Here is a 72089-nt window from a genome sequence, read left to right as displayed (position 1 = left end):
TAAATAATGTTATCATTTACTCTCCTGGGTGGAATTGAAGAGTCGCATAGTGTGGGGGGGGAACGATCTCCTCAGTCTGTCAGTGGAGAAGGACGGTGACAACAGTCTGTCACTGAAGCTGCTCCTCTGTCTGGAGATGATCCTGTTCAGTGGATGCAGTGGATTCTTCATGATTGACAGGAGTTTGCTCAGCGCCCGTCGCTCTGCCACAGATGTTAAACTGTCCAACTTTACTCCTACAATAGAGCCTGCCTTCTTAACAAGTTTGTCCAGGCGTGAGGCGTCTTTCATCTTTATGCTGCCACCCCAGCACACCACCGCGTAGAAGAGGGCGCGCGCCTCAACTGTCTGATAGAACATCTGCAGCATCTTATTGCAGATGTTGAAGGACGCCAACCTTCTCAGAAAGTATAGTACATTACACCTTGATGAAGGGACAAATAAGAGGGGGAGGAATCAAGGTACTGAATATGATTAACATGTGTGTGAACTAAGAAATGTCACACTTATAGGAAGACGACCGAGGGCACAGTACCGAGTCCGACAGAAGGATGGCTTAGCAGGCCATTAATGGCTGTCCAGTAGGTTTCCATCAAAAATGAATTAATCACGGGAGTGGATAGGAAGCGGAAATACACGGGCCAACGCTTTTAGCTTGCCAATAATTAGTGCCTATTGGGCACGAGACAGTAATTGTTCTCACTAAATTGTCCCCATATAAGCCCACTCGTCTGCTTTTTAAATCGCCACGCTATGAGATAGAAGTGCCCTCAAACTGAAGCGCCCTGGCCATGGTAAAGTCGTACTTTGGTAGCCCCGAAGCACACTTAATTAAATTAAATTTTACTCGTACGTAAGTGAAAGTAGCCTATCCTATAGTACGAGATAAGCGAGATTAGGGTTACACCATAATTTTTTTTTCACTGTGCGGTACAGAGCTTTCCATACTTCGCCGATTTTACAGTGATGTTCGTTCCTAATGACGTCGGGGCTTGTGAGCGGTCCGGACACGGCAAGATGCTGCCTCTCAATGTTTGACCGATAGAGTGCGCCTGTTAGTGCGCGCCAGTAAATCGCAACAAAGCTCTTAACTCAATGGACTGGCTTTGTTTTGGTTTTTTTTCTTTTGTCGCGTCGATAAATTTCGATTAAAACGGAGATGTGGGTTCCTTTCCGCATTGGTTGGGTGATCTTTACTTTTGATCTGCTTTAAAATTTGTCAGCTTTGTGAATAATATTAGTTTAAGTTTAAAAGTTTTTCGAAGAAGTGGAGGCAGCAGAACTGATTCATGGGTTGTGTTCAATAATGCATTCTTGACATTAGGTGGTGTTCTATTTATGGCGCACTCTAACATAAAATATTTTTGCAATATAATGAGAGTTTAAATAAGTAAACGATTATTTTTTGTGTCTTTTATGATAAGCGTATTATAAAGGTTCTATTTGACAAAACCGTAGGGCCTTTTCCCATTAAAAACCAATACCCCTCCTTAAAGAGTGTATTGTCTATCTGGGTTAATGCGCTTTATGCCTTTCTCATCGTCTCAGCGTGGGTTTCCTTCAATCGTAACGTGTTTTTGTCTTAATTCTACCCACATGAGTGTCGTGGTTTGCTTATTTGATCCACTGCTGAGTTTAATTTTGGCGTCGTATTTATAGGGGAAAGACACCTGACGGACAAGCAACGGGAATGGGAGAGGAGGACAGAAAAGAAATTAGGGTTAGGGTAGTGGTGCGTGAATGAGGAGAGAAAGAGTACACCTGCACCGAGCCAGTCATGAAGTGTTAGATTCTTTTCTTTTGTCCTGCCTGTGGTTTCTATGCTCGTCCAGTTGGAAGATCATTATGGCCATTGGTTAGTTTTTTGTTTAAAAAAAAAACCACAAATGCAAGTTTCAAACAAGGAAGTTGTATCGCGCTAGTTAATCTAGATGGTATGAATATGTCTTACAAATTGCAAAAAGTAGCTTAATTGCCTTTCATCAATTATGTAAAAAAAATGCATCAGTTTTAAACGTGGAAAATTTTAAAGGGCATCATGGATAGAATATTATAGGGCATCATAAGCATCATGGATTGATCTGATGTGCAGGTAGAAGAAAAATGGGGAGTGGTCTTCTCGTATGGATATTTGAGGAGTAACAGGCAAGACAATGATTCTTTTTCTTCTTTTGGCTGCTCCCGTTAGGGGTTGCCACAGCAGGTCATCTTCTTCCATATCTTTCTGTCCTCTGCATCTTGATTTGTTACACCCATCACCAGTATGTCCTCTCTCACCACATCCATAAGCCTTCTCCTAGGCCTTCCTCTTTTCATCTTCCCTGGCAGCTCTATCCTTAGCATCCTTCTCCCAATATACTCAGCATCTCTTCTCTGCACATGTCCAGACCAACGTAATCTCAGCACTGTGGCTTTGTCTCCTAACCGTCCAACTTGAGCTGACTCTCTAATGTCTAATTTCTAATCCTGTCCATCCTCATCACACCCAGTGCAAATCTTACCATCTTTAACTCTGCCACCTACAGCTCTGTCTCCTGCTTCCTGGTCAGTGTCACTGTCTCCAACCCATATAACATAGCTGGTCTCACTACCGTCCTGTAGACCTTCCCCTTCACTCTTTCTGATACCCAGCTGCCACAGATCACTCCTGACACTCTTCTCCACCCACTCCACCCTGCCTGTACTCTCTTCTTCGCCTCCCTTCCACAATCCCCATTACTCTGTACTGTTGATCCCAAGTATTTAAACTCATCTACTTTTGCCAACTCTACTCTCTTCATCCTCACCATTCCACTGACCTCCCTTTCATTCACACACATGTATTCTGTCTTGGTGGTCCTACTGACCTTCATTCCTCTCCTCTCTAGAGCATATCTCCATCTCTCCAAGGTCTCCTCAACCTGCTCCCTACTATCGCTACAGATCACAATGTCATCAGCAAACATCAAAGTCCACGGGAACTCCTGTCCAATCTCATCTGTCAACCTGTTCATCACCTGCATCCGGATATGTCTTCCCCTCTTCTTCTCCTTCTTCAGCCAACAGTAGCCCAATTTCCACCAGCACCCTTTTGGCTAACAGTACTGGTGGCGGCCATTGTTAAACCAGGCCTCGACTGATCCAATATGGAAATTTGTATCATTGTCCGCATATTGATCTGGCAAAATTTTACACTGGATGCCCTTCCTAACGCAACCCTCCCCATTTATCCGGGCCTGGGACCGGCAAGAAGAAACACACTGGTTTGTGCGTCCCCTGTGGCGGGGTTATGCAAGACAATGATTAGAGTTTTTATATTATGTACATTAAAGAACCATCAACAACAAATCAAATTAATAATATATTGAGCAATTATTATAAAAGTAAAGTTGAATAAATCAGACTCTGCACCTGCATGAATAAAAGATAAAGTACCACTTCCGGTAAGCGGAAATACTGTAGCCCAAAAGCTGATAGAAATCTACGTTTTGTACCCAATACTTGTATGCAAAATTTAGTTGACCGAACTGAAAGTGTGCTCAAGTTATCAGGTTTAAATACACACACACACACACAACAGAATTTCAAAAATGGTATTTTCTGACTCAAGGAGGTCTAAAACGTCGAGATTCATCAAAATCTCAACATCAAATTTTTGGAGGATTCCAATACTTTCCCTATGCTTTGTATACGAGAAAGTAAAAAAGTGGAAAATTGTAGAGTGGCTAAGTCAGTTTCCTGATTTTAAACCCTAATAAGAATGCCTTTCTTATTTCCTATTGAAGAGCAAACTAAAGTCAGAAAAGCCCCCAAACAAGCATCAACTGAAAGAGGCTGCCGAAAAAGCTTAGCAGAGCATACAAATGAAGTTATCAGAAGTCTGCTGATGGCAGTGGGCCATAGACCGCTTCACATTGATTTGTCCCAAAACTTCAACTAAGCTGGAACTGGAGCTCTAAACACAACAAATAAAACATTGCCCACAAATGTGCCACCTTAACCCCATCTTTTCAGAACCCCTGCTATGTGTATTTTCCCGTGACCAGAATATCAGGGATCTTGTAGTAAACCATATCTGAATGGCTTTTCTCTGACTTGCTTGTTGTTGTATAGTAAATATTTTTTTTTATAACAATTCCGAGTATTTTTGGATCCCTACTTGTATAACCCTTGGGGGACAAATAAAGTATTATCTAGCTATCATGCAATCACTGAAATCTAGGCCATTTTCAATGCTTTCATTCTCGCTGTTGTCCACATGTTCTTAAGGGCGACATTATTAATATTAACTCTGGTGTTATTACATTGGAACATCAATCTAATTGCAGCACTAAAGGGGTTGTATATTTATCGATATGTTCTTGCCTTCTTTTTTAAATTAGTAAAACCTATTGTACCATCAGTCACCTCATCACAGAACATAAAAGTAATATTAGATCCCGGTTCACTAAACACTTAGTTTCCTGCCACTTCGCAACAGCAGACCACAATCATTGATTTGAAATTTACAGTATTAGAGAATGTCAGATCACAAGACAGAATACATGTGTGTGAAAGAGAGGGAGGTCAGTGGAATGGTGAGGATGAGGGAGTTGAGTTAGCGAAGGTGGATGTGTTTAAATACTTGGGATCAACAGAACAGAGTAATGGGGATTGTGGAAGAGAGGTGAAGAAGAGAGTGCAGGCAGGGTGGAGTGGGTGGAGAAGAGTGTCAGGAGTGATTTGTGACAGACGGTATCAGCAAGAGTGAAAGGGAAGGTCTACAGGATGGTAGTGAGACCAGCTATGTTATATGGGTTGGAGACGGTGGCACTGACCAGAAAGCAGGAGACAGAGCTGGAGGTGGCAGAGCTGAAGACGTAAAGACTTGCATTGGATGTGAAGATGATGGACAGGATTAGAAATTAGGACATTAGAGGCTCAGCTCAAGTTGGACGGTTGGGAGACAAAGTCAGAGAGGCAAGATTGTGTTGGTTTGGACATGTGCAGAGGAGAGATGCTGGGTATATTGGGAGAAGGATGCTAAGGATAGAGCTGCCAGGGAAGAGGAAAAGAGTAAGGGCTAAGAGAAGGTTTATGGATGTGGTGAGAGAGGACATGCTGGTGATGGGTGTAACAGAACAAGATGTAGAGGACAGAAAGATATGGAAGAAGATGATCCACTGTGGCAACCCCTAACGGGAACAGCCAAAAGAAGAAGAAGAAGAAGAGAATGTCAAATCACATCCATGACACAGTGGTTACAACATTCCTCTTTTATATAAAGAAGCCTGCTGGATCTTTAAACTTAATATGGCACAACCTTTAGGCTCAAATGAACAGAAAGACTTGACTTGTTTCCTCAGTTAATTCCTATTACAATACTTCACCTTTGTTGAGGGTGGGCCTGGGTTAATTTTTTTTCAATCAAGTCTTTTAATTCAAATTATTGTTTTAAAGCGATACTCAAACATGAAATCCCCTTTTTTAACCAAATGGCACAATTAAACAGTCAAGCAGACAAACTTTATTTTATCCGCTGGTTATGTGTGTACACTCAAAATATATGCAAAGAATATAACCAGCAGTGCTTCTCTTAGAAATGAGCAAGTTCCAAAGTCAGGATATGAAAGATCGGATGTCAAACAAACTAATGTAAAATGCAAAGTTTGCAAAAGCATGATAGTAGTTAACAGTGGTGGTACATCCAATTTGTTTTAGCACTTAAAACAGAAAGAACAGAATGGAACCAGTGCAAGAAAGCACAGGATGAAGGTAAAGCCTTCACCCAGGCAACAGTTCAAGCGTGTTGTTCGTCCTTCTCCAGCACAGACCGCACAAGGCATGCACCCTATTACATATCACTTTAGACTTTACACATCATGATTACATTGTGTTTGCCTTGGCTTGAGATAGGGGAAGAATATGCTGGAGCTTTCAATCACACCTTCATACCCTGCAACAGAGGCCAGGATATGATGGGAGAGAAGAACAAGTAGGCTGTGTGAAAGGGCCGGTCAGATGACTATCAGACAGCACTTGGAGGAGGTGACTCCACTTTTGATAGGACTTAGGTGACCAAGGCAATGCTTTTGGGGGGGCTACGTTCAATTTTATTTTTCTTATTATTATGTTCTCTACTTGCATTTAACTTAAAGTAAGGTGCCACAGGTGGTGGGGGGCAATAAAAGTGATTAAAAAAAAGTGATTTGGCTGGGAGGTGTTTGACTGGTTGACTCGTATAGAGTGACATTTTGTAGGAAGTTTATCTGTTCATTATGGGCCATCAGTTGGGCAGCAACTTTTAAAACATCGGTTGAAGGACAAACATGGCGTCGGCGGCCATTTTATAAAGAAGGAGCCGAAAGTGGAGGAATGCTGGGAAGGAACCGTGAGGGAGGATGGGATTGATGACGTCAGCAAAAATGGCGGAGGAAGGGCGGAAGTAACGTGCTGCAGGAATGAGGCTTATGGTGGCGGAGCGTCTTTTGTCCTGGAAGAAAGCAAAGGAGAAAGGTTAGTACCCCACCACTCCCTGCTGGCGAATGTCTTCCGATGTGTGTTAAAAGTCCGTCCGCGGTCTCCTATTCGCGCGTGCGTGACACTGGTTAAAGGAACAATGAAATGTTCTGAATCTTCAAAGTAAGACAATTAAAATGATTGCAAAACAAGTCAGTTCCATTGTCAGTGAAGACTACTTACTTATTAAGAAAAGTAGTTAAAATGGAAACCTGCAGTCGCTGCTGTTCTTCAGGATTTGTGGTTAAGGCTCCTGGCCTAACTGTCACTAGAAATCCTCTTCCTAACTAATTTCTTTCTGTTTGTGGTTTTATCCAAAACTCATATTTGGAAGCTGTATGCCACCATCTTTCATAGAGGTGTAGGGATGGCATTAGAAGACCTCAAACCAGGTAACTCTTAATAGGGTGCTGCATTAAGCACACTGGTGCACATAGAAAAACACCAAGTGAAATGGCAGCACAATGAAATAAGAAAACTAACAGAAGTTTAAACTAAAAGAGACATTAGAACATTAGACCATTAGAACACTCTAGATGAGAACAGGCCATTCAGTCCAACAAAGCTCGCCAGTTCTATCCACTTATTTCTTCCAAGAAAACAACAAGTCGAGTTTTGAAAGTCCCTAATGTCTTACTGTCTACCACATTACTTGGTAGCTTATTCCAAGTGTCTATCGTTCTTTATGTAAAGAAAAACTTCCTAATGTTTGTGCAAAATTTACCGTAAACAAGTTTCCAACTGTGTCCCCGTGTTCTTGATGAACTCATTTTAAAATAACAATGAAATATATAATAATAGAGAAAGAAGAAATGCATGGTGGAAATATGAAGTCCACGGTGGCACCCAGGTGCAAAACCATATTAAATGTCAGGAAAGTTTTATGGTTAGGATCTAAAGAAGAGACACAAATATATAAAACCAATTTCTGATGTATGCAAATTAAACTTAAATTATATACATTGACATGGTGGACTAGCATCCCAGTTGAGATGGACCTTGGTCCTTTGCCTGTCAGGGAGGCTAATATTAGAGATGGTGATAAGATTGGCGTTCCCTGTCTCAGCCAAAAGGCTGGCATGGGACGCCAGAGTGTATAGAAATAGGACAATGTAAATGCTTCAAAATATACAGCCAAGCTTAAAAAGGCACTATAAGAATAGCAACCATAAGTACTAAGCATTAAGTTCTATAAGACACACTCAAGTGGTAACGGACACTTAAATGAAACAGCAAGTAGGGAACTGCAGTCTCCCAAGGATCATAATGCATCTTATATTAAAGGGTCTGCATGGACATAAGTGTTTTTATAAAACTGTAAAATGCATACTCAACCAGAAGTGAAAAGCAGCTCACAGATGACAGGCTGAATAACGAAGTACCTCTAGCCTAGGCGTTGATTGTGGTTAAGACAAATGGCCACTTAGTCAGCAATAGAGAAGAACAGAAGGAAGTAGTTTTTGCATGTACACTTGAATGAATGACCTGCTGTACAAGTGCTGCTGCATAATTAATATACGGAAAATAAAACCAAATGGGGCAATTAAAGAGTGTGAACTAAAATTCAGTCTGTAGAGTGTAATATAGGTTACTTTTATGAGCTAATAAGCAAGCTACTGCATTGCACCTTAAATGAACGTATGTGCTTCCCTGTGCATTATAAATAGAAGTGAACTCATCATATACAACTGTGTCTAAACAGAAAGCGGAAGTGTCTCAGGCGTGACCTGTATATGAACTGTCAATGTAAGGCAGCATTTCTCAACCTTTAAGTATTTGCGACCCGAGTTTTCATAACAGTTTTAATCACGCCCCCCTGTTTTTTTGGAAGGAGCCCACTAATACGATTTTGTTCATTTTTAATTAATGATATATCATAGATGCATATTTTATTATACCTACTTAACTTTTATCGACATTTATCTAACTCTATATTTATTTTTCTAGTATCAGAATGTAGCTTAAGTTAATTTGTTTTGGTTTCAATAGATGTACTTTTCATATTTTCGATTCTTGTTTTCTTTTTTTCGCATCTTCGCGCCCCCCTTTTTGTTACTTCGCACCCCCCTAGGGGGGCCGACCCCACAGTTTGAGAACCACTGATGTAAAGTAAGTCTGTGGTCTGGCCGTGGGTAATAAGTACCATGTGCTTTGGAAAAGAAGAACTGACTAGAGCAATGTGCCCATGTGGCTGTGTCATAATACAATGTAAAAATTAGTTTAATTAGTCCTATAGATTTTATTTTGCTGAAGAATGTCAAATTTATCAAAACTTTCTTCATTTAATTAATTAATTATTTTAATTATTAAAGGAAAAGAAGTGTGGCGTACAAAGTTCCTTCTAATCAGTTTCTAGTGCAGCCGTTATTAACGTGACGCATCTCGCATATCTCCTGAGCTCTTTCTCTCAGCATAGTGGATGTTTGAGACGGTTAGAGAGCACCGGAAAAGGTCCAGAGAAGAACAACTAGGCTGAATCCAGGGCTACAGGGTATAAATTATGAGGATAAATTAAAAGAGCTGAGCCCTTTCAGTTTTAGCAAATCAATGTTCTTACCTTAGTGGTCCCCCAGCAAAAGGATCCATGATGATTCTGGGAAAAAATATCATTAAATACCTCCTTAGACAGCATAAATGTTCCAGTAGCTATTAGAAAGTGCTCCGTCAGCCAGAGAGTTCAGAAGAGCCTAATATAAACCAGTTCTTAAACATGTTCCCAGGCCTCCAGAGGTGGAAGGGTACTGAAATTCTAGAAACAGTCGCCACAGCTAAATTAATGCATTTAGTAACTTTCATACCACAGCACGAGCACCTTGTCTGAGCTAAACTGCCATCAGCTGTTACAATATCAGTGGGAAGTGCTGTTCTCATAGAACCACTAAAGTCGCAGACTCATAAAGAGAATGTAATTATTTGGGAGAGTTGTTGCGCCTATGAAAGCAGATAGATGGGCTCCGGTCAAGATTTTGAACCCTGGTGACAGACCAATCACCCTTAGAAGAAATTCAAAAATTGCAGACGTGGTCCCTTGTTTGGATCTTGTAATAATGTGACAGTAGACAGTCAAAGTCAGGCACTGATTGGCTCCACCATAGGTGATTCACAACCCTGTAATCTCAATGACAAGTTGAGCCAGGTCGGTCTGGGAGACCTTGATATAGACCCTTGTGAATTGTCTCTGTACTGGAAAGGGCAGTTAGTAGAGCTGGTATGCAAGTATGAGGATGTTTTCTTTAAAGATAAATTGGATTGTGGGATAGCCATGTAACTTCTTTCTTCACATACATTTGACAGATGACAAGCCCTTTGGGCTTCCTTACCGGCATGTGCTCCCAGGTCACTACCATAAGCTTAGACATGTCCTTTCAGAGATGGAGGAATGAGAGATAATTTGTAAGTCTTTTAGTAAATGGGTCTCTCTATTGGTGTTAGTGTGGGAAAAAAAGTGGAGATATTTGCATCTGTGTTGATTCTAGATGGTTGAACACTCAGATTATTAAAGATGCACACCCTCTGCCACACCAAGCACATTGTTCAGCTGTCCTGGGAGGGAATAACAATTTTTGAAGGTTTTCTTATTCTTGAGAAGCTTCTCTTTTTTTCATATTTTTCAAAATTCCTATCTTGCTTTTTCCTTCTTTTTGGTTCCACTTTGTTCTTGTTATGTAAAATAGAAGTGACAGTAACTAATATCTAACTGTGTGATAATATAATGCATAATTACACTGTGTAATATAATGAATAATATAATTATTGTAATAATATAAGGCGTGGAGTTTGCACGTTCTCCCCGTGTCTGTGTGGGTTTCCTCCGTGTGTTCCGGTTTCCTCCCACAGTCCAAAGACATGCAGGTTTGGTGCATTGGCGATCCTAAATTGTCCCTAGTGTGTGCTTGGTGTGTGTGTGTCCTGCAGATGTTCCTGCCTTTGTTCCTGTTGGCTGGGATTGGCTCCAGCAGACCTCGTGACCGTGTGCTAGGATATAGCGGGTTGGACAATGACTCACTGACTAATATATAGTATAGTATTTAAAAAGCACAATGTATGATTGAGTTGGAATGAAGAACAAGCAGCCAGTGCATGTATTGTGTATTAATATATTACTGCCCATTTCTACTTTTGTATAAAGGATTAATAAACGGGTTATTGTTCACGATCCCGGGTGCCCATGGTTCCTCGTTCCACTGAATTTCGATCACAGCCAAATGAGGTCGGTTACACCTGTGCGCACCCATACACACACAAAAAAGATGTGGGGTGAAAAAGGGATATAAAAAGACTGCACACCGCGACATTTGTGAGATAGGTGCATTGGCGATTCTAAATTGTCCCTAGTGTGTCCTGGGTGTGTGTGTGTGTGTCCTGCGGTGGGCTGGCGCCCTGGCCAGGATTTGTTCCTGCCTTGCGCCCTGTGTTGGCTAGGATTGGCTACAGCAGACCCCATGACCCTGTAGTTTAAGATATAGCGGGGTTGGATGGTGGATGGATGTATAATGTTTGCAGCTATTTGAAATGAATATCTTTTTAAGTTCTGTTAATTGTAATTCTCTTCTTTGCTTTGTATTGAACTGATAAAGATTGGCTTTCAATTGTTTTATTATTTCCCTGGATTAAAAAAAAAAAAAACGTGTCAAGCCCTGATCTGCGGTTAGCCGTGGGCCTGACAAACTGTTGTTTTATTTAAGCAGGTGGTAAAGACTGAGTTGGGGTTGTGGTTTGAGTCGTGCCTGAAGAACCACTCTTTTGCCAGATTCAGTCTTCTAGGAAAATCAGAATCTCTCCGCAACTTTTATTGCACTTTACTTAACTATTGAATTTTAGTATAATTCAAATGACTAGCCAGGAATATTCCACATGCGGATTATGCTGACTATGGTCTTATGCATGTCATTTTATTATTTCAGGTTTTTTTTGCAACTTTACACTGATGGATATTGCTATATAGTGTTTAATAGACTGTTGTTGACTAGCATTGTCAATAAAAGGTAAAGTGGTGGATTTGTATTATTCACCTGCCTCAGTATCTTTTCGGATTTTCACCTCGGTCTAGTCCTTTTAACTTTAGGTAAAGATGTTCAATACACATCAGTACTGTGCAGTTTCCACATATAACCAAGTGCTACGATGAGGGTAAATTCTTATTAAGAACTCTATCTTGTACTTTTTATACGTGCCTTGTTAATAAACCCTAGCGGAGCCATTGCTGCTGCCCACAGTCATTGGCCCATTCAGCACAGTGGATTCACTTCATCAAGGTACTGAATATGATTGACATGTCAGCAAAGCAATAACTGTTAATCTTATGGTTAAGTGCCATCCTCGTAATAAAGTCAAATAAGAAAAGCTCATTACAGAATGACATTGTCCATTTAAAGTCATGTGCTATCATGAGGAAACGCATTCTTATTCAGAATGCCTTCTTTTGCTTCCATAGGAATTACAATTCATTCCACCCTAAAATAAAACTTCAATTAAATTATTCACACACAGAAATCAGCTTTCTGGACACTACCATTTGCATTAATTATCACTTAATCTCCGGCAGCCTTTCCAGCAGCTCCGTATATGACTTTATCTTTTTACCTTTTTACTTCTATTTTTCTCTATTTCACCGATCACTTCTACCACTTTCTTTTATGTGGAATTGCTCCCTGGACACTTTTACTATTTTACTACTTGACATGGATTTTACACTCCGAGAATCGCCTATTCAAGTAGTCAGCTTAAAGCACTGAGAAGAAATGCTCATGCCGGTGTGGTTCCTTATTTACCTGACGAGGTAAGAAGACGATATCGGGGCAGCCGAGCTGGCGCAAAGATAAAAGATAAGATTAAATCGAGACAACTTGAGAGAAAATGGTGTTATAAACCGTCGGTGCCTTATGTGATCCTGGGAAATGTGAACTCACTACCAAATAAGATCGACGAACTGGCTGTGCTGGTGAAAAATGTCAGAACCTACAGAGAATGCAGCTTGCTGTGTTTTAGTGAAACATGACTAACTACCATCCCAGATGCTAACGTGGAGCTACCCGGGTTTAGCACAGTTAGAGCGGACAGAGACACAAGTACCTGCGGAAAGAAGAAAGGAGGAGGACTCGCTCTCTATGTCAATACAAAGTGGTGCAACTCAGGACATGTAAACGTTAAAATCTCCACTTGCTGCAGGGACATCGAACTGTTGGCTGTAAGTCTGGATCCCTATTACTTGTCCAGAGAGTTTGGACACGTGATTGCTGTTATTGTTTACATCCCCCCTCAAGCGAACGCAGAGATAGCGAGTGACATCATCCATTCCGCAGTTGCTAAGTTACAAACGCAGCACCCTGAGGCACTTGTGCTAATCGCTGGAGACTTTAACCATGTAACGCTGGACAAAACATTACCTGCCTTCTCCCAGTATGTGGATTGTAACACCCGGGGAAACAGGACTATCGACCTACTGTATGCAAACGTTAAAGACGCATACAGTGCCACCCCGCTGCCTGCTCTTGGGAAAGCAGATCATAACCTGGTTCTGCTTCAGCCTCAATACAAACCAAGAGTGAGGGCGCTACCTACAACTACACGCTCATTCAGGAAGTGGTCCCCTGAGGCAGAGCAGGCTCTGAGAGACTGGAACTACAGACTGGGATATATTGCTTGGGTCACATAGTGAGAACATTGAAGAGGCTGTTGAATGCACAACTGATTACATCAACTTCTGTATGGACATTGTAGTTCCAGTAAGAACAGTACGCTGCTATGCTAACAACAAGCCATGGATTACAAGTGACATCAAGGGCCTTTTGAACCAGAAGAAAAGGGCTTTTAAAGGTGGTGATCAGCATGAGCTCAAGCGCATGCAGAAGGAACTCTGAGTCCAGCTCAGGGTGGCGAAAGAGCAGTACAGGAGAAAGCTGGAGCAGAAGTTGCAGAACAACAGCATGAAGGAAGTGTGGGATGGGATGAAGATTATCACTGGCTGCAGCTCGAAGCGGGGTGCCACCATCGAGACAGACGTGGAGAGAGCAAACCAAATGAACAACTTCTTTAATAGGTTTGATCACCCTAACCCACTCTCACCTCGGAGTACTGCATCCTCCAACCATCCTTCTGCTGATACCAGCATAGGTGAGACATCCCCACCCACAATTACAGCAGCCCAGGTGAGCAGAGAGCTGAAAAGACTTCGTGCCAGCAAAGCAGTGGGTCCAGATGGAGTATCGCCACGACTGCTGAAGGCCTGTGCGCTGGAACTGGGGAGTCCTCTACAGCACATCTTCAACCTGAGCCTGGAACAGGGGAGAGTCCCAGGCTTTGGAAAACATCTTGTATCACCCCAGTCCCAAAGGTATCACGTGCTAGTGAGCTAAACGACTTCCAGCCTGTTGCTCTGACGTCACATGTGATGAAGACCATGGAGCGGCTGCTGCTTCACCACCTGAGGCCACAGGTCCACCATGCCCTCGACCTTCTGCAGTTCGCATACGAGGAGAAGGTGGGAGCGGAGGATACCATCATCTATATGTGACCATCATCATCAGGTCCTTCCATGAAAACCCTAAATACAAAGAGGACTGTTTGACTTATGTTAGGTAGATTGCCCAGAGGGGACTGGGCGGTCTCTTGGTCTGGAACCCCTACAGATTTTATTTTTTCTCCAGCCTTTGGAGTTTTTGTTTTTCTGTCCACCCTGGCCATCGGACCTTACTCTTATTCTATGTTAATTAATGTTGACTTATGTTTATTTTTTATTGTGTCTTCTATTTTTCTATTCATTTTGTAAAGCACTTTGAGCTACATTTTTTTGTATGAATATGTGCTATATAAATAAATGTTGATTGATTGATTGATTGATGCTACACTGATCCTTCTCCCACTTGGACAGAGACAGTGGTGCTGTAAGAATTATGATTCTGGACTTCTCTAGTGCCTTCAACACCATCCAACATCTGCTTCTTAGGGACAAGCTGACTGAGATGGGAGTAGACTTACACCAGGTGGCATGGATCGTGGACTATCTTACAGACAGACCTCAATATGTGTGTCTCGGGAACTGCAGGTCTGACATTGTGGTCAGCAATACAGGAGCACCGCAGGGAACTGTGCTTTCTCCGGTCCTGTTCAGCCTGTATACATCGGACTCCCAATACAACTCGGAGTCCTGCCATGTGCAAAAGTTCGCTAACGACACTGCTATCATGGGCTGCATCAGGAGTGGGCAGGAGGAGGAGTATAGGAACCTAAACAAGGACTTTGTTAAATGGTACGACTCCAATCACCTACAACTGAACACCAGCAAAACCAAGGAGCTGGTGGTGGATTTTAGGAGGCCCAGGCCCCTGATGGACCCCGTGATCATTAGAGGTGACTGTGTGCAGAGGGTGCAGACCTATAAATACCTGGGAGTGCAGCTGGATGATAAATTGGACTGGACTGCCAAAACTGATGCTCTGTGTAAGAAAGGACAGAGCAGACTATACTTCATTAGAAGGCTGGTGTCCTTCAACATCTGCAATAAGATGCTGCAGATGTTCTATCAGACGGTTGTGGCGAGCACCCTCTTCTACGTGGTGGTGTGCTGGGAAGGCAGCATAAAGAAGAAGGATGCCTCACACCTGGACAAACTGGTGAGAAAGGCAGGGTCTATTGCAGGCACAGAGCTGGACAGTTTGACATCTGTGGCAGAGCGACGGGTGCTGAGCAAACTCCTGTCAATCATGAAGAATCCACTGCATCCACAGAACAGGATCATCTCCAGACAGAGGAGCAGCTTCAGTGACAGACTGCTGTCACCGTCCTGCTCCACTAACAGACTGAGGAGATCGTTCCTCCTCCACACTATGCGACTCTTCAATTCCACATGGGGGGGAGGGGGGGTTAAACATTAATATTATACAATATTATTGTCTGTCTGTTATACCTTTATTGTTATCACTCTTTAATATTGTTCTTTATCAGTATGCTGCTGCTGGAGTATGTAAATTTCCCCTTGGGATTAATAAAGTATCTATCTATCTATCTATCTATATGGGTAATTTCAAGACCCAACAGGAGCAGAGAGAATGGGAATACAAACTTATGCATAAATTCAACACTCTGCAAAATGGTCTCAATAGAGACAAGACTTTTATGACCAGATATGTGGACTCACAGACTGATTGACCAGCAGACTACATCAGAGGCCTATCTTACAGACAATGCACTTCAAAAAAACCTTACAGGACTTTCTCTAGTGATAGTTACCTTATCTCTACATTTTATTAGTTCATTGTTCTCTTCTTTCAGGGTTAATTCATCTCAGGTGTATTCATTTTGCTAACATTAGAACAAAAAGGCTGATAAGATGAAAGAAAAAAATCACTTTGCTGTCCCAATATAAGCGAGAGTATTTTTCAGTTTCTTTGTTACACCTTTCCTGATGAAGGGGTCTTAGCTGCCTCAAAAGCTTGCACTTGTAATCTATTTAGTTAGCCAATAAAATGTGTCATTTCACCCTACTTTCTCCTGTATCAATCTATGGCTAACACGGTACAACACTCTACTGCTATCTTTTCTGCAATATTTAACTTTCAGCGTTCCGTTAATCAATCCTGTCACCGCGCTGTACTGGCTCGTTTAGTGCAACAGGTTCATCCTTTATAAATTGAATTAAATATATACGTACAAGAGGTGAGCCCCTTCTTTTAGTGTTTAGGGGCTATATATAATTGCACCCAATTCCAAAAGCAAGATCGCGGGTAGGACTTTCAGTATTGAACTAAAGAATGGCCGGTGGGACTGTCATCAAAAATGAACTTATCACGTAGGTCGGCGGGTAGATGTAATACGTGGGCTAAAGTTTTAAGCTTGCCGAGAAGCTTCTAATGAACCGCCAAGATACGCTGCCGTCAAAATCCCGTAACATGAAACAGAATCAAGTCCATTCAATTGGCAGAGATTAGTATTAACTATTTAAGCTGAAACGAAACATGCAGCTGCTGCTCTCCTTCGGGATCTGCGTTAGAGAAACTGGATTTTCTGCCGCTTCGACAAGTTTGGATTTAAATAATTCAGAATTTGGCTTCTATCTGTGGTTTCTGATCTGCTTTAAAATGTGGCAGTTTTGTTTTGCACATCAGTAACTTTACATCATTATTTCGCCCCGAGATGATCAGGTATGCCGACCGCCTTCCCAAAACAGATTCCTGCTTTGTGTTCGCCATTACCATCTTCACTTTAGTGGTAATGTATTTATTGTCCATAACATTAAAATTCTATTCATTGCAAAGCGATTAAAGAGACAATATTTTTAAAGCCTTTTAAACAGTTTTTTTAACTGTAAAATATTTGTTTGACATAACTGTGGTTGTCGCAATTTTTTAAATTACGTATCCCCCGCAAAGAATGGAATTGTCCATCTGGAGTCAGCTGCGCATGTGCAGCGTAGCTGTGTGTCGGCGTACAGTACTCGTCCTTTAGGGGAGTTTGTTGTTGCTTCTGCTCGGCACGTGGGTTTTGCGTTCACGTTTTTCTCTCAGAATAAGTACACGGCTGCAGACGTTTTCGTGGCGGATCTGCTGGTGAGTTTTATTTTGGCACAACTTTTGTTGGGGCGGGAAGATAACGGCAAAGAAAAGAAATTGGTCATGTCAGAAAGTGACGCGTTATTGAGGAGACGAAGGAAGAGTGGCACATGTGCGGTCTACGGGCGTCCGTCCTAAACTTTGTTTTATTTGACAGTACCTGTGTTTCTCATGCTACTCCAGCTGTATTATTATAAGGGCCGGTGTTCTATCGATTCGCCCAGCTTTGTCGAATTGTGGTACCCTATCGAAAAATGCTACCGCAGGCAGGGGCTAGTTAGTTACACACCGTTAGACTTCCTAGAATTAACGTAAGCAACCACCACGGGGCATCTGATTTGAATGCAAGAAAATTATGCCCTTTGTTAAACTTTAGACCACACAAAATAACGTAACAAACTTGAGAATGTACGTTCGTTTGGCTGTTGTGAACATAATCCCACAGCACTCCTTTATGACAACTAATCTAACTCGAGAAACTGTCGTGCTGCGCAGCACTTAAAAGGGAACACTACAATTTAAGCTGACCTCTTTAAAAAAAATAATATTTTTATTCTCATTAATTATTCGGATAAACTTGAAAGCTTTCAAATAGGCCACATTAATTTACTTATTTCCTTTATCACAAAATACTGTCAAGTATATTTTAATATAAGGCATACAGCGGGGCAAAAAAGTATTTAGTCAGCCACCAATTGTACAAGTTCTCCCACTTAAAAAGATGAGAGAGGCCTGTAATTTTCATCATAGGTATACCTCAACTATGAGAGACAAAATAAGAAAAAAAAAATCCAGAAAATCACATTGTCTGATTTTTAAAGAATTTATTTGCAAATTATGGTGGAAAATAAGTATTTGGTCACCTACAAACAAGCAAGATTTCTGGCTCTCACAGACGTGTAACTTCTTCTGTAAGAGGCTCCTCTGTCCTCCACTCGTTACCTGTATTAATGGCACCTGTTTGAACTCATCATCAATATAAAAGACACCTGTCCACAACCTCAAACAGTCACACTCCAAACTCCACTATGGCCAAGACCAAAGAGCTCTTAAAGGACACCAGAAACAAAATTGTAGACCTGCACCAGGCTGGAAAGACTGAATCTGCAATAGGTAAGCAGCTTGGTGTGAAGAAATAAACTGTGGGGGCAATTATTAGAAAATGGAAGACATACAAGACCACTGATAATCTCCCTCGATCTGGGGCTCCACACAAGATCTCACCCCGTGGGGTCAAAATGATCACAAGAACGGTGAGCAAAAATCTCAGAGCCACACGGGGGGACCTAGTGAATGACCTGCAGAGAGCTGGGACCAAAGTAACAAAGGCGACCATCAGTAACCCACTACGCCACCAGGGACTCAAATCCTGCAGTGCCAGATGTGTTCCCCTGCTTAAGCCAGAACATGTGCAGGCCCGTCAGAAGTTTGCTGGAGAGCATTTGGATGATCCAGAAGAGGATTGGGAGAATGTCATATGGTCAGATGAAACCAAAATAGAACTTTTTGGTAAAAACTCTACTCGTCGTGTTTGGAGGAGAAAGAATGCTGAGTTGCATCCAAAGAACACCATACCTACTGTAAAGCATGGGGGTGGAAACATCATGCTTTGGGGTTGTTTTTCTGCAAAGCGACAAGGATGACTGATCCGTGTAAAGAAAAGAATGATTGGGGCCATGTATCGTCAGATTTTGAGTGAAAATCTCCTTCCATCAGCAAGGGCACTGAAGATGAAACGTGGCTGGGTCTTTCAGCATGACAATGATCCCAAACACACCGCCCGGGTAACGAAGGAGTGGCTTCGTAAGAAGCATTTCAAGGTCCTGGAGTGGCCTAGCCAGTCTCCAGATCTCAACCCCGTAGAAAATCTTTGGAGGGAGTTGAAAGTCCCTGTTGCCCAGCGACAGCCCCCAAACATCACTGCTCTAGAGGAGATCTGCATGGAGGAATGGGCCAAAATACCAGCAACAGTGTGTGAAAACCTTGTGAAGACTTACAGAAACCGTTTGACCTCTGTCATTGCCAACAAAGGGTATATAACAAAGTATTGAGATGAACTTTTGTTATTGACCAAATACTTTTTTTCCACCATAATTTGCAAATAAATTCTTCAAAAATCAGACAATGTGATTTTCTGGATTTTTTTTATTCTCATTTTGTCTCTCATAGTTGAGGTATACCTATGATGAAAATTACAGGCTTCTCTCATCTTTTTAAGTGGGAGAACTTGCACAATTGGTGGCTGACTAAATACATTTTTGCCCCACTGTATTTACAAGTGATCCATCAACATCGACTGGTAGCTTATCTGGATAGTGAAAAATACACTACATTGCCAAAAGTTTTGGGACACCTAACTTTACACACACATGTACTTTAATGACATCCCAATCTTAATATGTAGGCTTTAATGTGAAGTCGGCCCACCCTTTGCAGCTCTAACAGCTTCAACTCTTCGGGGAAGGCTTTCCACAAGGTGTAGGAGTGTGTTGATGGATTTGTGACCAGGAGAGCATTTGTGAGGCACTGATGTTGGATGAGAAGGCCTGGCTCGCTCACAGTCTCCACTCTGAAGCATCCCAAAGGTGTTTTGTCAGGTTGAGGTCAGTTCTCTGTGCAGGCCAGTCAAGTTCCTCCACACCAAACTCGCTCATCCATTTCTTTACAGACCTGGCTTTGTACAATAGTGCGCAATCATGTTGAAACAGGAAGGGGGCATCCCCAAACTGTTCTCACAAAGTTGGGAGCATGAAATTGTTCAAAATGGCTTTGCATACTGAAGCATTAAGAGTTCCTTTCACTGGAACTAAGGGGCCAAGCCCAACCCCTGAAAAACAACCCCACACCATAATCCCCCCTCTACCAAATGTTACACTTAGCACAATGCAGTCAGACTCATCCATCAGATTGTCAGACAGAGAAGCGTGATTCGTCACTCCAGAGGACGCGTCTCCACTGCTCTAGAGTCCAGTGGCAGGCGGTGGGCTTTACACCACTGCATCCTATGCTTTGCATTGCACTTTGTGCTGCTCGGCCATGGAAATCCTTTGCACGTAGCTCTCTACACAGTGTTTTTGAACTAATTGGGAGACCAGACGAAGTTTGGAGGTCTGTAGCTATTGACTGTGCAGAAAGTTGGCGACTTCTGCACACCACAGCATGCGCTGTCCCCGCTCTTTGTGGCTAAATTGCTGTTGTTCCCAGTTGCTTCCACTTTGTTATAATACCACTAACAGTTGACCGTGGAATATTTAGTACCGACGAAATTTCACGAATGGAGTTATTGCACAGGTGGTATCCTATCACGGTACCAGGCTTGAATTCACTGAGCTCCTGAGAGCGACCCATTCTTTCACAAATGTTTGTAGAAGCCATCTGCATGCCGAGGGGCTTGATGTTATACACCTGTAGCCATGGAAGTGATAGGAACACCTGAATTCAATGATTGGGGGGACGGTGTCCTAATACTTTTGGCAATACCTTAATGAGATACACTACCAGGCTGCCAGAACCATGTCATGGCACCTAATGCCATTTCTGACGCAATGAGGAGTGGCATCTTTGTTTTAAAAGCAAAATGGGCTTTGAAAAAAAAAAAGTCTTTATTGTTTAACCTTTTCCATTCAAAACTTAACAAACATTTAACCTTTAATTGAAGTAAAATTATTGAAAGGAAAAAAAATTCTTGTCATAAACAAATACTTTTCTGAAATATGTGTTCCACAGTTAGACATGGCAAGGGATCTGAGTCCATTCCTCCATATAGAATCTCTCATGATCCTTTAGATTTTGAGGTCCACAGCTATGGACTCCACTCTTCAAGTTTTCAGTGGGGTCTAGGTGAGGGTAGTGGGATGGTCATGGCAAAGCCTTGATTATGTGGTGTCAACGGCACCCGGGCACAGACAGGCAGACATCTTGTTTTGCACAAACCACCACACGTTTATTTACAATATTTACAAATTATGGTCACAAAGACCCCAGTCTATTTGGTCACTCAGACCCAGTTTAGTGCACAATACCCCAATAAACACTCAAAGTCCTGGCCACAATGCCTTTCTTCGGGCCGCCTCCACTCTCCACTGCTTCGTCCTCCTTCCACCTGACTCCAGCTTGAATGAATGGAGGCGGCCCTTTATAGATGACCCGGATGAGCACCTGGTGTTCCCGGCATTCCTTCTCTGACCACGCCCCAGCGTGGCGGAAGTGTCGGCTGTCCTCCCGGCTGCTCTCCGGGCGCCATCATAAATCTTCCCCCCAGCACTTCCTGGTGTGGCGGAAGTGCTGGGTTAACAGGTCCCCAAGGCATTGGGGCGCCTCCTGGCGGTGACCACGGGCCCCTACAGGGAAAGGCTTCCATGCCCTTGACCCGTGGCCCCCAAAGCAACCCGGAAGGCGAACCCCACGTGATCCAGGCCGGGCTCTGACCCTCTTCCGGTCCCTCCTGGCGTCCTGGCCGGGTCATAGCCCCTGGCATCCCTGACAGTGGTCACTGGACCATTTTTGTGTTGATTTTCAGGCGTGCTTTGAATCACTGTCCTGCTGAAAGATCCAACCACAGTCTTCAGTTTCAGCTTAATAGCAGAGGCGGTCAGTTTTTGATTTAATATCTGCTGATACTTGATGTAGTCCATGATACCATGTGTCTTAACAGGTTGTCCAGGGCCTTTGGCAGAAAAGCAGCCCCACAACATCAACTATCCACTTCCATACTTCAAAGTGGGCTGTAATGAGGTACTTTTCTGCATGCCTACATTAAATCCACCTCTGGTGTTTATTGATAAAATATGTTTGTCTCATCTGACCATGAAACTTGGCACCACTGAAAGAAAGTTCCAGTAATGTTTGACATACTGTAAGTGCTTGAGTTTGTTTTCCGATAACAGCAGAAGCTTTTTTCTTGCAACCCTCCAAAACAACTTATGGTTATGTAAGGGGTGTCTGATGGTAGTTTTTGCGACTTTTTCACTTTTGCTTAGGGTAGTGAAAGGCAACCTTTTTCGAGTTACGGCTACTAAGTCCAAAAATTTTCTTTTGCGGCGCACCCGACGGACTGCCCATAAATAGTCGTGATGACACAATTTATGGACAATCGCCAATAAAAACAGTTAATTTTACAAGTTTGAAAGACATTTTATTAATAAAGGAATCAAAGAATAAATCTTAAATTTAATTAATGTGAACGTTGAGATTGTTTTTCAGCACATATGAGATTGATGCAAGGATCAATTTTCAAAAAATAGACGCGCATTTCCTTGTCGATCATTTGAAGTCTCTCGCGTTTCTTAGACTTCATTTCCGTATCCGTACAGTGAGCGAGATCTTCCAACAACGAGACTTTTTAAGTCTCACGAGATGTGTTTTTGACACCGCTGGTGTTGATATTACGATGAATGGTGAACAGCGAAAATTTTAACTTGCGTTCAAAATAAATGCATTCGTTTATTCAACAATCTGATTAACTGTTATCTGTTTTTCCAACATAATTTTTTTTTTTAAACATTATCTTTTTAATCAACCAAAAGTTCAAAAACACTAGCAATTTTAAATATTTTACAAAAGTTTTTGCGGTGCCCCTAGAAAATTCCACAGCGCATTAGGGCCTCAAATATTATTATTGTTGTGGTTGTGATGGTTGTATTTTGTTTTATGAACAATAAAGGCAAACAAATATAAGTTTTAAACCAAGAATTTGCATCATTCTTGTTGTTCCAAAAAGCATGAATAAAATAAAAATAAAATCACTCTCAAGAAGTTGGCTTGAAAACTGATCAGTGCCAGATGAAGGGAGGAAGAGGAAGGGACTGAAATTATGAAACTCAGTAATTGAAACGACTGTAAGATTTAGAATATTTATTTAATACAAATGTACTAAACAGGGTTTTGTGTCTTCCTAAATGATAAATGAAATATTTCCTTTTTTTTAAAAAAAAAAAAACAGGTAGACGAGAGACTGGTTGTGACAAGGGAAGTGTTCGTATGAAGGCGGAAAGTCAGGTTGTCTGAATGTTAGATGAACTACACTGACAATGGAGTATCCACTTACCATGCAGGAGGACCCAAAGGCTGGCAGAGGCCCCGTTGTAGGAACCACATTGAAACACATGTATGTAAAGCTGAAAGAGGAGGCCTGTGATTGGGAACTTGGTGAAATCCGACCTGTCATTATCCAGACATGGACAGTTAAAGAGGAGGTGTATGACCCTGAATATAAGTTTATAAAAGAAGAGGCTTTTGAGCAAAGGTGCCTCCCCATCAAAGATGAAATTCTAATTCCGACATCCACGAATCTCCTATGTGACTATAGTTCTAGTAGAATTAAATGTGAAGTCCCTGACCATGTTTGTCTGCCTATTCAAGGGGAGCATTCTGAAGAAGAATTTACCCCAGTTAAAAAGGAGGCATCTGGTGCTGTACCGGTGTGCATCAAAGAGGAAAGCTGTGAATATGAATTGGGCTGCTTTCAAATACAACACCACAAACGTGGGAATATTCTAAAGGAAGAGACTTCTAAGTTGGTATCTAACCTGGGTGGGAGTCAAGCTGCTGATTTGGGGTCAATACAGTTACAGAAGAAAGAATTAATGGAAGAAGAGGAAGAGTTTTACAAAAGAGACCAGCGAGTGAATCCTGTCCATCAGCCTTTCATAAGTAAGTTCAACTGATGTATCAGAAAGATTGAAACTTTTGATTTTGCAGTTAGATTACCTTTTTTTTTCACTGTCTTTCAACAAATATCATAAATAGTTTAGGGGCTTAGCCTTCCAATTTGGTGGTTAATTATGTGTGGTGGAAGACTCTTTAAAATGCACATGTTAATTAATTGTCTTCCCTTTCATGAATTTCCCATTTTTATCTCTGAAGTGAGCAGCTGTTTTTTTTTTTCTTTTTTTTTTTCCTTTTAGCTACTTAGATCCCTGGAGGTCATCTGTTAGTTCTATTCTCCCATCACTTAGAATTTGTGTATTTGTATTTATAGTGGGTATAGAAAAGAATCACCCCCTTTGAAATATTCCCATTTTTTGCTTTACAGCCTTAAATGAAGACACACACAAAAATATTTCTTCCCAGCTTTACTTACTCAATGCAACCAATAAACATGCAAAAAGCTGACATTATTAGTTTTTTTTTTTTTTTATCATGTGCAATTGATTTGTAGGAGTGACTGATCATTTTTATTTGTTTTCACAAATTCACTCTGTTTATGTGTTTTAGGAGACATGCCATGTGAAAGTGATCATTTGTGACATAGATGGCAGTGATGCTTTAAGTATGGCCACGTTTCCATGTTTTGGTATCCCTCAGTTGGATAAAATTTGCATACTGACTACTGCTAAAGATGTATAATTAAAATAGGCCAAGTGCTAGGTTTCATTTTGATTTTTGTTCTCTTTTTGGCTTTGTATGTCTATTTAAGTTTAGCATCCATAGCTGTATTTACAGGCACACATTCATTCACTGAATTTAGTCCTGAGGGCCCACTTAGGGTACATTTATTCCTGTGGCGAGACTCTCTACTTCAGGGGTCTCCAAACTTTTTTCCCCTGAGAGCTACTTTTACAAAATGAAAATGGCCAAGAGCTCCTCCTGTTTGCTAACGTTTATTCTCATAGCTTATTTCATCCCAAACAAACTAAATAAGCTTGTTTTGCCTGAACATTTACAAAATGTTGGTGTCCACAACTCACATTTTGCATTAAAACAACGCAAAAAAAATATTTAGTTCACCTGCAAGTGCATTTTGTATGTCTGTATGATTTTCTAGTGTATTTCACACTATTGAATTAAAACATGATTGCTGTCAAAGCAAAACAATGCAATTCCAAATACACAGAAATGACAGATTAATTTGTCATTTTGTTCCATGTCACCATTTCATTTCACATGTCCAGTTGCATGTGTGACGTGTTTTTTCAGTTAGTCAGATGACTGGAACTGCATGGAGTCAACAAGAGAGGCAGGTGTCTGGTGGAGTGGAGTCACTTAGGTTCATTCTTCTGGAGTCATTTCAATGTTCATCTGTCAGTCGTGTTCTGAACTTTGATTTCATGACATTCATGTCAGACTCACAGAGGTATGGAGACCCAAACAAAGAGCTGCTTGGTGAAGATTCTCATAGTTATCTGACTCTACTAAGCTCCAGAAATGACTTTAACTGCACATTATTTTGAAGGTTTACTAACATATAATATATAAAATCCAATGTCTCTCTGTCTGTATGTCTGTCCGCTTTTCACGAGAGGACTATGTAATGGATTTGGATTGGGGGTTTTTCTATAATTTGCTTGAATATTCCAGTTGATTTTGCGACTTCTCATTTCGCTATGTATCATAGTTCGCTTGCGGTACCGACTTATTTGCACAAATCTGAGATCCACGCAACGGGCCGAGGGGAGGGGCCTTCCTCACTCACTCACCACGTGTTTCTTAACTCCGCTTAGCTAGCGAACAAGAGAACAATTGAATTCAACTTTGTTTGATATTTAAAATAAAGTGTTACTTAGGTCTAGATGGGTGTGAGTCCAGATATTCTCTTAAGTGTTTGCCACCTTGAAAAAATAGATTGCAATTCAGATTGTGGATCGTGATTTTGTGTTAAAAGGGATCGTGATATGATTTTTTGGAAAGATCGCTCAGCCCTAATTTGACTAATCAGATTTTCAAATTTATGTAGGATTCATTAAACTTCTGGCGAGCCATTTGGAAAGGGGTTGCGAGCTACCGGTAGCTCGCGAGCAACATGTTGGAGACCCCTGCTCTACTTTATACATCCAACAGGAGGCCCTGAATGACATCACAGGGTCCACAGAGAGGGTCTGCCACTGGATGTCTATAGCCACATTCAGTTGACTAAACTTGAAGAACTAGGTATTAAACTGTAGAGCTGTATCAAAATTGTATCCTGCCATTTCTTACCTTCTGTCTGTTTTCTGATCTGCAGCACAGATGACTTGGAAGTATTGTGGGACAGATGTTCCTAAGAATCGTATCAGATTGACAGCCTCACTCAGTCATGATCGTGAACAGGTATTTGCTTCATTTGAACTCTCCCAACATGCCCAGCTGTCCAACTCAAAGAGCATCAACTGCAGTCTGTCTACATCAGAAAATAGCACCAGTCAACCAGCAACCATGAATATTGTCAGTGTAGTCCCCAACAAGAGAAAATATACATGTACGCACTGTGGAAAAAGCGTAGCAGATAGACACTCATTAAGGCAACATCAGGGAATTCACACAGGAGATAAGCCATATTGCTGCACTGTGTGTGGAAAAAAGTTTACATTCAAAACAGCCCTTCGAAGTCATCGGTGGACTCACTCTAAAGAGCGGCCCTACTATTGCGATGAATGTGGAAGGGGTTTCGTCAATCGCAACAGTCTTAATGAACATAGAAGAGTTCACACTGGAGAGATGCCATATGGTTGTGCTAAATGCGGAAGGAGGTTCATGACAAATTCTCAGCTTCAGTCACATCTGAATAGCCACTGTCAAATCAAGTACCATTGTGCCAAATGTGGAAAGCGATTCCCACAAAAGAATGAACTTGAAGAACACCTGTTGAGCCAACATGCCTTTCTTTTTCATTACTGTGCTAAATGTGGAATGAGGTTTTTAGATAAAATTTCTCTTCAGACCCACCGAAATGTTCATCTAAAGAAGTTGGTTTTCTGTAAAGAATGTGGGAAAGGATTTACTTTTAAAGCAAATCTTCTCCGGCACCAAAGATTTCATTCAGGGAAGAAACCACATGTCTGTACTGACTGTGGAAAAGCTTTCTCACAAAAAAACGATTTGCAGCTCCACGAAATACAGCATTCAGAAGATAAACCATATTGTTGTGCTACTTGTGGAAAGAAGTTTGCAGGAGAGCATCAGCTTCAGGATCATGAGAAAGTTCATACTGGAGAAAAGCCATACTGTTGTACTTTATGTGGAAAGGCATATGCTAAGAAAAAGCACCTTCATCAACACCAGGAGGGTCACACTACTGAGAAGCCATTTGAGTGTCTCAAATGTGGACAGAGGTTTTCACTAAAGCGTGGCCTTCAAAGTCATGTGAAAATTCACAGTGGAGTGAAGCCATATCATTGTGCCGAATGTGGTAAAAGCTTCACGCGGCGTGATGTGCTTATCCGCCATCAAATGACTCACACAGAAGAAAAGCCATTCTGTTGTACTGAATGTGGAAAGCGGTTTATACGTAAAAGTCAACTTCTGACACACCAAAGACGTCACTCAGAAGAGAATCAAGTGTAATATTGGGTTGTCTGCAATACTTACTAACCTTTAGTGAGAGAGAAAAATTCAAAGTAACAACCTTTAGATCTATCCATCCATTTTCCAACCCGCTGAATCCGAACACAGGGTCACGGGGTTCTGCTGGAGCCAATCCCAGCCAACACAGGGCACAAGGCAGGAACCAATCCTGGGCAGGGTGCCAACCCACTGCAGGACACACACAAACACACCCACACACCAAGCACACACTAGGGCCAATTTAGAATCGCCAATCCACCTAACCTGCATGTCTTTGGACTGTGTGAGGAAACCGGAGCGCCCGGACGAAACCCACGCAGACACGGGGAGAACATGCAAACTCCATGCAGGTCTCCTAACTGCGAGGCAGCAGCGCTACCACTGCACCACCATGCTGCCCACATTTAGATCTATTATTTTGAAAATTAAATTTTATTTTTCAACTTTGTGACATTTTAGCCCCTATTATTTCTGTTGTTTTAGTAAACAATAGTACAAATCTGTAAGTAGTACATTAAATATTATGAATCACATAAATCACAAACAAATACAACAGTATTGTTTTATACATTATGCATGTTAATTTCACAAATCGCTGTTGGAAATACAAAGTAAAGTATTAAATTTGATAGTCTCATTTGCATGTGTCACTCTACACATTAATGTCCCTAACAACATTTTCTTAAATTAGAGTAAAACATTGTTTCCCAGAATTCCATGCAAGGTGGAGGTTCATAATCCATGAGGATAAATGAAAGACAATTAGGACCCATGTTGAAGGTGTGAGATTGGAGATTTTCTATAAATTTGATTGCAAACATTTTGAATGTGTTTGGATTGCTTTTTGTGTATAATCTTGGACTGTTTTGAGGATCTGATTTCTGTATGAAGTCTGGTTTGCAAAGGTGGAGAAAGACAAAACATCAAAAACGTCCATTCATTCTTCACCAAAATTAGCAACTACAAAGGATTATTCTTCACCACCAAAAAGGATAGCAAAACGTTTTGCATTAATGAACACTCAAGTCCCATCCACATTTAGAGAGTTATGAGCATCAGAGAAGGTACAGAGTTACCTAAGCCTACCGTACCATACTGAGGAGTCTGATCCTCTCCTCTACTGGAAGGACAACTAGAACTGGATCCCCTGTTTGGCTCAAATTGAATGTCAGTGTCTAGCTATTCTTGCCTCATCTGCTCCAGTGTAATGTGTTTTCAGTATTGCTGGTGTAAAAGATGACCCGGACAGAAACAGATATGGACTCCAGATGTCCAAACCACGCACATTTTATTCCTCATTTCCTTCACAGCACATAATATCACACAGTGCAGACAATACTCTCAGTCCTTATCTTTGTTTCTTCTGCTGCCTCTACTCCACTCCTCACAAGCTCCATCCTCTTCCACTCGACTCCGGCCCCCCAAGTGGAGTGAGGCAGCCTCTTTTATAGTTCAGCCGGAAGTGCTCCAGGTGCTTCCTGATGATCTTCCGGCAGCACTTCCTGGTGTAGCGGAAGTGTTGCCCTTGCACCCTGAAGCACGTCCCCCTGCTGGTGACCACGGGCCTCATCAGGGATGAGCTTCCGAGCTTTGTTCCCATGGCCCCCACACAGACCAGGGCGGCTGCCCTCTCGTTGCCCGGAGGAGGTATTGTCCCTCTCCTTGTCCGTCCAGGCGTCCCGGCTGGGTCCGTCACACTGGCAAGATATTTAGACCTTAGTGATACCAAATTTCAGGAAATTGATTATTTGATGCAATAAAAAGGGAATACTGTATATATGAATGAAATACCGGAATGAATGTGACTCATTATTTTGTGGTTTGACACATATATCATGTGGTAGTATTTATCACACTAGTAATCTAAAGCTGGTATTAACAGTATATTCAGATACTTATAGCCAGTGTCACTCATCATTTATCGATTCTTAATGTACAGTTCTGTTTTATTCACTTACATTTCATCAACTATTTTTCATACATTACTTGGTATTTATAAGGCACCATAAATAAAGTACACATGTATGTCCATACTTGTAACCCCAAATAAATACTCAACAGCATCAATAAATGGAATTTGGCCGAATTTCACTGAATTGAATTCGACTTTCTAAAACTCCTATTCCAATTCAGTTTCCTGTAGTAGTTGTTGAATTCAATTTCCTTTTTTGAACTGGAATTGTTGAATTAATTCCTGAATTGACCCCCCAACCCTGCTCTCTGTAATTGAATGTTACATAAACACTGTGCCCCTCTAGGGATTTCAATTGAGAGAGGCAAGCAAGTCATGACGAGTACAGTGTATGAAAATACAGAATGTTGTAATTAGTTTTGGGGATCCAACCACATGCTCCCATTTGATTGCCATAGTTGTATACAGGGAGGGAAAAAATACTGGATTTAAGGGGAGTGTTCTCTGTTGAGATAATGTGCCCTCACTCAGTTTTGTGTATTGTGGAAGAAACCTCCGGGGAAGACAGGATTAGTTCAATTAATCAGCTTTTTTTTTCAGTTACAGATGAGTACATGGATTCATGCATTGCACGGCAGAAGAGCAAAGTTCCTTTTTTTGGTTAGCTTTCTTTTATATTTTCTCCTCCCTCCACCTTCCCTTTACTTATCAAAAAGCATATCATCGTTTATCTAAGCATTTCATCTTATATTACGCAAATCAGCCAACCGTTTCATTTTTGTGTACGTGTCAGATGGGGTCCTACAGAAGGAAAGGTCATCTTTCCTGTGTCTGACGGATGCATTCCTAAAGAGGAAGTTTCCTTGGTCAGCTTACTGCACCCTGTCTTATGACAGATGCCTGTATGAATAACCTGCCATTAGCTTTTAACCCTTAGTAACTTCCGAGCAGTTACGTTTTTCTTTAACACTATCAAATGATGTCATTTCCTGAAGACATCTTAATTTATTTTCTCTGACTGGAAGAGGAGCAGTTGGAGACCAAGTGGACGTGATGTCAATTCTCTATCTTTAATGACAACAACAACATGTATTTATATAGCACATTTTCATACAAAAAAATGTAGCTCAAAGTGCTTTATAGAATGAAGAATAGAAAAATAGAAGACACAATAAAAATAAGTCAACATTAATTAACATAGAATAAGTAAGGTCCGATGGCCAGGGTGGACAGAAAAAACAAAAAAAAAACTCCAGAGGCTGGAGAAAAAAATAAAATCTGTAGGGATTCCAGACCAAGAGACTGCCCAGTCCCCTCTGGGCAAGAAGAAGAAGAAGGAAAAACTCCTTTTTCTCTGGCCAGGGGTCTCGAAATTTCAGCAGGAATTTCTCCCTAGCCATCTTTCTCAACGAAGGCCTTTTTTATCATCTCTCCATCTTGGAAGGACTTCTTATGCTTAACGATCGAGTGACTCACTCGGAACGATGCTTCGGTGTGTCTGCCTAAGCTTTTGAATTCAGCCGAGTGAAAAATGACGGCTGTCCGATTAACTGCGATTTTAGTTCCCTCTCCTTTCTCTTTCTCAGATTGCTTTTTGGAAGGAAGTCAGTTTGGTAGTTTTTAGGAACAGTTCGAAAGTGCCATTCCACATTTTCCTTCTTTGGAATAGCAATGATAGATTGACAGATCAGACAAACACACTTCGATTGACACATTCTAAGAAAAAAAAAATCCTCTTCCAATTCCACATCCAGCCCATAACCCAAAAAAATGTTTTTTTTAAAATCCCTTCTTTAGTTGATATAAATTGGAAAGCTAACTAGATCACTTAGCCAGAGTTTTGCAGTAGCTCGCGTGTTTGGAAAGAGATCTCAGACTGGCCGCCCCCTATGTCAGTCAAGTGGCAAATGCCATAGGGAGGATATACTTTGTTATTTGTGCATCTTTATTTTGTAAAGATGTTATTTATTTTTACTCATTTTTTATTTTATTTCGAAATTGCAGAATTTGCACATTTTATATTTTTGTCTGTCTTATTACCACATTTCTAAAAAATAAATAATTTATTATGATCAAACAGTTACCCAGTACTTGAGTAGTCTTTTCACCAAATACTTTTTTTACTCTTACTTGAGTAATTTTTTGGATGGTTACTTTTTACTTCTACTTGAGTAATATTATTCTGAAGTAACGCTACTCTTACTTGAGTACAATTTTTGGCTACTCTACCCACCTGTGTTTATATATGATTCTGTTTCTAACAGCTCGGTGAGCAGACACAATAGCTAATTAACAACACTATCCACATGCATGAAAATATTGAGACCTTATGGTTTCCATTTTTTTGTAAATTCCATCCTCTGGATACTCAGGAGTGTCTATAATACTTTTTTTCACTTTCTGCTATGCCTGCTATGATTTAGGTCCAACCAACTCAAAATGGCTGGGTATCCTTTTGGAAAGTATCCTTAAATATTTAAATGTTCTTACCATTGAAGTTTAGACTGTTGTGAGAGATCTGGAATGCATAACACGTAGTAAGGACAGAGGTAAGTTAAGAAATATTTGGGCCCTTGGCTGTTGTTGCTCCATCTGGGAATCAATAGTGGTTGAGAAGCGGGCAGTGTGAGAGGTTTGCCAGTGGCAGTGCTTCCAGGGGACTTGGTGGAGTGAAGGCCATACAGGTAGACTGCTGTTTTGTCATAGAAAGGTGTTGATTGACACTTCCTGGGAAATTGTATACCTTCTTACCAGTGCAGATTCATCTTAATGTGGATTCACAGAGTAATGTTTAATTCTCATTTACTTGCAGCATGTGGGGTGTACCGGTCTCACTATTTTCTTTTCAGTAATGTGGAAAGAGTAAGTACACCTTGTGAAATGTTTTTTTTTTAAACATACACTCGCCGTCCACTTTATTAGGTACACCTGTTCAAATTCTTGTTAACACAAATATCTAATCAGCCAATCACATGGCAGCAACTCAGCTCGATTCATTTTGACCTGTAGACATTGCGAAAGACAATCTGCTGAAGTTCAAACCAAGCATCAGAATGGGGAAGAAACGAGACTGAAGTGACTTTGAACGTGGCATTGGTTGTTGGGTGCCAGATGGGCTGGTCTGAGTGAGTATTTTGGAAATTGCTGATCTTCTGGGATTTTCATACACAACCATCTCTGGCAAAGGGAAAATATCCAGTGAGCAGCAGTTTTGTGGGTGAAAATGCTAGAGGTCATTGGAGAATGGCCAGACTGGTCCGAGCTGATGGAAAGGCAACAGGAACTCAAATAAGCACTCATTACAACTGAGGTCTGCAGATGAGCATCTCTGAATGCACAACACATTAAATCTTGAAGCAGGTGGGCTACAGTAGCATTTGACCACACCAGGTGCCACTTTTGTCAGCTAAGCACAGGCAACTGAGGCTACAATTCACACGTGCTCACCAAAATTGGAAAATAGAAAATTGGAAATACATTGCCTGGTTTGTGGAGTCTCGATTTCTGCTGGCAGGGTCAGAATTTGGAGTCAACAACATGAAAGCATGGATCCATCCTGCCTTGTAACAATGATTCGGGCATCTGCTGGTGGTGTAATGGTGTGGGTGATATTTTCTTGGTACACTTTGGGACCCTTAGTATCAATTGAACATCATTTAGATGCTACATCCTACCTGAGTATTGTTCCTGGCCATGTCCATCCCTTTATGACCACAGTGTACCCATCTTCCGATGGCTACTTCCAGCTGGATAACACGTCATGTCAGAAAGCTCAGATCAACTCAAACGCAAGGCAATTCTGAAGACAAAAGGTGGTCCAACCCGGTACTAGCAGGTTGTACCTAATAAAGTGGGCGGTGAGTGTATAATATTATCTTTACTGGCTTTGTAAAAGTGTGCCATGTACCCTTGTTCCAAAATGATCTTGACTGGCATTGTAATGCTATGCCCTTAACCCACATTCAATATTGTCTTCACTGACTCTGTAAAAGCGTGCCATCTACCCATGTTCTGTAGAATTTTAATCAAATATTTTTAATCAATACAGGATCATTTTTACAATTTAATGTACACATATACTTAAATTAAGTTGTAACAATGGATTGTTAAAAGGGCTGAAGGTAACTAAAGGGTTAACTAAATTCAGCTTAACGTTTGAGCACGTGAGGCTTTTGCCTCATTTTAGAGGAGTCACCAAGATGGATGCTAAGGTTAAAATGAAGTAAATAAGTAATAAACGCCCCTTTAAAAAGCAAGGACAAACAAGTGAGGAAGCCCAAACACCCCTATTATGAAGAAGTGACAAGATCAGTGGGAAAACCCATAGGACATCCCTGTTAATAAGGTGATGTTTTGAATAATGGAAGAATCAACATGTATATGAAGTTACTGGTAGTTGAAGTCAATTGGCTAAGATGATAGAGTTTTGTATAGTAAGAGTTGGAGGATGTGATGCATTAGACAAAGTAATAGAAAAGTATAAAAGGGAATGAATTGTAACAATGTTTTCACTCTCCATGAACTCTGAGACATTTGTGCATATCTACGTGCAACTAAAGAATCGTTCTGCATTTTCATCTCTGAGAATGATTTGTTTGAATACATAGGAAAGTTTTTCCTACAACAGTTCAAGTAGCATCTTCATTGGCATTGTAATACTGTTCCATCTGTTCAACTTCAAGTATTATCTTGACTTGCAATGTTATACTGTGTCATCCATGCATATTCAACTACAGTCTTATAAGGCCTATCAGTGCTGTGCCATCTGTCTATGATCAGTGATGGAAAAACTGGTTAGAGATACATTTTGCACAGACATAAGAACATTTTTCTTAACACAAAGAACCACGGACAAAACATAAATTAACAAGTAACATGGTAGACAGTTGGACTTCGGGGACTTTTGAATCTTGGTTACTTTCAGATTAAGAGGGCTGGTGAGGTTGTTAAGTTGAACTAAAAGTTGTGGTGATTTTTTGCAGTGTTTTAAGTTTTATCCGCTGTAGGAAGAGAATGCGTTTCCCGGCGGGATCAGAGGATATCCCATTACTGCAGGGACAAGAAAATAAATTTGTAGCCGGCCAGTGTTCTATAGCAAACAGACTGAAAAATGCCAAGGATTTGAAGTGGTGCTGTTGTGGGGTACAAAATCTGTACGTTTTGGTTTATATTTTCATTATCTGTTGTTTTGTCTTGAACAAAATATGAACAAAATTCCAGACACATCAAAGCAAATTCCTAGTTGTACCTCACTTTTAAAACAGCTGTTCCAATCAAGAAAGGAAAGCATGCTGGTGCCTAAGGCTATTGATTAGTTTATAACCTAAATTACTTTACAACCTGGGAAAGGAAGACATGCCGATACTTCAGACAACATCAAAAAAAGTTGTATTGTTTGGGAAAACAGTGAATTAATTCATCATATTGACAGCCAGCCAATCAGAATATCTAACAATCACATCTTGCAAAACCCTCTGGTAGAATTTTATAATAAATATGCCTTGGCAGAAGAGCAGCATAGGAAGGAGGGAGAAAGAAGAAGGGATGAAGACATCTGGAGAGAAGAGAGCAACAGCAACGTGCAGCCGTTTCCTTCTGATCGTCAGAAAAGCATTATGAACAGCTACGAGTGCTAAGATCACAATCAGCGTGCGACATTCATCTTTGACATCTTTACTTTTTTGTAAGCTTTTTCTAAAGACTATATATATCCAAACTTAACTATCAGTCCTATTTTCCTATTTTCTATTATTCTTTGTTCCAGTGGTGGTATTATTATTATTCCTGTAATAAATTCCATGCTGCTTTTAACTTTCTATGCTTTGTCTTAATGTCTAGAGTGATTGAAGTAATAAGTTAGATTTCTTTGAGCATCTGGTGCAGCTGGAGATTTGCCATTACCTCTGTGCTGTGAGGTTTATTAAGGCTGAGGGTGTGAGCTCCATCCAATAGTATGGAACAGGATGTAAAGTAAGGCATTCTTGGGTGATAAATGGCCTATAGTCAAGGATGCTGAGCCTTTGTATGTTTAAATGTATTCTTGGAGACCAAAAGTAATATTTAGGTCTGAGATATTTTTAAAACATTGTATGCTGTTCGTGACGATAATAAGTAAGTCTCTTGAAGTGTGGAGAGCGTGACAAATTGTGTTATCCCTAAGGCACTTGTGTGGTTTAAAGTGCTAAAGGTTAATCAGCGTGTGTGTGTCATTCATGGGGCACTGTTGTGGTTAGGGTCTGTGTGTATACGTATAGCTATGTATGCGTGTGTTAATCTTAAAGTGGAACAGTAGACCAATCCAGTAACGAATCTGATGTGTACACTTACCGCTAGGTAAAGGGTAAGTAGAGGGAAATGCTGCAGTGATACAGGTCCCATCCACCATACGCCAGGTGGCAGTGGTCCTTGTATGGGAAACCAGTCAGGACACCTGCAGGGTTGCCTGGGAGATGGAGATAAGAAGTGCAGCCTTGTCAGGGTCTTTGGGGATCGAGAAAGGGCTCTGTCAGGGGAGGACTGCCCTACATTTCTTATGGCCGGATGTGTTTCCTGGAGGATATGACGTGGCAGCGGGCAACACTCAGCCGAGGAAATGAGGAAGAATTGTCTTTATTGTTCATTTATTGTGGCTGATTATTGTAGAGAGGATTGGTTAAAGGTGCTTAGTGTGAATAAATCTTCTTTATTTTACCACATCAACATGTGCTGTATTGCTGTGTCTGCGGTTTCAGGCTCTGTAGTGCCTCCTTGTGTTCATATTGCCTGGTTTCAAATATTATATTGACTGACATTAAACTACTGTGCCATTCACCTCTATTCAATATTGTCCTCACTGGCTTTTAAAACTGTGCCATCTACCTTTGTTCAAGTATTATCTTGACTGAAATTATATGCACGTTCAAATATAATCTTATATGGCACTGGAAAACTTTTCAATCTATTCTCAATCAAGTCCAGTTTAAACTTAACACTGTGCCATCCTTCCATTTTCAAGTATTATCTTGAATGGCCTTGTAATACTGTGCCATCTATCCACTCCGAAGTACACTCTTTAGAGGCATTTTAACACCATACCATCCACTTATCATCAATTACAGCTTTACAAGGCTTCATAATATTTTGCTGCCCACTCATTTTCAAGCATTATCTTTATATGCTTTGTCATGCGTATAGAAGAGAAATGTGACACTCTGCTCAAACACTGTAACGTATACGTATCTCAACCTCCTCTTCATGTTCCGCCAATACATCTTGATTAGAACAGCTAAAACACTTCAAAAAACCAAGAAACCCCATTACATAGCCAACTTCAGTATCTTTAATACATTAAACAATATACCGATATCAGAACTGCACCTCAATAATACAGAAACTTGTGTGCCAGATTTATCTTTTGCCTTTTTAAAAAAAAAACAAACGTATCATACAGATAGAAGAACTACATACCCTCAGTCTGCAGTAAGTCAGGGATAAAAACACACACACATCAAAATCAACCAAATAGAAAAAAAAGTAATAAAAAAAAAATACTAATAAGTAAAACAAAGCAAAATGCCCAGTGAATATCGACACCAAGTAGTAAAGTCCAGAGTATCGGAGATACTTTCTGGTGTGTAAGTTGAGTGTTACACTTCTCTGCTACGGTTACGGGTTTTTTCTGAGTATGTGAAGATTTTAATATCCTTATAATACGCTGTGTCATCTATACACATTGCAGTACAATCTTCTAAGACTGTGCCATCTACTCTGTACAACAGTACAACATTGGGTGGCAGTGTAATACTGTGCCATCCACCCATTTTCAAGTATTAACTTGCACTGTAATGAGGTTGACATCATGGCTGTGATAGCACCACATCCTGGTGCTCCCTGCCCAGAGTTTGCCTGTTTTCTTTGTGTCTGTGTGGGTTTCACTCAGGTGCTCGACTTTCCACCCACAGTCCAGAGGGGAACTGGTGTTGTTAAATTGTCCCCTGATGTGTGTCTGTTTACCCTACAATGGACTGGTGCCTTAGCCAGGGATTGTTCGTGCCTTGCTCCTGATGCATGCTGGGCTAGAATTCAGCTGCCCAACAACCCTATACCCGATAATTGGGTTAGGAAAATGGATGAATGCACTGTAATGCTGTGCTGTCTTACCCACAGTCAAATACAATGTGATATGTGGCATCAGTATACTCTGCCAGCCACCTGTTTTCAAGTGCCATCTTAACTGGCAGTAGGAATTCTTATCATAGATCCCTGGTAAAGAATTGACTGTCTGGTCTCTCATTGAGGACCTTGTGCATTGATACTATTGAGCCTGCTCAATGTAAAAATGTTATTATATCTTATCTACTTTGCCTTGGGGCGGCACGGTGGCGCAGTGGTAGCGCTGCTGCCTCGCAGTTAGGAGACCTGGGTTCGCTTCCCGGGTCCTCCCTGCGTGGAGTTTGCATGTTCTCCCCGTGTCTGCGTGGGTTTCCTCCGGGCGCTCGTGCCCTGTGTTGGCTAGGATTTGCTCCAGCAGACCCCCGTGACCCTGTATTCGGATTCAGCGGGTTAGACAATGGCTGGATGGATGGATGGATACTTTGCCTTGTTCTAGGCAATGTAATTTTATTAAATATACTATTCAAATGATTAAATTTACAATTATGTAAGTTTCATTCATTCATACAGTCTCAAAAACAGAGAGTTGAAGAAATTGAATGAAATTTGTATTGCATACAACTGTCCTGAGCTGCCCACTTTCACAGAAGTGGAGGTTGTTACTCAATGCAAAGCCCCCTGTGATGAAGAAATCTTTATTCTGTTCATACAGTTGCAGGATGACTCAATAATACTAAGACCACAAAGATTTTCTGCATTATATTATATTATAATGGTTCAGTAGTCTCAATACCTCCAGTGGGGGAAATAAGCATTTGATCCCCTGCTGAATTTGTAAGTTTGCAAATGAAGTCTCTGATTTTTATGGTAGTTTCACTTTAATGGAGAGAGAGAGAGAGAGAATTTCAACCAAAAATCCAGAAAAAACACATCTTTCTATTATAAAAGGAAATCCTGAGACAAGACTTTTTCAAAGGGACAATTTCAAGTCCTGCAAGACGAGACTTTGGCCATGAGATTTTTTCAAGTCCTGCTCTCCTCTCAACTATTTCTAGTTAACAGCCGACGGCCACGGTCCTCTCATTCATGTGAATGCTTTTGTCAGACTCAGTTCCTGCTCTCTTAGCTCTTATAAATTTTAATGTTTTCCTCACTTTATGTCCCCAATTAAAGAAGACCTATTATGTCCAAATCGCATTGAAGAATTTCATCCCAAAAGGTTATCAACAGAAGAAATGAGTACACAGGCAATCCTAACGCAGAGAAACGATGAAGTCAAACGAATTAACACAAAAATTGTCGATCAGTTACATGGCAGATTGGTTAAATGCGTATCAATAGACTATGCTTTAACAGTTGTTGGTGATGGTGTGTAAGATGAAAATAACAACTTACAATATCACGAAGAATATCTACAACCGTTAACAATGTTCAGTCTTCCATCGCCTGAATTACTGTAGAAAGAAGGATGTATCCAAAAAAGATAATGTAGTTCATCTCCCATGGATAACATTAGACAACAAAGCAGATCTTGATATACCATTCGTATTAAAGCATTAACAGTTTCCCATTCGAATAGCTTTTGCTATGACAATTAACAAATCACAGAGACAAACAATCGAAAACATTGGTTTAATTAGAGAAAAAGAAATGAAATTCACTCACGGGCAGTTATAAGTTGCGTGGTCATGATGTAAGTCCAAACACAAAATCAAAATACAATGAGATATTTTTTTGCAAGCAGCTGAACCGCAAAGTGGCTAGTATTCGGCAACCGAAGCAAGCACGGGGCAAATAGAAGAAATATAAACTGACCATCAATCGCTCTCGGTCTGGAGCTTCATGCAAGTTCTTGCCTCATGGGTTGAGAAGGATCATGAGAAAGGTGAAGGATCAGCCCAGAACTACACGGAAGGAGCTTGTTAATGATCTGGAGGCAGTTGAGACCACCGTCATCAAGAACACCATAGGTAACACACTACTATGCCGTAATGGATTGAAATCTTGCAGCGCCCGTAGGGTCCCCCTGCTGAAGAAGGCACATGTACAGACGCAGATGTTCACTGGCAAACTTAAGACAGGCATCCAGGGAAAGAAACTGAGGTTTCAGCCATGGATTAACCTTGAGGAGGTAATACTCATTTTATTGTGCAATTGCAAACCTAATTTAGGGGTGTTTTTAATAAACTGGACGTGACATTAAAGCCAACTGTGGATATGCTAAATTAATACAAGGTACAAATGTCAAAAGAGCAGCTACACTTAGGTCTAGAAGTATTTGGACAGTGATACAATTTTCATAATTTTGGCTCCAATTTTTGTATTCCACCACAATGAATCTGAAATAAAGCAATCATTATGTGATCGAAGTGTAGACTTTCAGCTTTAATTTAAGGTGTTTAGCAAAAATATAGTATGAGCCCATTTAGGAATGGCAGCCATTTTTCTGCATAGCCCCCCCATTTCCAGGCACTCAAAAGTATTTGGACAGTTGTCTGACAAGCTGTTCCATAGCAGGTCCCTCATTATTTTATTAACTGTTAAGCAGGTAAAAGGTCTGGAATTGAGTCCTAGTGTGGAATTTGCATTTGGAAGCTATCACTGTGAAATCAGAGTTGTCCATGCAAGTAAAAACAGGCCTTCATTAGACTGAGAAAACAAAACAAACCCTTTAGAGAGATGGTAGAAACACCAGTGGTGGTCAAATCATACATTTGGTACATTCTTAAAGAGAAGAAACACACTTGTGAACTCAGGAACACCAGTAGATCCCAACAACCACAGAAGACGACTGTGCTGGATGATCGCAGAATGCTTCTGTTGGTGAAGAACAACCCTTTCACAACATTTAGCCAAACCAAGACCACACTCTGGGGGGTTAGACCTAGCATTGCCAAAGGCCACAATTAACAGAAGACGTCATGAAACTACTGGTAAACCTCAAGAATAGGAAGGACAGATTAGACTTTGTCAGAAGACATTTTTTTTAAAACCTGTCCAGTTTTGGAAGAATTTTCTTTGGACAAAGGAAACTAAGATCAATATGTACCAGAATGATGGAAAGATAAGAATATGAAGAAGACAAGAAATGGCTCATGATCCGATGAATACCACATCATCTGTGAAACATGGAGGAGGCCGTGCTATGGCCTGATCATGCATGGCTGCCAGTGGAAGTCGGTCACTGGTATTTATTGATGATGTGACTGCTGGCAGAAGTAGCAAGATGAATTCTGAAGGGTGCAGGTTGTTACACTGTCTGCTCAGAGTCGAATAAATACTACAAAACTGATAGGACGATACTTCACAGTACAGATGGACAGCAAACCAAAATATACTATGAAAGCTATGTTTTTCAAGGCAAAGAAGTGAAAGATTCTTCAATGGCCAAGTCGGTCAACTGACCTCAAACCCACTGGACATGCAGTTCAGTTACTGAAGACAAAACGGGTGGCAGAAAGTCCAACAAACAAGAAGCACCTGAAGGCAGCTACAATAAAGGCCTGGCAAAGCATCATCAGTAGGATGGAAACCCAGCACTTGGAGATGGCCAAGGGTTCAGACTTCAGACACTCATTGACTGGAAAGGATTTTCAACCAAATATTGAAAATGATCGTTATATTTTTGATTGTTAGTTTGTCCAAATACTTTTGAGCACCTGAAAATGGGGGCACAATGTATAAAAATGGTTGTCTTTTCTAAACGGCTTATACAATATTTTTGTTAAACCCCTTAAATTAAAGCTGGAAGTCTACACTTCAATCACATCTTGATTGCTTCATTTCACATCCATTGTGGTGGCGTAATTATGAAAAAATGATGAAAATTGTGTCACTGTCCAAATACTGATGGGCTGGACTGTACTTAAGAGGCATGGCAAAAATAACCGTTGTACAGTAAGAAATTGACAGGGCACATGGTAGTGGACTAAAAAGATGCCTTGTGCGTGTCTTCACATACATCCCCAGTGATGAAGAGATTCAAATTCAAACCCAAATTTGGGGTCAAAACCAGAGCGATCACAACTTAGCACATGAAGTCACACACCTTTAATAATCAACTCTTAAACTGTTCCCAAAACAGTTCCCTCAGAGAACACAACGTCCTTGACTTACATAAGTTCAGAATAAAGCAAGTAACAAGACAGGCAGACCAGCGGCACAGCGACCCTTCTGCCAAAATTAATGGTGACCTTTTAAGTTGTTTCAGGCTTCGCTAATAGCACTGAAACTAATAATAAGGCACTTTGATCCTTAATCTAAATTCTCAGTGTATTCCTCACTTTGAGATTAATCAAAGCCCTACCTAACTGTCAGATCCATTATCGCGGCTTCACAGAGATCAACAAAGAAATCATTAGAAAGGTGTACCTATATTAATTAACATGGATTAATCAGCAACATACAGGTACAGAGCAATAGCTATAATAAAAGTACAGTGATACCTTGAGATGCGAGTTTAATTCATTCCGTGACCGAGCTCTTAAGTCAAAATGCTCTTATCTCAAATCAGTTTTCTCCATTGAATGAACTGAAATGTCATTAATCCGTTCCGGACCCCCAAAAAACACTGCTATTTTTTGGTTACATGTTTTTAAATAAGAAAAATGTATAAATAACGAATACTGTATAAAAACACAATACAATAGAATGTACTGAAATAAACTGGTTTTATTGAGTACAGTATAATGTACAGCATATTTATTTACCTTGGAGATCAGACGAGTTGAAGATGCTGATGGAGGTGGTGGAGAAAGGCTGAACTGAATAACTGAATGTTAGTCACTGATTTTTGCCCTTTTCGCCGCACCTTCCTCACTTTCATCTTCAGGGGTTTTCGATAAAAACTTGTCCAATGAGGTCTGTTTCATCCTCTCTTTCAGAATGTTTCTAAAATGCGTTAGGCAAGTGTCATTAAATAGCGCCGCTGCACGATCAGTTGTAGCTTTTTCAGGATGTTTCCTTTCAATAAAGTCAATTGTTAGGCAAGTGTCATTAAACTCATATGTAAAATATAAAATCTGTTGCAATTTTTTTCAGGGTTTTCTTTTCAATAAAGTCAAGCGTTAGGCAAGTGTTATTAAATAGCGCCGCTGCACTATCAGTTGCAAATTTTTCATGGTGTTTCTTTTCTTTAAAGTTCAAAACTTTTTCCCAAATTGCAAACCGTTCCTTTATCTCACTTTATGAGGTAACCTCCTCCGCGATACCGATCTCCTGCAGAACCTCCGTATGTTGCCACATCTGTAGTTCCATCAACTCCTCCGTCGTCAGTTGCTGTGAATGTGCGGTGACAAGCTCTTTGATGGCTCGTATTTCGAATTTTGGCTCGTAACTCAAGGCAAAAAATCGACCTAGTGACGGCTCATATCTCAAAAAACTCGTACGTTGGGGCACTCGTATCTCAAGGTACTACTGTACAATAAAAAGTCCTTCAATGCAACTGTTTGATACTTGATTGCACATTGGTGGAAAAATTTACTTCTACCCAATTGGTCTTTTGGACACCATAGAAGGTCACCGTCCTGGGGAGCAGTTACTAGCACTTTACCCAGGAAGTTTCTTCCATTTCATGTTCCAAGTCTTCATCCAATAAATGAACAAAATCATCCACTGGAGCTTGCAGTTCAACAATTTGTACAGTCATTTGTTTCATGGCAACTTTGGCAATAAGTGATCTGAATGAGGGTAGTAGGCAGCAAAACACCAGTCCAAGGCACAGCAGTGTAATCACAGGAGTAATTCCTGCTTTAAACAGCATGACTCTCCACGTCCAGCTACTTAAATCAATGTTATACTGTAGGTACCCTTTTACTAAAGTAGCTGTTTAACATACCTAGCTCTTTATCTTCATCTGCAATCACGTCATTTAATTATAGAGACAGAACAAGTGTTTACTTCAAAAACGTAAGTTTCTATCTTATGTTGCCAATGATGTGTACGACAATGACTAGATTCAGAATCCTTATACACACTACAATACTTGCATTCCTATGCTCTCATCCACAAAGTTGCCCCATTTTATAATCAGCTGTGGTTTTAAACTAGGTTACTTCCTTTATTGCTTTAAAGGAAATAGTTACCTTTCGGACAATAGGTGTCAAGCCTAACCTTCGGAAAATGTCCGCACTACGATCTGAAATGCAAGTCACTGGCTCTTCTCGGAGGTCACATTTAAATTGTAAGAGTTACACCCAAGCTTCTCATTAAGGTTAAAATCTTCTGACACCAACTGGGGTGTTCGGTTTGCATCTTAGCATTTCAATTCTCAAACTGCACACTCACTGACCACTCCATGTATGAGACACCTCATCTCTTTTGGGCTGAGCTGGGTTTGGTTGCTGTTGCAAATTCCACTCAATTTAAAACATATCCATTATAACAAGCGAATCGTCACAAAAATAAAGTCAACCTTAATATTTACCAAGGGAAAAGTACTCAATAATAAATCATTACAAGAACAGGTCTAATAATATTATTGGCATAATATTCAAATTTTGGCATTTGTGTCTTAATAATATGCAAACTGTTCAAACTCTTAGCACATGACCTTTGTTGCATTGAAGATGGCCTAAAACACTAAAATTAATTTAATTTAACAGCCCTTGCCCCCTTATTGACACTTGTAGGATAATAATAGCAAAATTGACAAACTTTTACAGGAAATGCAGAACAAGAGGGTATCGGACAGCAAAAAACCTGAAACTGATCCTGCTAATATAACAACTTAATAAAAACAAAGTGTTTTAACTTCCTTATAGAAAATACAAATATGTCCAGGGATGGAAAACCAACAGAAAAAAAAGAGGAAGTAGAGTGGTATGGAGGTTATTATTTAAAGAGTCGTGCTCTATGGAGGTTCCTGTAAAAATTAAGAAATGTCATTCACCTTTCCTTCAGTGGATGGTAATATACATCAGTGTCCCCCAGAGAACATGTCTCAGTCAGTATTGGAAGTAGAAGTCAAAAAAGAAATCCACAGCCTGGATGGTTAAATTTCTATTTATCTTTTGGGGAACAAGACCAAATAACTAAAACAATTAAGTTCCACATTGTTCTAGTGACAGAATGTTGTTCAAATATGTGAAGGCTCAGACTTTCAAATTATGTGTAGAAGACAAAGGATACCAGGACCCTGGGCAGAAAAGTCGATTTACAGCATTTAACATTCAAGGCTTTATAAATGCAAGGGACTGGTCAGAGTTACAGTGTCTACAATGTTTCTTCAGCAATATAATTAAATTATTTCTCGATTTGCGATGTTCAGGTCCTTCGTTTTTTTAAATATGAGAACTACTTCTGAGTCTACTTCAAATTTCCTCGTTTTAGGATAGTACAATTTGTGATGTCCAATTACCTGCTATTTCAGTTAACTTTAAAGAGATTGTAAGAACAACTTCTCAAGCTTCTTGAAATATGCTAACGTTGGCGAAGTAAATCTATACAGGGAGTGCAGAATTATTAGGCAAGTTGTATTTTTGAGGATTAATTTTAATATGGAACAAACACAGTGCTATCAGTCAATCCAAAATGTTAATAAACCTGAAACCTGAATGTTTCACAATGGAAATGTGAGTGTGAACATCATCAGGGGAATACTAATGTGCGCACAATTATTAGACAACTATTAGTGTGCAGATTTATTATGAAAATTTTCCCATCTCACTTGTTTATTTTCATCTGTTATAGTGAGAATAATAAACAAACACCTCAAAATTTACAAATAAACATCTCTGACATTTCAAAAAAAAATAAATCAATCAATCAATGACCAATATAGCCACCCTTCTTTCCAATAACAGTCATAAGCATTTCCATTCATGGAGTCTGTCAGTTTCTTGATCTGTTGACAATCAGCTTTTTGTGGAGCAGTGACTACAGCCTCCCAGACACTCTTCAGAGAGGTGTATTGTTTTTCTCCCCCGTAAATCTAGCGTTTAAGAAGTGCCCACAAGTTCTCGATAGGGTTTAGGTCAGATGAGGAAGGGGGGCCATGTCATTATTCCTTCATTTTTAAGGCCTTTACTGGCTGGCCACGCAGTGGAGAACTTCGATGCAAGTGATGGAGCATTGGCCTGCATAAAAATCATGGTCTTTTCCTGTATCACTGTTTGAAGAAAGTGTCTTCGAAAAACTGGCAGTAGGTTTGGGAGTTGATTTTGAGTTCATCTTCAATGCAAAAGGTCCAACTAGCTCATCTTTAAAAATACCAGCTCATACCAGTACCCCACCTCCACGTTGGAGTGGAGCTCTGTGCCCATTACTGATCCACAGGTCCATCCATCTGGTCCATCAAGAGTCACTCTCATCTCATCGGTCCATAAAACCTTTGAAAAAAATCTGTCTTCAGATATTTCTTGGCCCAGTTTTGACGTTTAAACTTATGTTTCTTGTTCAGTGGTGGTTGGGTTTCACCCCTTCTTACCTTGGCCATGTCTTTGAGCACTGAACACCTTGTACTTCTGGGCACTCCAGGTAGGTTGCAGCTCTGGAATATGAAAGTACTGGAGGATAATGGGTTCCTGGTAGCTTCACGTTTGATTCTTCTCAAATCTTTGGCAGCTAATTTGCGTCTTTTGTTCTCAACACGTTTCTTGCGACCCTGTTGACTATTTGCAACAAAATGTTTGATGGTTCTGTGATCACACACCAATATCTTAGCAATTCCAAAAGTGCTGCATCCCTCTGAAAGACCTTTTACAATTTTTTGACTTTTCAGAGTCAGTTAAATCTCTTTTTGGCCCATTTTGCCTGAGGAAAACTAGCTGCCTAATAATTCTGCACACCTTGATATAGGGTGTTGATCTCCTTAGGCCACACCCTCCCTCATTACACAAATACACATCACCTGACGTGCTTAAATCCAATAAGCATTCAAGTTAATACAGCTTGGAGTTGGAATATACGCATTAAAAATTATGATATGGTCAAAATACTCACTTGCCTAATAATTGTGCACACAGTGTAATATCCAATTCCTCACCATTTGAGTTAACGTTGCAGAGTTTGTAAGATTTCCTAAATATCCTAGTGTTGGAAAAGCGCAATCTAGGATCTTCATTTCTCTGCAATCTGGTTTAACTTTAAAGGAATTGTGAGAATTACTTGTCTGGCTTTGTGAAATATCCTGATGTTTCAGAGTTTAACCTGGGATATTTAGTTCTTTGCCATCTGGGTTAAATTTGAAGGAGTTGTGAAAATAACTTCTCAGGTTTCGTGAAATATATTAGTGTTGGGGATGAACAATCTGGGATCTTCAGTTTCTCACCATCTGAGCAAACTTTAAAGGGATTAGAAGAATAACATCAAGCTTTTTGAAATATCCTAATGTTTGGGAGGCAAAATCTGGAATCTCCAATTACTCGCCATCTGTGTTAACTCTACAGAATTTGTGAAAATTCGTTTTCTGGCTTCATGATACGGTATATCCAGTGTTAGAAAGTTATAATCTGGGATTTTCAGTTCTTGACCATCTGAGTTAACTTTTTAGGGATTGTGAAGATTTCTTTAAGTTTCATGAAATATCCGTCACCAGTTGCTCACCCTCTGAATTAAAGGGATTAGGAGAACTCCTTTAAAAAGCTGCATGCTGGAAAGGTATAAAGGGAAGGGAAAGAGGTCTCTAATTGACCCTAAACAACAAGTTATCAGAATCTTTTGACTTGTTTATACTGTACAAGTAAGATATAGTATTTCAGATTCATTAACAAAGAAAACGCCTCATCATGTTGTGTTGCCAGTTACTTCTAGAGTTCATTATGGAAGGTGTCCATTAAACATAAATTAGCAGCCATTCGTTTCAATGAGGTTAGGGATATATTTAATTTAACAAGGCTCATCCCATTAGGAAATATTCACAACACATCAGCCTGGGGCTTTTGTTATCCTTAAGGAGTCGTATAGTATTTCAAACTCCCTCCATACCCGACTCCTACCACAATTTCCGGGCAGCCTCCGCTTTGCACAGCATGAATTTTCTTGTGCTGTCGAAGACCCCATTTAACTGCAAACCTCATTCCACATTCAGCACAGTCATACTGTTGACCTAAACTGTGAATCCTCCTGTGGCTCTTGAGCTGGTTTCTCTGTGTGAAACTCCTTCCGCAGTCACTGCAGGAATATGGCTTCTCTTCACTGTGAATTTGCTGGTGTTTTTGAACATCCCGCTGCCATGTAAATCTCAATCCACATTGAGGACATTCATACTTTTTCACTCCAGTGTGAAACCTCTGGTGCAGCTGGAGATGACTTTTTTGTAAAAAACGTCGCCCACATTCAGGGCAGGAATAAGGTTTGTACCCGGTATGAATAGTCTGGTGGCGTTCAAACTTACTCTTGAATTTGAATTGCAATCCGCATTCTGCACAGCAGTAAGGTTTAACGATATGAACTCTTAGATGCTGCTGAAGAGAACTTTCCTTCACAAATGACTTTCCACATTCAGTGCAGGAAAAAAGCTTCTGCCTAGTATGAATTTTCTGATGTGCCACAAGATAATAACGGTGTGTGAACTGTTTGCCACATTCAGCACAGCTAAATGGCTTCTCCCCACTGTGAATCTTTTCATGACGATGGAAAGAGTAACTGGTTGAGAACATTTTTCCACATACAGTACAAGCAAAACGCTTCACTTTGGTATGCATGTTTTGACCATTCTTTCCAGTGTGAATGTTCTGGTGATGCTGAAGGGAATGTCTACTGTTAAACATTTTACTACACTCTGTGCTTACGTGATTTCCTTCTTCCAGGCTGATGTCTTGCTGGCTCTCTCTAGAGTGAACCTTCTGGTGACGATGAAGATTAGCCTTCTTTGTAAATGATTTTGCACACTCCATACAAGTATATAGGTTTTCTCCCATGTGAATCTTAAGATGCCTCACCTTTGTTATGAATCTCTTTCCGCATTCATCACAATAATAGGGCCTCTGTCCTGAGTGAGGTTTGTAATGCTGTTGAAGGGAGAACTGTTTTCCACAATCAGCACAAGTATAATGTGTCATTTCAGTAGCAGCCAACTGGACACTCTCTTCTTCGTGAGCTCTCTGGTGATGTGTAAGAGCACTTTCATTTAGAAATTCGTTTTTCCACTCACTGCAGTTATACAAACTCTTTCCATTGTGTAACATCAGGTGCTCTTCAAGAGCTAGTTTAGTTAGGAATGCACTTCCACATTCGGCACAACAATAAGGCCTCTCACCGGTGTGAAGTTGTTGGTGGCGATGAAGGGGGTATTTGGTTTTAAACTTTTTTGGGCACTGTGTGCAGGCAAAGTGAGTTTCTCTGTTGTGTATGTTGTGGGTTGCCGCACCTGTGTGAACTTTCTGGTGGTACTTACTTTTGAACATTTTATCACATATAATATTCTTCTCTTTAGTGTGAATTTCTCCATAAAGTTGGTCAACATTTGTTTCCATATCCATATTCTCCCTGGTGGTTTCTCTGTTTTGTGAACAGTCCTCTTGATTGTAATTTAATGATTCTAACTTAATAGTCTTTCCATTTTCCGGCAAGCAACTGGAAGGCACAGTGATGGGAACCTTTGTATCATCTTCCTCCCTTTTCAATTTCACTTCTTCTGCAGATGAAAAGACAGAGACTCAGAGACTTTATCAGGTAACAAATAAAATTGCTATTGTTATCAGTTTGCCACAATTTTTGGCACACAAATGAGTTTTAATCATAATTCTAGTTTCTAATACAGTATATAAAGCTGAATGTGTATTTGTCTGGTATTCATTTCCACCCCATTGAATCTATCTCTGCCAAACTTTGCACAGATTCCAATTTTGGCTTTGTTTCATTATGGAATCTTTTACTTTGAGGAACTTAACTTAGTGACCACAACTGTGCTTTACTGGGGAAGTGACCTCAGAAGACATTTCTGGAGTTTGGCTGAGGTGAGTGGGTGAGTTTAATCAGTCAGATCTTGGTTTGGGGCAAATACTTTCCACCTGGGAATTTATTTAGGGACTACACCCAGAGCAGCATAAGTTATCTCTGCTAGTGAACAATAAACGGGAGATTCACCTTCATCAAGAGGTCATTAGAACACTCATAAGGTCATAATACATCACAAGCTCATTTTAACATTCATTAAGCTTTGGTCAGTCTAATACAATTCTTAGATCTGTTTACATTTTATCCACTAAAATGCTCATTTTCATATATGCAGAAGAAATTAATTAGTTTACCACACTATTGCAGCCATGTGAAAAAGTAAGTATGCCCCATGAAATGTTTTACGTTTTTAACTCAAGAGAACATATCAAGATTGGGTCTTCATTTAAATACCATTTGTAGTCAAAGGTGATCTGATATAACAAGCATTAGGCCACATTTCTGTATTATAGTCCAAAGTATCACTTAAAGAAACATAAATGCAAATTTTTCAGGTTGAAAAAGTAAATAGACCCTTCCATTTATCACAACCTCAAATACCACAAATTATAGAATCAGATGTAGATGACTAGCACATCATTAGAGGATCTTATCTGACCCAGGCTTATTTAAACATTAAACATTCAGTTTACTGTTAAAGTGTGTGTTATCACCATGACAAGATCCAAAGAGTTCTGAGGTCTTCAGAAAGGAGGTTACAGAGGCCCAGGAGATTTCAACAGATCTCCAAACAACTAGAACAATCATTGAATCACTGTCTGGAAGTGGAGAAGATTTCACACAACTGCCAACTTGTCCGAAACAGGTTACCTCACCAAGTTCAGCCTGAGAGCAGAGGCAAGATGCAGAAAGGGGTCCTAAGAAGTCTAGAATGTCAATACAGGTCTCATTTGCAACTGTTGATGTTAAAGTACACGAGCCTCCCATTAGAGGCTGCACACATTAGATCCATATGGGAGGTGTGCCAGGAGGATACCAAAAAAAAACATCAGGGCAAGACTAAAAAGGGACCACTAACACCTATGTAAAGTCCAGGAATTCTGGAGTAATGTGCTCTGAACAGATGAGGCAAAGATAAGAGTTATATGGCCCCAGTACCACAACACATTTGGTGAAACCAAAGACAGTGTTTAAAGAAAAAAACCCAATACCAACTGTAAAGTTGATGGTGGGAAACTAGGTGGGTACCATCACAGAATTCATTATGAAGTTTTTATTGTACCAGAAGGAGCTTGCGGAGAATAAAAGATCATTTGACAGATTGAAGCACATCCAAAAGTGGATCATGCAACATGACAATGACCCTAACTATACCAGTAAATCCACCATGGACTGGGCCCAAATGAAATATATGGAGGGATCTAGAATGGCCAAGTCAAATTCCAGATCTGAATGCCATCAAGATGTTATGGCGGGGAGGACATTTGAAATGGGCTGTGCACACTAAACACCCCTCGGACATCATACAGCTGAAAGAATTCTGCATAGAGAAATGGGAAAAGCTTATTCCTAGTCGTTGTCAGAGACTGCTAGACAGTTTGAGGAGATACCCACTTGAGGGGGCAATAGCAGCTATTAGAACCTGGGTAGGCCTTACTCAGATAGAAGTGGCATATTTGTTACTTTTTCACTGAATAAATTATTGTAAAATCATAATTACATTACCTGTATCTAAAGATACAGTTTAAATAAAGACCAAATCTTGATATATCAGGTCAGGTCAGGTTGGGGAGCATGCACTGGTACAGTGTGTTGCCACAACCACCACACAACAAAAAAGCTCAGGATCCTGGTTGAAAACCCCCCAGGCAGACACGCAGTCCAGTCCCACCCTCCAAAAATGACCATCTATCTGCCGAAGCCAGGTGTTACGTGGGTGTCCCCTTGGCCTGGTCCAACCACGGTCCTCAACAATGAGGATCCTGTGAGCCAGCTCACCCTCAGGGAATCATGCTACATGGCTGTAGTGCTGTAACTGACGCGCCCTTGCAATGCAGGTAATGTGCCTCATCCATCACTCCATGAGCAACCACTCATTTGACACAAAGTCAAACCAGTGATACCCAAATTAATACCGTCCAGTCTTCGTCTCAGGTCACTGGAAAGCATCCATGTGTCACAACCATATAGCAAGAAAGGAAGCACCAGGACTCTAAAGACTTGGACCTTCGTCCTTTTGCAGAGATATTGGGAGCGCCACACACCCCTTTCCAGTGACCTCATGACCCTCCATGGTCTCCCAATCCATCTACTGACTTCACAGGAAGAGTCACCAGAGACATGAATGTCACTGCCAAGGTAAGTAAACCTCTCAACAAGGTCGACACTCTCTCCAAAGACAGACACACTGCTGATGGCCATGCCCAAGAGGTCATTAAAGGCCTGGCTGTTGGTTTTTATCAGGACACTCGCAAGCCCAGACACTCACAGACTCCTCACTCAGTCTCTCAAGCGTCAGGATCAGAGCATCCATTGACTCCACGAAGATCACAGCATTGTCAGCAAAGTCAAGATCTGTGAATCTTTCTTCACCAACAGATGCCCCACAGCCTCTCGACCCTACAACCCTGCCCACTACACCCAGTCCATGAAGGCATTGAACAGAGTAGGAGCAAAAACACACCGCTGATGAACTCCAGAATCAACTGGGAAAAACACAGAGGTTCTTTCTCCACTCTGCACAGCACTAACAGTACCAGTGTGATATATGTCATATAATTTTAGTCACATAATCCAGTTTATGGTTGTGAGGAGTTAAAGCCTATCATGGAAGCACTGAGTTGCAAGGCAGGACGTAGCCTTGGACAAGTCAGCAGTCCATCATAGGCCTTATCTCTTATTAAATATCACCTGTGCATGTCACACATCTTTGATATCCTCTTTTGTGATAAAATGATCTTATTGGCAAACAAAGACAAAGAAATGTCAACATGCTGGGTCATTCTTCTATTGATTAAGGGTCATACCTCAAATCTATATGGACCATGAAAATCAGGCCTGAATTCATTGATTAGACATTAGAAAGTAGAAATTCTAGCAGAATGCTGTCCAGGTGTTGTCCTTGACTTGCCCCCTAAGGCTCCAGCTGCCTACTTCACCACCCCTCCTCAGTCACAATCTAAAAACAAATTACTGCTTCTTTCAATGGACATATGTCAAAATGCATTTCTGGAGAACTTACCAGATAAGGGCCAAGAGAGACTATCCAATACAAAGTCTTCTGTCTTTTTAATGTCAGAAAGGTTTTTATCTAGTTCCCCAGCCAGCCTTCCTAAATTGCTACTCTTAGTGAAATCGACACCAAACCCCATGTTGTGGAGCCTTTTCTCTAAAGCAGAAGCCTGGTCTGGTGTTCTTCTAATGAACTCAGGGCCTAATGCTTCCTTTTTTATGAAAGCACAGCTGAGGTTAAAGGCCTCCTGACAAATCTCTGCTTTAATGGGGGCATGTTGTTCACAGTCCTCTTCTGCAGTGAATTCATGCTTGAGGTCACCAACTTCCTTGTTAACATGAAGTAAGCTGGCATCAAAGTCCATTTCTTTCTTGGGATGATATCCAGGGTCGTAGGCCTCCTCCTTAACTCTGATTGATCTGTGATTTCTTCCATCTCGTAGAGAAGGAGAAGAACATAAGGACAACAGCTCCGTCTTAGTGTGGCTGGTTGTTTCCTTACAGAGCCAGCTTTTATTACAGCTCACTTCTGAGAGCTTCGGAAGCACCTCCATGGCCTCGTTTTGAATATCAGCCCTTTCACACGAGGGGCAGCTCCCACCTTACCTGTGAGAAAATAAAAAAGAGAAACATCTTAGTGACTGCAGCAAGACAAATTAGTTAGTACCCGTCTGTTTTAGTAATAGCCACATTGAAGTAATAAAATTACCTTCAAAATTGTTCTTATTTTTGGCCTAAACCATTTGTTTGATTTAATTGATGTTAAGGTACAGCAGGGCCTCATCTGCCTCAAGTGTATTCTCCTTTTATTTACTACTTTTACTGGTTTTTTTTAAATATTGTTACAGATTATATTTTAGTTTATATCCAATAGTTTGTGGACACCTGACCCTCAAACCTACGTGTTGTGCATCCATTTCCAAAACCATAGGCATTAACTTGGAGTTGGCTCCATATAACAACCCTTCACTCTTCTTTTCACAAGATTACAGACTGTGTCAGTGGAAATTTGTACCCATTCAGACGAAACAGCACTTGTGAGATCAGGTGCCCATGTTGGATGTATGGTAGTCATGACCGTCACCCCCTGGGTGACCTAAAACAGGCAGGAGGAAGTTTATATCATAAACCAGAGGGAGCTCTCCTATCACTGGACAACTGTAACTAGATAAATTAACTAAATAAATTGACATTGACATAGACACACATAGCATTCTGTAACTAGATGCCCACCTTTTCTGCTAGTTGGGGTCATTTTATACACAAGTGAAAGGTACAAAATTAGATCACTTACATCGTACAAAATTTTTAACATCATTGGCTGCTTCCAGTTGCTAGCTGGACACAGGGCAAAATGAACCGTACTGTATTATAAGTAAGCATGGTCAATAAAAACGCATACAGTTATCCTTTAGACAGTTCATTAATTTCCAACATCGCATGTGAGCTTTGCCATTTTCAGCTCCTTTCCTTATCAGCACAGAAGCTTCAGTATATAAAACATATAGTTTCCTGCCGACAGCCTAATGCTTGCATCCTGTCTCAGCTGCCCTAGGTTACTTGGAAACACTTTTACATTATATAGTGAGCTTTGCTAAATGTGCTTAATTACTTTAAGATCTAAAATTCAAACTTCACAACTATTAAAATATCATAACAGGACAAATGAATTACCACTGATGAGACTATCAGGCTCACAATCAGCATTCCATTTCATCCCAATGGTGTTCAACACGCTTGCGGTCAGGGCTTTGTACAGGCCATTCATTCATTCATTCATTCATTTTAATTACATTTATATCGAGCTTTTCAAGGTACACAAAGTGCTTTACACAGTAGTTGGGGAGCCACTTAAACTAACACTAATGTGTAGCACCCGTGTGGACGATGCAATGGCAGCCAATTTGTGCCAATATGCTCACCACACATTAGCTAAGAGAGGGATGAGAGATTGTTAGCCAGTTAGGGACAGGGATGATTAGGGGACAAGAATGAATAGGCCAGGGTGGGCAATTTAGCTTGGACATTGTTCTAAAGCCTGCTCTTTACAAAGGATGCCCAGAGGTCTTTAATGACCACAGAGAGTCAGGTTTTACATCTCATCCTAATGATGGTGCCATTTTAACAGTACAGTTTCCCCGTCACCATGCTGGGGCATTGGGATCCACCTTCAGACCACAGGGTAAGTACCCCGTGCTCACCTCACCAACACCTCTACCAGCAGCAACCCAAGCTTTTATCCTGGTTGGTCTCCCATCCAAGTTAGCTTAGGTGGATGACCTGTTCTGAAGTGTGTTGTGGCGCAAAGTATGCTGAGGATTCCTACCTCATAAGAAGGCTCTAGGAGTTGTGGGATAGGCAAACAGAGAAATTAGCTTTATTGCAATAAACAAAAATATTGACCCGGCTCAAAAGTTACTGTACATATAGCCATTTCTTATCTTCCTGACCTCGCTTGAAGTTGCTTATTCGCTGCTTACCCTGACTCCATAACTGCAGCTGTCATTTTCCATACTTCCATGTAGCCACCAAAATTTCTGGGAAACTTGCTACATAGCCTGCAGTGGGCTGGCACCCTGCCTGGGGTTTGTTTCCTGTCTTGCGCCCTGTGTTGGCTGGGATTGGCTCCAGCGGACCCCCGTGACCCTGTAGTTAAGATATAGCGGGTTGGTTAATGGATGGATGGATGAAACTTGCTACATAGCACTGCTTTTCTGCTACCCTTATCTTCTAATCTGTATGTGTTTCCCTTCTCCTAGCCTCGAGCTGACTCCCTTCCATCTGTCTCCAGTTCCCCAGCCCCTCAACTAGTTAAATATTGGTAGCTTTTCCTAACCTTTATTTTAAAAGAAACTAGGAGGCTCTGCCCCCTGTTCGCTTCACTCGCCAACCCCCAGTCGGGCCCTATGAACTAGCCACTTCGCGGCTCTGCCGCTAGCATATGGGGATGCGGTTGTACAATTTAAACAGATTGCTATTTTTATGGGAATTGTTACATATGCATAATTGAACGAACTATTTTACATTACAGCGAGTAATTAACCATAGTAATAAATAGTAAAATGTAATAATTTGAAAGTAAATTATATTTCATGTTGCGTTAAGAGTTATTCATTAAGTAATATGATTTTGTTCTTTTTGGTTTTGATATTAACACGCAAATACTTTATAAGCTTACACTTTTACTGTAAAACAATTTTTTGAATGACATTTCCATTAATATCGCATTGACTTGTGATTCTGTGTTTGAACTTTCATTGTGACAACACAACGTATAACTGCCCGTGATTGAATATCATTTCTTTCTCTCTAATAAATAAACCGACTTTTTTGAATATTTGTCCCTGTGATTTGTTAATTGTCATAGCAAAAGCTATTCTAACAGGAAACTGTAAACATTTTAATACGAATGGCATATCAAGACCTCTTTTGGTGTCTAATGTTATTTCCCGAAGATGTACTACATTACCTTTCTTGTCGCCTGTTAAAGTTTTACATGTCAGAATTGTTCAACCAATTTTGAATACGACTAATCTTGTCCCATTGCATAGCCCATCACTCAGACATAAATTACACAATAACATTACGATACATCCTTCTTTGTACAGTAATTCATGCAGTAGAAAACTGGACGGTGTTAATGATTATAGATATTCATCTGGATATTGCAAGTTGTTGTTTTCATCTTCCGCACCATCACCACCAACTGCTTCAGCATAATCTACCGATATGCATTTAACCAATTTGCCGTGTAACCAATCGACAATTTTCTCGTTAATTCGTTTGACTTCATCATTTCTCGGTGCTAGGATTGCCCGTGTACTCACTACTTCTGTTGATAACCATTCAGGAATAAATTTTTCAATAAGATTTGGACATAAAACGTCTTCTTTAATTGGGAACTTAAATTGAGGAAAATGTTAAAACTTATAAGAGCTGAGAGCGCAGGAACTGCGTCTGTCAAAAGCATTCACCCGAATGTGTGGTGAGAGTACCATGTACGTGGTTGAATATGGTAGAGAGGAGAGTGGGACTTGAAAAAAATCTCATGGCCAAAGTCTCGCAAGACTTGAAAAAATCACTTCAAAAAAGTATTTTTTTTATATAATAGAGAGATATAGACATATGCTTAATTAATTAACTGCTTAGCATACATTTTAATTGCTTCTCGTCTAAGTTCGTATTAATTCGTGCTAATACATATTAAGACATGATTCTTATCTTTCATAAATGCAGGTGGTATGGCTGCTGACTTGAGTTCCTTCATATCCTCATGACAAAGTAAACAAGTATGAAGACCAAAGCTACAGGGGAATAGCTGCAAAACAACAATGTTAAAAGTTCTGCAGTGGCCAAATCAGAGTTCAGATCTCAATCCAATGGAGAATTTGTGGCTGGACTCAAAAAAGGCTGCTCAACCACGATTCACATAGGACAATGCAAAGAGGGATGAGAAGAAATAGCAGAGTCCAGATATGCAAATCTAAATGAGGAGAACCTGAACACACATACACAAGGTGGTCATGATTGGGAATGGTACATCTGCTAAATGGTGATTGCTCTTTTGTCTTCATTGTGTAGGTCGGGCCACCATACCGACCCACCACAAGTTGGTCCTTCTACATACAGTGCATTTTGGTGATTGGTCAACTGAAACCCCATACAGGTGGTTTCCATTGAACTTATGATGGGGTGGGACTTCTTAAATGAATTGGCTGCACCAGTGATGATTTAGGTGATCATATTAACTATTTTGTGTTTGTGACAGGCAGCCATGGCCATTACCGTTGCCAGGATGCCAGCTATAGATAGAAGGACCAGGGAAGAGAGTATCCATAGGGCACTGCCTTCCCCAGGATGCTACAGGGCAGGCCTTCGGGGTGGCTGTGGCACCACAGATTCTCGCAGGGCACACTGAGAGTTGGAGTTTAGTACAGCCCTGTTTGGTTCCGTGTGGGCCACCAGAGGGAGCTGCAGAGCCCTACATTGAACTTCCATCTCACCTGGGGGTGATTCTAGGTAATGCTGATGAGCCACCTGGAGCACGTCCAAGAGCCACGTCACTCCATTCAGGGAGCTAGAGTCGGGAGGAAGAAGGACGAAGCTTGCCAGAAGAGGAGTGGAGGCGGAAGGACTGTGGATTGTGTTTGGTCCATTGTACTGTGCTGCTGTGGGGAGTGAGGGAAAAGCGCGTCCCCACCTGCAAATAAACGTGTGCTGTGCTGGAACTCACGTCTCTGCCAGTCTGTGTTGGGGCTGGGGTGGCCGTAGCGTCCCTGGTTTCCACATGTTTTTTCATTTGTAATTAATTTAGGCCACTTTACAGCGAAGTTTACACTTTCACATTAACCATAAAAACAAATAAATGAACTGTCATTCAATGAAAAATTCCAAGGGGTGAATACTTTTTATAGGCACTATACCTTACCTGCACATAACTATCACCTGTTATCCTCATGTTATAATAAACTCTTAATATTTTGTTCAAATGCAGCAAGCATATCTGAACTACAGACAGAGAAAGTGCAATTTAATTTGTGTAAACCTTTGCCTTCAATCATTATTTGAAAAGATCTCCTCACAGTTCTGTTGTCCTGACTGGAAGGAAAAACAGATCATCACCCCACCTGTATATTATATAAAGTATAAGGAATATAGAATATGAAAGCTGTTACAGGCAATTAAACACTGACACAAAGATTCTGCTCTTTACTCTTCAACTCACAACTCTTTAAATCTTACAGCCTTTTTGGAAGCCACATCAGGTGTGTGATTTGTTTTGTTTTTTGCTAACTACCTTTAGCCTTAAAAGGCTACTTCCTTTTTCTCATCCCCAGGCTGGCATCTGGGCATGAATGGAAGGCACTCTCTTTCCAGGCTGAGAGGCCATTCTGGACACCAGGGATGGACTGATGGCATGGCAGGTGTTCTCGTTCAATGTCAGGGCACCAAAGTAATGGAAGACAACATGGAGACTGCTTTCCCAGGTCTCTATTTGTTCCAACAGTATGCTGTGTGGCATCATCTCTATAGTGGAGCTCATATTTGGGCACCAACAGGTATCATCAGCCTAGTACAGAATTGCGTGACTCTAGAGACAGTGCCACCATCTTCTCTCTAAATATAAAATCCAACATCTCGTCTGTCTGTCCGCTTTTCAGAAGAGTACTTAACGGATTTAGATCGGGTTTTTTTTCTAGAATTTCCTTGAACATTCCGGTTGATTTAGTGACTTCTCTCATTATGCTAAGTATCATAGTTCACTTGTGGGAGCGATTTATTCGCGCTAATCCGACAGAGTGGCTGTGGACCGAGGGCAAGGGGACCCTCCTCACTCACTCACCAGCCTCCCAGCATACTTTACCTCCACTCAGCTAGCAAATGAGAGAACTACTTAACGGATTTATATCGGGTTTTTTTCTATAATTTGCTTGAGCATTACGGTTGATTTTACGACTTCTCTCATCGCGCTACAGTTGTGCTTGAAAGTTTGTGAACCCTTTAGAATTTTCTATATTTCTGCATAAATATGACCTAAAACATCATCAGATTTTCACTCAATCAATCAATCAATCAACATTTATTTATATAGCACATATTCATGCAAAAAAAATGTAGCTCAAAGTGCTTTACAAAATGAATAGAAAAATAGAAGACACAATAAAAAATAAACATAAGTCAACATTAATTAACATAGAATAAGAGTAAGGTCCGATGGCCAGGGTGGACAGAAAAACAAAAAACTCCAAAGGCTGGAGAAAAAATAAAATCTGTAGGGGTTCCAGACCAAGAGACCGCCCAGTCCCCTCTGGGCATTCTACCTAACATTAGTCAAACAGTCCTCTTTGTATTTAGGGTTTTCATGGAAGGACCTGATGATGATGGTCACGTAGACTTCTGGCTTTCAGTCCATCAATGTTGGTGCATCATGATGCTTTGAGTGGGTGGTGGTGGCGCGGGCCGCCACCACAAAGAAACCGGAAAAAGAAAAAGTCCTAAAAGTAGATAAAGAGAAACCAGTTAAAGAAATAAAGAAAATTGATCAAATATTACATATTTGTGAGTGGCAAAAGTATGTGAACCACTAGGATGATCAGTTAGTTTGAAGGTGAGATGTCAGGTGTTTTCAATCAATGAGATGACAATCAGGTGTGAGTGGGCACCCTGTGTTATTTAAAGAACAGGATCTATCAAAGTCTGCTCTTCACAACACATGTTTGTGAAAGTGTATCGTGGCACGAACAAAGGAGATTTCTGAGGACCTCAGATAAAGAGTTGTTGATGTTCATCAGGCTGAAAAAGGTTACCAAACCATCTCTAAAGAGTTTGGACTCCACCAATCCACAGTCAGACAGATTGTGTGCAAATGGAGGAAATTCAAGACTATTGTTACTCTCTCCAGGAGTGGTCGACCAACAAAGATCACTCCAAGAAAAGGCGTGTAATAGTCGACGAGGTCACAAAGGACCCCAAGGTAACTTCTAAGCAACTGAATGCCTCTCTCACATTGACTAATGTTCATGTTCATGAGTCCATCATCAGGAGAACACTGAACAACAATGGTGTGCATGGCAGGGTTGCAAGCCACTGCTCTCCAAAAAAACATTGCTGCCCATCTGCAGTTTGCTAAAGATCACGTGGACAAACCAGAAGGCTATTTTGTGGACGGATGAGACCAAAATATAACTTTTTGGTTTAAATGAAAAGCGTTATGTTTGGAGAAAGGAAAACACTGCATTGCAGGATAAGAACCTTATCCCATCTGTGAAACATGGTGATGGTAGCATCATGGTCTGGGCCTGTTTTGCTGCATCTGGGCCAGGACGGCTTGCCTTCATTGATGAAACAATGAATTCTGAAATATATCAGAGAATTCTAAAGGAAAATGTCAGGACATCTGTCCATGAACTGAATCTCAAGAGAAGGTGGGTCATGCAGCAAGACAACGACCCTAAGCACACAAGTCGTTCTACCAAAGAATGGTTAAAGAAGAATAAAGTTAATGTTTTGGAATGGCCAAGTCAAAGTCCTGACCTTAATCCAATCGAAATGTTGTGGAAGGACCTGAAGCGAGCAGTTCATGTGAGGAAACACACCAACATCCCAGAGTTGAAGCTGTTCTGTACGGAGGAATGGGCTAAAATTCATCCAAACTGGTGTGCAGGAATGATCAAAAGTTACCGGAAACGTTTTGTTACAGTTATTGGGGGGTCACACCAGATATTGAAAGCAAAGGTTCACATACTTTTGCCACTCACAAATATGTAATATTTGATCATTTTCCTTAATAAATAAATGACCAAGTATAATATTATTGTCTCATTTGTTTAACTGGTTTCTCTTTATCTACTTTTCGGACTTGAGTGAAAATCTGATGATGTTTTAGGTCATATGTATGCAGAAATATAGAAAATTCTAAAGGGTTCACAAACTTTCAAGCACAACTGTAAGTATCATAGTTCGCGTATGGGAGCAATTTATTCGCACTAATCCAAGAGAGAGGCTGCAGACCAAGGGAAGGTAGAAGCGGGACATCAGGAGTGGGGAGCCGGGTAGGGCCCTCCTCACTCATGCGCCAATCTCCATTCGAATCACTCTAACTCTGGCCACATTTTGGAGCACACCTTGCCTCCGCTTAGCTAGCGATACTTGTTTGTTTATTGATTTTTAAAGATTCTCCTGTTTCACTACTATGCAGGCGAAGGCTAGTATTTACTAAAGATGAGGACGTCAGTATATGCACTGGTGCCTTGTAATTCCGCAGGGAATCCTGACTTCATGCCACTGGCACACCTACAGGCAATGCAGGTAGGACAGTTGCACTGGGGCCTATGGTGACTGCACAGTTGTCATTTCACAAGCCTTTTTGTATTGGCATGTCTGCCTGCTTGACATCAGATTGAAACGCGTCAGCTTTTCAACAACTCCATACATCTTATTTATGCCTTTTGACCCCTTATGTTGCTTATATGCTTGATGTATCTCATCGATGGTGGTCATCGTTTTAACTGAATTTAATCTACTTTCAGAAAGGCCTGTCAACATCTAGTTAGTCACTGCTCCATGAACTTAGTAAAGCAACTAGAAAACGGAAGGAGATTAACCTAATAGGTAACGGTCCATAGACTCTGCTCGGCATTGACTACTCTAACTGTCCTCAGAGGTCCAGTAACAGTCACTGGTTTAGCATGTTGTTCAGTCTTGATGTTAAAATGGTATGGGGATGGATAAATATGGTGGATTCAGAACAGACCATTTTCACACTTTAGTGTGTTGTAGATTTCATTTTAAATGGATAAATTTGCCATTTTTGCCCATCATTCTACATTCAATAGACACATTTTTGAAAATGGTTTACCAACTTATAAGAAGTCAAAAACTGAAGCCTGTCATTTCTGTAAGTATTCAGTCCTTTTGCTGTTGGCAGTCTAAAATGTGCTCACACTCCACCTGTTTGCTTTATTTCTCCTTGGGATGTGTCCAGAACTTGACTGGAGTCCACCTCTTTGATTTGGTTGGACATCATTTAGAAAGGCTCACACGTACCTGTGTACAGAAGCTCCACATCTCACACAGCATGCCAGGACAAAAAAAAGAAAATAAGCTATGAATTCCAAGGAACTCTCCATAGACCACCGTAATCAAAATGTGGTGAGGCAGAGATCCGGGGAAGAGGATCAAACCATTTCTGAAGATCACCTCCTCATGAATTGTGAAAATGACAAAGTTTGGAACTACCAGGGCTCTTCCTAGAGTTGGCTGTCCAACCAATCTGAGTAACTAGGAAAGAATGGTCAAGGGGGTGACCAAGAACCCAAAGGTCATTCTAACAGAACTTCAGGGGTCCTTTGTTGAAATGGGAGAACAACCATCTCAGTAGCACTCTATCAATCTAGCATTTAGGTTAGAGTGGTTAACTCCCACTTGGTGTTTGCCAAATGATATTTAAAGGACTCTGAGTGTAGGAGGAAAAAGATGCTCTGTTACGATTAGACAAAATGTAAACTCTTTTGTCAGATCTCCAGGCACTGCTCATCACCTTCCTAACATCATCCCTCAGGTGACGTATGGTGGAGGCAGCATCATGCTGTGGGGGTGCAGGTACAGAGAGACTGGACAGAACTGAGGGAAGGATGAAAGCAGCCAAATAAAAAAAGAGACGTCCTTAAAGAAAATCTACTTCAGTGTGCAGACCACCTCAGACTGGGTGATGCTTTACCTTTCAGTACTACAGTAACCCAAAGAATACAGCCAAGACAACAATCGAGTTGCTTTGGGAAAAGTCCCCGACTGTCCAAACTTAACCCCGTAGAACAGCGGTTCTCAAACTGTGGGGCGGGCCCCCCCTAGGTGGGCATTAAGTAACAAAAAGGGGAGTGCGAAGACGTGAAAAAAAGAAAACAAGAATCGAAAATATGAAAAATGCATCTATTGAAACCAAAACAAATGAACTTAAACTACATTCTGATACTAGAAAAATAAATATAGAGTTAGATAAATTATGTCATATCATCTACTGTTAAACCGCACTTCTAAAATTTTTATTATTATGCTGTCTTAAGGAATTGTTCTGTTCTGTGTATTGTATTGTATTGACGCCCTACTTTTGACACCCACTGCACGCCCAACCTACCTGGAAAGGGGTCTCTCTTTGAACTGCCTTTCCCGAGGTTTCTTCCATTTTTCCCTACAAGGTTTTTATTGGGAGTTTTTCCTTGTCTTCTCAGAGAGTCAAGGCTGGGGGGCTGTCAAAAGGCAGGGCCTGTTAAAGCCCATTGCGGCACTTCCTGTGTGATTTTGGGCTATGCAAAAATAAACTGTATTGTATTGTATTATATAAATGTCAATAAAAGTTAAGTAGGTATAATAAAATATGCATCTATGATACAACATTAATTAAAAAAGAACAAATTGGTATTAGTGGGCTCCTTTCAAAAAAAATGGGTCGCAAATATTTAAATGTTGAGAAACGCTGCCATAGAATATTTGTGGAGAGACTTGAGGATGGCAGCTTACAGACACTTCCTCATCCAGTCTAATGGAGCTCGAGAATATCTGCCAGGAAGAACGGGATAAACTGCTCAAATCCGGGTGTGCAAAGCTTGTTGAGAGTTATCCAATAAGACCCAGAAGAAGCTGGAAGTAATGCCAAAGGGGCCTCCAGAAAGTAATGAATTAAGGGTCTGAATATTTCTATCAATAAAAGATGTCAGTTTTTGGTTTTAAAAACCTTTCTATAAACATGTTTTTTACTTTGTCATTGTGGGTTATTGATAGCATAATGATGGGCAAAAATTGTAAATGTATCCATTTCAAATTTAATCTACAATACAAAGTATGCAGAAACTTAAGCAAATTGGAATATAGATAGACTAGACATTAAGCCCGTTACAATAACGGGCGCTAGAACAGTAGTGCATGAACATTAGTAGGAACAGTCTATATTAAATGGCAAGGGACCTCGACCTCATTCTGTTTCTTGTCTTAATTTTTTTTTTTTTTTTTTGTCAAAAATATTTTTGCAAGAAGCCTACAGTAAAATAATAATAAAAATAAAATAGGAACGTATATGACAAAACAGTAAGTATAATTAATATTGCCTTAGTGTAAAACTTTGTAACAATGGTGACAACACTGCGGATAGTGAAAGTTCAGTAGTCAATGCTTGGGGGCTGGAATAATTCGGACATGGAAGATTTTTTGACCGGATATAATAACTGACATCATCAGAACGGACACAGTGAAAAGCAAATCCTTGCATTTCAAACAATTTACATTCCAGAAAACCGATTTTGGTTGTTTTACACCGCCGGTAGGCATGGGCGGTTTTAGGCTCGTGGCGGCCCTGGTCAGAGAAAGAATCGGTGGCCCCTTCGCCCGCCAATGTCAATATGGTATCTTATGAACGGCGGATGGCCACGTCCGTTGAGGACATTGCATAGCCGCCCCGTGCTCATGACACAAGCGTTTAACTTATGATAAAGTTCAGGATTTCTCCTTCCTGTGACGCAATGAAAGCCTCCTGAGCCGCCTTTGTCTTTCGTTTCGAATAACCAGATTCGTGTACTCGAAATCTCTTCAGTTTGCTTAGAATGGGTATGCGAATGTCGTTTGTCCCCAATCCGACCAGATATTCACTATGACTATTGCGCTAACACTAATACTTTATTAAAACTAGGTGAAACATTAACTTGTTAGACGACTCGCCCATTCGCACTAGCTTCGCTTCAGCTGTCAGCTGTGTCGTTATTTTCTCTTTATGTTTTATATTCAATATGTATTGGCGCGGAGGCCCCTGGGATTTGACGGCCCTGTGCAGGTGCACCTAAGGCCGCCCCTGCTAATCATTTCACTAGGTGAGCTCCCACACTGTGTTCAGGCTATGGTTAGTCCATTCCAGGTCTAAAGACGCCGTTTTTCATCCCAGTGTTCCTTGGAACGGCAAAGGGGGGGTCAATTTAAAACCGTGATCATTCGAATTGTAATGTAAACCTAATAATTTCATTTTAAAATAGCGTGTTTATTAATAATGTGTTTATTTGTACACGGGTGCATGCATGCATCAGTTAAGTCGGCATCGTTCTTAGAGTCGGTTCAGAAGAATTCAAAAGCGTTACACGCAGGTTCTCATTATAAAAACGTATTTCCTACTTGTAAATTCTCGTTTTCTATCAAAGATGCCTACTGCGTCTCGACGAAACACTTGACGGTTTAATTGAGACGTCACAACTCAAATTTAAGACTCACCGGTTGAGCGTCCGAAAAAAACTCCTGCGAGTTGATGAATGAGAGCAAAGGGGTTTTCTTCACATGTTGCAAGCCTTTATATGAAATGATAATGAATGAAAAGCAGTTGCCTATGATAATCGAATTCTATCGCAGCTTGTAATGACAAGTGCGCGTATCGCGGGCTTAAACCGTTTAGCTGTCCACACATCATGCGCAGCGCTTTGATACGTGGAGACCTACGCTTGTATCGGAAGCGCATGCGCGATGAAGACCAACAAATGTACGAGGAATCCACAGTTGATCGTAAACAGGGGTATAGAAGTTAAGTCAGAAATGTACACATTTTAGAGTAATCGTTGTTGATATTTTTCCCTTCCGTTTAATTGACGTGATTATAATAGTGGGACAATTAACTTAAATTTATTTGCGCAGCAGTTTAATCTAAAGCGATTTACAAAATAGGTCAGCATAATCGAGTAAACATCAGTCTAGGAACTGTTTGGGATCAAGTATTACAGGACAAGGGGACAGAATTAACCATCACAAGTGAAGAGTTCAGAACAAAATTAAAATGAGATACAATTAGTTAGTTACACAACTTAACAGCTAATATCACAGAGAAATTCATCGAACATGAGAGTCTTCAAACAACTTATTAAACACATCGAGGGAGTCAGAATTCAAATGGAGGTTCACTGCTCATTCCACCAGCCAGGTGATACACAAGAAAAAAGAGTCAAATTGAGATTTGATGCCAGAGAGATGTGGCATCGCTAGGCGATGATCATCGGTCGACTCGAGTGGTCCAGAGGGAGTAGAGGACCTCACAAGTGTATGCACCATATATATGGTGGTCTGAAAAGAAGTGTGAGATGTGCCCACCTTGGCTGGTTGAACAGCAGATGTACCACTGCATTTTGAATCATCTGCAGCAGCATGGTGACTCATGCAGGTACTCCTGGCAGAAGGTTTTAGTACAAGACAAAACACAAGACTAGAACAGGAGAATAGTATAAAATGGCCCCATTATCGATCAGAGATGCAGCCTAGTTAGCGGAATTCTATACTTGTTGTGGGGTGGTTTGACAGGCATTGGGTATTTTAACAGTCATCCGAAAGGAATTGGTCAGTGGAAGGTTAGGGTGAAGACTAAATGGTAATACTTGGACATCCAAATCTCACTCTATCTGACCCCACTCTATCCTTCATCCTACTCAGCACAGGCACTTATTATCTATTCAACAAGATAAATCCTAATGACTAAACTTCTTGAGAAGGCTATTCTTGACCCATCTTAAATAAGTTAATACAGACCAGTCTGTCTTCTCCCATTTCTGACCTAAAACATTGGAATGTGCTGTCTCTGACCAAGTCTCTTCCTTTCTTCTACAGAACAGCCTGCTTGATCCTAATCAGTTAGACTTCAGGAAGGGTTCCTCCACCGAGAGAGATCTACTAACTATAGTCAACATTACAGCAGGCTAGAGCTACCAACATGTCATCTGTCCTTATCCTTCTAGACCTTTCATCTGCCTTTGACACAGTCAACCAGCAGATCCTCCTTGCTGCTCTCTCTGACATTGGCATCACTGGGACGGCCCTCTGGAGGTTTGAGTCCTACCTCCTAAGCAGGTCCTTAAATGCATCCTGGCATGAAGTGATGTCAAGGGTGTACCATACAAGCTTATGTTTGCCACAAGGATTGGTGCTGGGCTCTCTGCTCTTCTTTCTATACACCTCCTCACTATCATCCATGTCCCTTAATTTCTCTAATCAGTGCAGTGATGTTGATATGTGTGTCTTTGCCTCCAGAGGACAATACACTATCAGCTAGAATACTTCCATGTCTCACTGATGTTGTAACCTGTATGAAGGAGCACCATCTCAAGCTCATCCTGGCAAAGACAGATCTTGTTATTCCAGATCACCCATCCATTCAGCACCCCACCTCTGTTCAGCATGGTACGAAAATTTGGAATAAATGGAATTTGGAAGTCGTCCGAATGTAATTGGTCGGCCATCTTGGCTGTGGTCCGAAAAGGGGTGGTCAGCTTTGTAAGCCCTTTTAGACTTCGATATAGATGAAACTATTTTTGAAATTATCGAAGAACTGGTGGAACGGACTCTGCTACACTCCAGTTCAGGTGACGCAGTTCCCTGCTGTGGACGTCCATCCTTTGACATTCCAGCTGAGTCAATAGAACACCTTCTGTTATGCGGTTTAAAATTACGACAGATCATAGATCTATATTGTAGCGACCCGTGGTGGAGTCTTTAAAGATTTTAGAGCCGAACTCTGCCGTGCACCTCTCCCAAGCTGTCGGCTAGCGGATTGCCAGCGTTATGCACGCAGCTGCACCCAGCTCTTTAGATAACGAGCACTCGTGTCCCATACACCGCACGACTCCGAGTGTCTCGGCAACAATTGCTTAGATAGAATCTTAGCAATGATACAGCTCTGTCCTGTTGTATCTTTTTATTAACAGATAGCCAGTAAAACAAAGCTTAAAACTCATTGTATAGCCATGGTCAAGGTCATTTACAGAGCCATCTTTCTCATTGATGGTGACTATTTACAATAACAACAACCCCGGACGGCGATAACCCAACCCACCTCACTGATTGAGCACAAACACATACAACACTTACAACAAGAAAGACAATTAGGTTATTAAGTTAATTTCGACACAACAATAAGCTTTACATAAATTACCCATAAATTCCCCACAAACTATTTACATAAATTACCCATGGCGTCACTCCGCCAGCGCTTGCTGCCGGGTCGTTACACAGCCCCCTCCCAAGAGGGTTAGTGTCCCCACAACCCTACTCATCACAAACAAAATCGAGCAAGTGTCCTGGCCGGCGGACACGCTTCGGCCTGCCGGAGGTGCCATTATTCGGGTCAGGCTCAGTCCTGAGACTGTCAATGTCCGTCTCTGCGCCGGGGGTGGAGGTTGGAGAGCCGCTTGTATCCTCGAGTCGTTCTTTCTCGGGGCCAGTGGGTGGTATGGTGCCAACCGGTCCTTGTGCAGCACCACCCGTCTGCCCCGTCCAGGCATTCGGACTCGGAAAACTACCTCCGAAATTTTGTCCAAAATTTCTCCAGGTCCCTGCCAATGATGAGTTAATTTTGGAGACAGTCCCCGTTTCCGTTGCGGGCAAAATACCCACACTTTGTCCCCTGGTTTCAGTGTCGGGCCATGAGCCCGTGTGTTTTAAGCCCGTTTCTGGCGAGCTCCAGCTCCCTCCAAGGCCTCCCTGGCCAGTCGATGAACGGTGTCCAGCCGCTCTTTTAACCGTCTAAAATAATCCATTTCGGGCCCACCAACAATCTCAGGCTCAGGGGGCGAGCCAAACACCAAATCCACTGGCGTGCGAAGTTCCCTCCCAAACATCAGCCCCGCTGGTGTGCATTGGCTCGATTCTTGCACTGCTGTCCGATATGCCCACAGGACCAGAGGCAAATGTTGGTCCCAGTCTCGCTGGTGTTGACTGGTCAGGATTGCCAGTTGAGTGGCCAGGGTGCGATTAAATCGCTCGACTAATCCATCACTTTGCGGGTGAAGGGGGGTGGTTCTGGTCTTTTTCACCCCCAGTCGCTGACACACCTCCCTGAACAAACGGCTCTCGAAGTTCCGCCCTTGATCGCTGTGGAGCTCGTCCGAACTCCAAATCAGTGAACATTTCATCCACTAGTTTTGAGCGCTGTGGAGGCACTCTGATCCGGAACTGCATACGCCTCTGGCCATTTGGTGAAGTAATCCATTGCTACCAAAACGAAGCGATTTCCGGCTTCCGTTACAGGAAAAGGACCCAGTACGTCCACTCCAATTCTCTCCATGGGTGCCCCGACAAGGTATTGCTGCAATGGTGTGAGAGCGTTGACCAGGTCCTTTTGCGCAGTGCAGATGTCACAGCAGTGGGCGTGCAGCTCCGCGTCTTGCCGACACCCGGGCCAATAAAACCGCTGCCGTAGTCGACGCACTGTCTTAGCGTTTCCGTAGTGTCCGGATCCAGCTGCTCCGTGGACCCATCGGAGGACCTCGGCGCAAAGCCTGGGGAACCAGCAGTTGTAGTCGGTCAATTCCCCCCCCGGGTGCTTGCCACCGTCTGTAGATTACGCCATCGTGCAACTCCAAGTTGCCCCACTGGGAGTGTAGTAGTTTGAGTTCAGGCCCCTGTGAAGACACGGTTTGCCAGTCGGGACGTTCTTGTGTCTCCAACCAGCCCTTTACCTTTTCTAGCTTGGTCGTTCGCCTGTAATTGCCTCAATTGGTCAATAGTGAACGGCTCCCCTACTCCAACAGTGTCATCTATCCTTGCGGATGCTGACGATGGCCCCAGACCCCTTTCTTCCTGTCGGCGCAATATCGACATTCATTGCTGAGGCATGGACGCCTGGAGAGGGCATCAGCGTTGGCATGCTGCCGTCCGGTCGGTGCTGTATCTCGAAATCATATTCCTGTAGAATCTCCATCCACCTTGCCACCTGGCCCTCTGGTTGCCGGAAATTCAACATCCAGGTGAGGCTAGCATGGTCAGTCCGCAGCGTGAACCTAGTGCCCAATAGGTAGGGCCGAAAGTGCCGTACCGCTAGGATCACTGCCAACAGTTCCCGCCGAGTGACACAGTAATTTCTCTCCGGTCGACTGAGGCTGCAGCTGTAATAAGCTACCACTCTCTCTCCAGCCTCCCCCTTCTGTGAGAGTACAGCCCCAATCCCCACATTGCTAGCGTCAGTGTCCACCACAAAAGGTTGGTTGGGGTCAGGTGCGCCAGGACAGGCGCTGACGAGGGCAGCCTTTAATTGTTGGAAGCGGCTGTGCAGTCCTCCGTCCACCCAAACTGTTGGCCCTTACTCGTCAGTCGGTGCAAGGGGCTGGCAATGGTTGCAAAGTTTTTTACAAACCTCCTGTAATATGAGGCTAAACCCAGGAAGCTCCGCAGTTCGGTGATGTTGGCTGGTGGGGGCCAGTTGCTCACGGCAGCCACCTTTGCTGGGTCTGTAGCCACCCCTCTCGCTGATTACGTGCCCTAGAAACTGGGTCTGTCGGGCGAGAAGATTGCATTTTTCAGGGTTCAACCGCAACCCGGCTACTTCTATGGCGGTCAGGACCTCCCTTAAATTGTGCACAGCCTGGTCAAAGTCTCTGGCATGAATCAACAGATCATCTAAATAGACCACACAACGGGTTCGGGGAATGTCTTTTAGGACCCGCTCCATTAGTCTTTCAAAAGTGGCCGGTGCATTACAAAGTCCAAACGGCATTACCTTAAACTGCCACAGCCCTTGTCCGATGGTGAATGCAGTTTTGGGTCGGTCCTCTGCTGCCAGTTCTACCTGCCAATATCCACTGCGCAAGTCCAAGGTGCTGAACCAGCGGGATCCAGCCACATAGTCCAATGCATCGTCGATGCGGGGCAGTGGGTAAGAGTCTTTTCGAGTGACTGCATTTAATTTACGAAAGTCCACACAAGGGCGCCAACCCCCCGTTTTCTTCCGCACCATGACCATGGGTGCGGCCCAGGGACTGTCCGAAGGCTCAATGATGTCGTTGGTTACCATCTCGCGAATCAATTCTTCGGCAGCTTGGCGTTTTGCAAGAGGCAATCGGTGGGGGCGCAAACGAATGGGGCTGCGTGTCCAGTGTCAATGTGGTGTTTTACTAACGAGGTTCTGGTGCAGTCCTCCTCTCGAGCCGCAAAAATGTCCACAAAGTCGTTCAGTAATTTCTGGAGTTGCTCCTGCTGTGGCGTGCTCAGATGTTCACCACTTGATGGCCCAATTCCTCCACAGCGGCAACCGTCTCAGCTGATGGGGGGTCGTGCGATGAATTTGACTGTCCAGCAATACTCTCCTGGGGGTTCTCTTGAACCCTTGCAACTTCCAACAATGGTTGGGAGCCGGTGAGCAGTGGTGTCCAGGTGAATCCACTCTGGCAGTCCTTCCAGGACGGTTCCAGCCCGACGGGCGGCACAGTCTCATTACCCAAACAAAGGACGGCCCTTGACACATCAACACGTGCTCCCCAGTGGGCCAACAAGTCCAACCCAATAATGCACTGGTCTTTAATGTCCAAAGCCAGAATTCGTGGTTGGTCTGGCTCGTCCCTACCAACACAGATAACAGTTTCTTTCCGGGCATTACTGTCCGTTCACCCGTAACAGTGCGTAGTTCGCTATTTGTGGGGGTCCAGCCCTCTGGAAGAAGACCAGCGGTTTCGGGCAACACTCCTTTTTGTAGCAAACAAATAGTGGACCCCGTGTCCACTAAAGCACTGCATGGCCGTCCGTCAATAGTGCAGTCTAGGTATAGTCCAGTGGAAAATCCACAGCGCCCAACTTTAAAGCAGTCATTGTGGAGGGTGCTGAAAAGCGGGCGAGGGTCCCCTCACGGCCTCACCCGATGTCGATGTTTCCCTGCGGTGATGCTGTACGAGGCAAAGGACTTGGGGCAGGGCAATCCCTGGCAAAGTGCCCTGGTTCTCCGCGCGAAACAGCAGTCTACTCGTTGTCTCTGTGGGGGTTGATGTTGGTTGGGCGCGACTGACCTCCACTACCTCAGACGGGTCCCCTTCCGCCCTTCGTTCAACTGCTCTTGTTAGTCGACTCGGGCGTGGCGTTCGTCTTGTCGGTGACTCAGCCTGTAGTACCTCTTCAGCCCGCTCAGCCTCTCGTAGTGCCTCGCTCAAATCTCGGGGTGACGATAGACAGACATGCTGGCGAAGACGTTCTGGTGTGAGGCCCCGCAGGAAAGCATGAAGACTGAGTTCCTCCTCGCTGCTGTCGAGAAAGTAGGGTAACCTTTTCGTGTATATACCCTGATGTCAGCGGCAAAGGCTCCTACACTCTCGCCTTCACGCCGGCGTCGGCTAGTCAGCTTTTCTCTGCTGCATTCTGCTGAGGTTCTTTGTCCAAAGCGGCGGGTGAGAGCAGCGGTGAGAGCCTGAAGATCACGACACTCTTCCGATGGCAGATCAATGAGTACCTGAAGTGCGGGA

At 41.6% G+C, this 72089-nt stretch overlaps 2 protein-coding genes across 3 annotated transcripts; one reads left to right on the top strand and one right to left on the bottom strand.

Moving 5' to 3' along the window:
- Nucleotides 1-16914: 16914 nt before the first annotated feature.
- Nucleotides 16915-27424, top strand: LOC120528064 (gastrula zinc finger protein XlCGF26.1-like). 2 transcript variants are annotated; one of them, XM_039752054.1, is made up of 3 exons: nt 16915-17021; nt 22966-23675; nt 25966-27424. In XM_039752054.1, exons 2-3 carry the CDS (start codon nt 23054-23056, stop codon nt 27282-27284), a joined length of 1941 nt encoding a protein of 646 aa, XP_039607988.1. In that variant the 5' UTR covers nt 16915-17021; nt 22966-23053; the 3' UTR covers nt 27285-27424. The 2 variants fall into 2 exon arrangements, with proteins under 2 accessions (XP_039607988.1, XP_039607989.1); XM_039752055.1 differs by lacking the exon at nt 16915-17021 and adding an exon at nt 22784-22861.
- Nucleotides 27425-46249: 18825 nt separating this feature from the next.
- Nucleotides 46250-65302, bottom strand: LOC120528063 (gastrula zinc finger protein XlCGF58.1-like). The gene is made up of 3 exons (XM_039752053.1): nt 65104-65302; nt 52367-52962; nt 46250-48862 (listed from the first exon to the last, which is right to left on the bottom strand). Exons 2-3 carry the CDS (start codon nt 52908-52910, stop codon nt 47175-47177), a joined length of 2232 nt encoding a protein of 743 aa, XP_039607987.1. The 5' UTR covers nt 52911-52962; nt 65104-65302; the 3' UTR covers nt 46250-47174.
- Between the last annotated feature and the right edge of the window lie 6787 nt (nt 65303-72089).

The sequence above is a fragment of the Polypterus senegalus genome, chromosome 4 (genome assembly GCF_016835505.1).
Source record: "Polypterus senegalus isolate Bchr_013 chromosome 4, ASM1683550v1, whole genome shotgun sequence".
In the NCBI taxonomy this organism is placed as follows: Eukaryota; Metazoa; Chordata; class Cladistia; order Polypteriformes; family Polypteridae; genus Polypterus; species Polypterus senegalus.
The sequence above is the reverse complement of the archived record's forward strand: the minus strand, read 5'-3'. Positions and strand labels throughout refer to the sequence as shown.

Coding starts and splice junctions, on each gene's coding strand:
- LOC120528064 (XM_039752054.1), top strand. CDS start 23,054: ATGGAGTATCCACTTACCATGCAGGAGGACCCAAAGGCTGGCAGAGGC. Junction 23,676..25,965: donor TGTCCATCAGCCTTTCATAA/GTAAGTTCAACT, acceptor TCTGATCTGCAG/CACAGATGACTTGGAAGTAT.
- LOC120528063 (XM_039752053.1), bottom strand. CDS start 52,910: ATGGAGGTGCTTCCGAAGCTCTCAGAAGTGAGCTGTAATAAAAGCTGG. Junction 48,863..52,366: donor TCTCTCTTGGCCCTTATCTG/GTAAGTTCTCCA, acceptor TTTCATCTGCAG/AAGAAGTGAAATTGAAAAGG.